This window comes from Gadus morhua, chromosome 14 (assembly GCF_902167405.1).
Source record: "Gadus morhua chromosome 14, gadMor3.0, whole genome shotgun sequence".
Taxonomy (NCBI): Eukaryota; Metazoa; Chordata; class Actinopteri; order Gadiformes; family Gadidae; genus Gadus; species Gadus morhua.
This window is the reverse complement of record NC_044061.1, coordinates 9,143,186-9,214,178: the sequence shown is the minus strand read 5'-3', so window position 1 is coordinate 9,214,178 and position 70,993 is coordinate 9,143,186. Positions and strand designations below refer to the sequence as shown.

Genomic DNA, 70,993 nt, shown 5'->3' with positions numbered 1-70,993 from the left:
GGACACTCAACAAGACACTGCAGCCTGCCTACCATGGCACCATCGTGTGTGTGTGTGTGTGTGTGTGTGTGTGTGTGTGTGTGTGTGTGTGTGTGTGTGTGTGTGTGTGTGTGTGTGTGTGTGTGTGTGTGTGTGTGTGTGTGTGTGTGTGTGTGTGTGTGTGTGTGTTCTATGAACTCCTCTATTAATGATTTTCCATCAGCCAGTATGTTTCAGATGATGTGACAATCTCAGTTCAGTGAGATTGAAGTGTTTACAAAATGGCTGTCGAACTCAATAGTTTCATTCATCACGTTCCGCAAATTTCCAACACTGAAGTTCAATCGAAAGGTTCATTAAGTAGAATCAACACATTAATAGTTATAATATAATCAATGCCATAAGAAACATTCTAACAGGCTCCTCATTCCTTCTTTCTCAACGCTGGTAATGCTGCGTTACCAGGGATAAGATCGACCAGCTCCAGCGCACTCCGGTCTCGTGTTGTGATTTTGAATGCATATTTTCACAGCCATAAACCAAGATTGTTGTTCCATTTTCCAACCTAAAGCACCAGCCGATAAGAGCAGGTCATCTGTGTGAGGGGAAATCACTTTCAAAACGTTGATCCCAGTGCCCTCTTTAATTGATTCAGATGCATATTCCGTTCCCTAAATTACAGATCCGGGACAGCGCGACTACTTGTCATTTATCATCCCCGTTTTTCTCACTAACGTATGCATTTTGCTACTTATGGCTCAGAGTGAGTAATGTGCCCTTTCATCAGAGGCATCGAGCTTGTCCTGTGGGTGTCATTTGCGGTGACCATCTCCCTGTGACTCATACGTTAATGGCATGTTTCACTTTTAATTCACCAGAGTAGCAGGTACTATGCCGAAGCATTGGCCATTTAGTTATGTTGCCTTTTGTTTATGTGCATGTATTATTACTTGTGTCAGGGAATGTTCTAGTTGGTCACTTGTTTTTGCAGAATTTAGAAAATTCTTTGAACATTGGACTGAATTACAGAAACCGATTTACCTAAACAGTACTTTTCTATGTTTATACTGTATAGTATAAATATGCTCCATGTTGAGAGAAGGATTTTCAGGTGAAGGTTTACCCGCATTTGGTGTCAAAGTTTTTGTATGAGGTGCACTTGAGGTCTCCAAGGAGAACCCAACACAACTTGTAGATTAGTTTGCAGAAGATGACCTTAAAGATGACCCTCCTAAATGCATGCTTTTGAATGCATATCCTCTTTTCGGCTTCCCAGTCCCTGTAGATTAAGCGCGTGTCCTCCGCCTTTTGAACCTGATTTGGAGGGGCGTTTACAGGGGAGCCGGAAGCCGAGCCTTTGGTTCTCTTTAATTATAGATTATAGTTCCTTTCTGCTGTATTCCATTGATTTTCTTTTGATTTTCTTTTGTTGTTTTCTATTTCTCTGAAACTCATTGTAATGGTGGTAGTATGATTTGTTACTATTCTCTGCCTCACTTGGAAGTCACTTCGATATGGATGAGCCTCTCCCAGGCTGATAACTGTTTATTGTGTTGCAGCTGATTGGCGGCACAATTATGGCCGTCGGAATCTACGCCGAGGTGGAAAGGCAGCGCTACAAGACCCTGGATGGACTGTTTCTGGCCCCGGCCATCATCCTGATCGTCTTGGGACTGCTCATGTTCGTAGTGTCCTTCATCGGGGTCCTGGGTTCCCTGAGAGACAACATCGTAATGCTCAAAGTGGTGAGCTCCCCTTCTGCTCTGTGGTAGTCCCAGTTGCTTTCTAAGCAGAAAGGTGTGGGGCATGCTGTTATAATTCAGCCAGTAAGATGATTCCGTTGATCATAAATAACATGTCATGAAACAAACCGTTTGTTAACCGTTTTTGTATTCTGTTTTAAAACATCAGGTTATTTTTGGTCTTGCCCCAAAAAAACATTTCGATAAAGAGTTTGGAGACGTTTTTATTCTAGAGAAAGTCACAGGATTTTGGTTAGAAGACTTCAGGAGCCAGATATCTTCTGCACTTCTGCGATCAGAAACTTGTTGCTCACACTGACTTATAAGTACTTTTTTATGCCTGTGCCAATTTAATACGACTGTTTCACATGCACATACACATGCACTGACCATCTGGGTGCTGACATTCAGATTAAGCTTTGTTGTTGCGTGTATCAATTCTGCCTGCTTTGGGATTGGATTTCAACAAATGATGAAGGAAGACTCTGCAACAAACGTAGCGTATCCTAGGTTAAGAGAACCCCTGCTAGTTTAGGTTCTCTACTTCTGTTTAGCTTGCCAATGAAAGGTCGGTCTGCTGTCCCACTGCCATGAATACCGTTTCTGTAAACATCTGGAGAGAGAGAGAGAGAGAGAGAGAGAGAGAGAGAGAGAGAGAGAGAGAGAGAGAGAGAGAGAGAGAGAGAGAGAGAGAGAGAGAGAATGATTCAGCTTTTCTAAATTATTTCTATGTATATGCATCATTGTAATGGTGGTAGTATGATTTGTTACTATTCTCTGCCTCACTTGGAAGTCACTTCGATATGGATGGAAAAAACCGACTCCAAAAATCGATCTCCCAGGCTGATAACTGTTTATTGTGTTGCAGCTGATTGGCGGCACAATTATGGCCGTCGGAATCTACGCCGAGGTGGAAAGGCAAACAAACGTAGCGTATCCTAGGTTAAGAGAACCCCTGCTAGTTTAGGTTCTCTACTTCTGTTTAGCTTGCCAGTGAAAGGTCGGTCTGCTGTCCCACTGCCATGAATACCGTTTCTGTAAACATCTGAGCAGAGAGAGAGAGAGAGAGAGAGAGAGAGAGAGAGAGAGAGAGAGAGAGAGAGAGAGAGAGAGAGAGAGAGAGAGAGAGAGAGAGAGAGAGAGAGAGAGAGAGAGAGAGAGAGAGAGAGAGAGAGAGAGAGAGAGAGACCCACCCAGAATGATTCAGCTTTTCTAAATTATTTCTATGTATATGCATAAATATTGTATAATATTTACATTTTAAGATTGTGCAAAATCGCCTAAGGATGACATTGTTTTTGTCTGAAACTATATGTGCCATCAGTACTACCTGTTTCTGTTTTACTTTAATACTAATCACAACTCCATTCCATATGTTCCGTAGTTCATGTTCACGCTGACCGTGTGTTTGATTCTGGAGCTCCTGGGAGGAGTCATTGCCCTGGTGTTCCAAAACAAGGTAGGCTACTTTATATCTGATAGACCAGGCCTGTCCATGCTTCAACCATGAAGCCTGTTTTATACCTGAACCCTGAGGCCTGTGTTTACCTCCATGAGGCTGTGTATACCTCCATGAGGCCTGTGTATTTCTCGCATGAGGCCTGTTGTATACCTCAACCATGAGGCGTGTTGTATAACTCAGCCATGAGGCCTGTTGTATACCTCAACCATGAGGCCTGTTGTATACCTCAACCATGAGTTCTATGTGTACCTCAACCATGAGGCCTGTTTATACCTCAACCATGAGGCCTGTGTATACCTTAACCACAGGGCCGGTTTTATATCTCAATCTAGAGGATTGTATTACCGTAGCTAAAAGGCCAATTTCCACCAGATCCGTCTCGGAAGCGTCACGGCAGTTAAACGTTTGCCGAAGTCAATAGAAACCTTTCTAATCAATTTATGGATGGATTTATGGATTTTAATTGGATCCCCATTAGCTGATGCAGAAGACATCAGCTACTTTTCCTGGGGTCCACACATAACATATAACAAGACAAGAAATCAACAAAAAAGACAACAGATAAAAAACCATCAGCACGCAAAACAAACAACGTAAAAAAAGTAAATAGTAAATAGAAGTAACATTTAGTAATACATACTAGGATTCAGTGCAAATAGCCATGAGGTGTCGCTCCACTTGTTTTTTGAAGCTAGCTTTGTTCTGGATTTCTGGAATATGATCTGGAAGGGAGTTCCATTCAACCATAGCTCTACATAATACTGTGCATTGTTTTGAGTTTGTTTGGATGGAATTGTGTAGTTACCGGTGGCATGTCTGGTTGGGTACGTGTGCACATTAGAGCTGTCTAAACAAACAGTCAGGGTTATTTAAAGTATTAATGTTTTTTATGAAAGAAAGAAGGGATGATTTCAACATCATATCAACTTTCAGCCAGTAGAGTTGGTCCTGCATTTTATTTATGTTGGCTCTCGGTGTGCATTCTAGGGCAAGCCCAGCTGCTCTTTTTTTTACCTGTTGAAGCTTCCCTAGATTATTTTTTGTAGTACCTGACCAGACCACCGAGCAATAATCTAGGTGCAGGGCTGTACGCTTACTTTTTAAAATGGTAGCACTGGTGCTAGCAAGCAAAAAAAATCAGTAGCACAAAAATAATTTTGGTAGCACACAAACTATAGTCAAGAAAATAAAAATTATTCAGATATAACTATATGAACAGAATAGGACGTGTATATACAAAAGTAACACAATATGAACAAATTTAACAACAGTAAAGTGACAGTGAACATATTAAATAGTAAAGTGACTATGAGAGCCTCTTTTAAAACATCAGCAGCCAGAAGTGGTGAACACATTCAACAAAATTAAGTAATTATTACAAATTTAACAAACACTTATTTATTAACCTCTGATGTCCTTTCCCCTGCCTTGAGGCAATATTTACAAAACATAGACTTCTTGGATTGGTCGTAGACCAGCCAATTGAACGTTTTTAACCACTGGGGGTTAAACCTGTAAGTTTTCCCGTTGGCCGAGACGGAGTCATGGGTGGAGTCGGCTTCGTCCGAAGGTGCCGGTTCCGTGCTTGTGGTCGCCGAGTCAATCTCTTCCATACTTGGATTTTTTTTCCAAGTTTCCATCTTTATTTGATGAAGAAGAACTTCCGAATACAGAGAAATACCTTTTCATTTTTCTGTTTCGCTTAAAAAGTGATTTCCCGCGACCGTTACAAAGCCTCTTCCTCAACGTGTGAATGTTCGGGAAATGTAGTTTTTTAGTAGTTCAGCGGAACTGGCGAGCCTATAATTCAAAATACATTTCCCTACATGCATCGCTCCCATCATGCTCCCACACAATCGTGCTTAGCAGTGCCATTGAAAGTCGTTTGAAAAAATACGTCTTTTTTTTTCGGCACGGGTCCTTCTCACCCTTTCGCACCGGTGCGAGTGGACTTGTATTTATCTTCGCACGTTATATATTTTAATAGCAAATGCGATCAAAACTGTCGCACTGTACAGCCCTGAGGTGTGACAGTACCAGGGTCTGTAGGACCTGTTGGATGAGGTGTTAAAAAAGAAGAGCATCTTTTGACTACAGATATGTTCCTCCCCATCTTTTGCACCAGTAAATCTATGTGTCTTGACCATGATTATTTACAGTCTAAGGTTACCCCCAGAAGCTCTGTTAACTGTACATGCTCAACATCAACATTGTTCAGTACCAGATTCAGCTGGGGTTTAGAGCTTAATGATTATTTTGTTCTTAATGCAATGCTCTTGGTTTTATAAATGTTCAGGACAAGTTTGTTATCAGAGATCCATTTGGATACCATCTGCAACTCTTTGTTGAGGGCTGAGGTGATTTCCTTAACTGTTTGTGCAGACATATAGAGTGTTGAATCATCTGCATACATAGACATACATGCTAATTTACAAACAAGTGGGAGGTCATTTGTAAAATCGAGAAGAGCAGTGGTCCTAGTGAAGAGCCCTCTGGAATCCCACACTGTATATGTCTTGCATTTGAGAGGCTTCCGTTAAAGAAAACCAGAGATGGGCAGATGGAATAAAGCCATAACACTTAAGTTTCTTCAATAGTAAGCTATGATCAATGAAGGCTATTCCACTTCTACGGTTGCGGCACGGCACGGAACCACCCGCAAACCGGCACTTCGTTTACGATACTGCTATTTTTGAAGGTTGCCGGTTGCAGCCGTATCTCAGAACACTTCTACAGCCAATCAGTTCGCATTTGCTCATGAATATTCATGAGCTCACATTGTCGCCTATGCCATTCACTAACGGGGTAATATTATACAGTCCATCTATGTTATCGCTATCAATAGCTAATCAGTGGCAGAGAAGAAATTAAAGTCCCCGTCGATTCCTCATCTATTCTCTAATCGAAGTCTAGTGTCGCGAGCGGACCGCGACGTTGCTTAATCTTGAAATCTCTAAGGCATGAATCATACCATACTCAATTGGTTATAATATTGATGCATATATGTTATGTAGGGGTTGAATATAACTTGTGAATAGTATTGTATGAATCATTCTAATCATAATAATTTTTACAATTCATATAATATAATTATGCACGTCTTGAGCCATCAGCTGGAACGTGTCTGGACCGCTTCTTGTGTTGATTGCAGTACGGAACACAGCCGCTTCGCTGCCATACTGCTTCCGAGACAGATCTGGTGGAAATTGGCCTTAAGGCCTGTTCACACCTCAACCATATTGACTGTAATACCGCAAATACAAGTGCTGTCTATACACCTCAACCACGAGGCCTGTTCTACTTCTCTCAATGTGAGAACAGACTTTGCTTGTGGTGCTAGAATACAGCCACACCTTAACCCCCAATAAGGTAACGTTTGTTTGGTTTTGGTTTCATTATCCATCATATCACATCTTTGAGAGCTGACCTTCAGACTCTCACTGTGCCCCACCACCATTAATAATTCCTGGAACTGAACGCATGCCCTTGTCAACTCGTACGCTTTACTATACTCCTCCACACCGAAGTCCTTAATGGCAAAAAAAAAAAAAAGGGCAAACAAAGTTTATCTTGGTTACACAGTTCACAGACTTCTAATAATGCAGACTTTACCGCCAAACTTATACCATTAAGTCCATGTTTGCCTCTCTGTGCCTCCATCTGTTCCCCTTCCAATGGCACAATTTCGAATTAACAAGATTAAGGGGAAACCTGAATACATTTGCTCTAATGCGTTAGTTTGTTTGGCAGCCTCTCCTACTCAGGATGGCATAGCAAACCTATTTGGGACGTCTCCTCGCAGTTCAAACATATACCTGGAGGTAACTGTCCCCGGCTTTGGGTTTGGCGACCGGCCTCGTCCAGGTGCGTGTCGGCTATTCATCTCAGTTGAACTGCATTCACCTGATTCGATCATAACATCACAGCTGTGCTTGCAGGCAGAAATGGAGACTTTGAGTAACTCGAGCCCAGTAATAACATGTAGGCTGTGTTATCAGATGTTAGACTGTGTATATATTTTTCTTCATTTCATTTGTTTTTCAAACTAACACTACCACCCTTTTCGTCTTGCCTCCCATCTTCAATATGAAGTATTAGAGATATGTCATCTTTTTCCTTCAAAATGTGCAACAGAAGAGGCTGCAGACACGTTCAGATTCGGCTGCATGTTCCTGCTGCGCCATCTGCATGTCGCCTGACTCCAGGCAGATCTGTACTCACGACTCGCGACATCCACATTAACCAAACCACGGACGGCCGAAAGCGTTAGTTGCAGTTTAATCTGAGCGATTGAGGAAGGAGACGGATGATTAATTTGGTGGTGTATAAAAAAATATGAAGACTCACTCTTAAAAAAAAACACCAAATATAGAACCTATTAACAAGGTCACCCAAGAAGATCATATTGACATAACAGGGAGGGAAATAACGCATAAATCATATGGGACAATCTGGAAGGATGTTGGAGCGCAATGGGTCTTTGTATTTACTGTGGGGCAGAGCCAGGGAACAGCACAATATATGCAGAAAGCCGGGTTAATTTACATCTGAATCGTATCACTGGGTGATGGAACATCACGACCCGCTAACGCTCTGTCTCTTCTATTGCAATAGTCTTTTTCTCTCTCTTTCTTTTTGTCTCTGTGTCTGTCTGTCGGTGTCTGTCTTTCGTTCTCTCTCTCTGTCTGTCCGATGCTAATACTTTTCTTTTTTAATTGTTTATCTTCTTCTTGACTTGCTATTGTCTCCCTTTTCTCTCGCCATTATTTATTTCTTGGTATGAACCTTTTTATTTTTGCTGTATTCTCTACAATTGTTAATTAAGGCTAAATCGGCAGAATCCTAAATTCATACATCATTGGACTTCCAATAGAATGCACAATCAAGTCCAACACATGTTTTATTCTATTCAGGTTTTAAGGAATTCAAAATAATAAATACCTTGTGGCCACCACAAAGATTGTCAAAATGCACCTAGATTCCTCTATGGAAAGGGGATGAAGCACAATGCCGTCATTGTCATTGTGCTGGTTTCATTGCAAATACTCCCAGTGAAACATCTGTGTGGCCCCTGCAGACAGTCACTGTTGATGTCCCAAAGCACCGCATCTCAACTTTACTTCAAATGAGTAAAGGGTACCTCCTTGCCAATCGATGCAGAACTTGCCACTAGATGAAGGACCTCACTTCTGAAGCTTAAGCCACAGGTTACCTTGACGGAACAGGCTGGACTAATCACTAATTAAAACGATGAAAGACTGCTTTTTAATTTGCCCTGCAGTGCTGTGGAGAAGCCTTGACCACTGAGGAGCACAGGCTTTTATATCCCCTGGCTATCATTAGGCTTGACCTCCCTGACCTTTCCGTGTTTTCTGTCTTTCAGACGGTGAACTTGTTGAACAGAAACATCCGCAAAGGCATGGTCAACTACTATGACGACCTGGACTTTAAGAACATCATGGACTTTGTTCAGAAAAAAGTAAGTCCTGCTCCCTTTCCTCCATATGACAGGGTCCTTAACGCTGATCATTACACACTACTTACTGGGAATCTTTGCCCAAAGCAGAGCGGTTCCTCCATTTAAAAAAACTAATCGGCCGCTTACTCAACCGACCTTTTGAGTAAACACTTTGGTTTAACGAGGTGCTTGATTCATGGTTTGTCTTTTCTCATACGTGGTAACGCAATTAAAGAGCTTCTACCTAGAGCGTGTGCGTGTGTGCGTGTGTGTGTGTGTGTGTGTGTGTGTGTGTGTGTGTGTGTGTGTGTGTGTGTGTGTGTGTGTGTGTGTGTGTGTGTGTGTGTGTGTGTGTGTGTGTGTGTGTGTGTGTGTGTGTGAGACTCCTTACCTTTTCGTAAGAGATATTGTTTCTAGGCCAGATAAGATTTCTTAATACAAAAAAAGCACAAAAGTTACCATTTAGATAATAACTTCACATCTGCGATGTTAAGGTGGGTGACCCAAACACAAAGGTCAACATTTAGATGACACTGAGGAAAAGCAGGGTGGAAATATAATACAAGGAATAGAAAACAAAGCCTTTGATGACTTAAAGGAAACAACATATGGATTTTTCCATCGCAGTGTGTGTGGAATGATATGTGTACCGTATTATCAATTACAGGTGCCCAGTCTCATTAAATGCGTCTGTGCCATCAGCAAACGGCCAGAAGATGCTTACTAACCAGGTTTCATACTTAAATAAAATCATTAAATAAATATAGGGGCAAGAAATGCATAGTTCTTAAATTCCCCCAGGTGACTACTCCAAGGTGTTGATTGACTGAAGCCAGGATGACCTTTAGACCAGCACCTATCTCGCTTTGTTCCAATGGGGATGTGACATTTATTCCACTGTGAAGTCACCAGCACGTTAATCTTCTGTGTTTTCGGAATTAGAATAGACCCTTCTGTCCGGCGCACGCACGGGAAATCGGTAGTTCATCAAAAGGCTGAATCACAATTTTGACCGCTCAAAGTGCAAATTGACAACTCGCAGATGCGCACACTCGCTCACACACTCGCTCTGAAAAGCACCCTCATTAACACCCCTCAGAAGTAGCCCTTTAAAAGCAATCTTGCGCTTGGCGTGGCTACCTTAGCTGATATGAAACATTATTTCAGTGTTATGGATACTAGGGCTGGGTATCGTGGCCAATTTCCTAAATCGATTCGCCTTCATTCGCAATTCATAAGGTTCTGAATCGATTTAATTTCGATTCAATCTGCTCTTAAATAATGAAAATGGCTCAACTGCGTTACAAAATACAAATGTACTTTATTTTTTCTCTTCATCTTAAACTTGAACTGTAAACAAAACTGTCTCAAGTCTCAAAAGTGCAATTTTCCAATTAGAAAGGAATTGCAAGTGAAAGTGTACTTGAACTACACCATTCCATCACTGCAAATTGCATTGAGGCATTTTTTATTGAAGTGCAAAAATAAAAATACTGGTAACAAAACTCAAAAAAAAAAAAAAAAAAGATCTCATGCCCTATGAATCGATATGCAAAATATAAATGAAATCGATCCAAAATCGATTAAATCGATTTTTTTACCCAGCCCTAATGGATACGCATAAGATATGCATTGAAAGAAAACTGCCAGCACTGTAATTAAAGCTGCATTGTTAAGTAATTCTTATGTAGGTCTGTATAGGTTGGGAACTGGGAACATGGGTGATTACTATCTATGCCTATGCCATTTTAATTTAATCATTTTTATTAAAAGTTAATCCTTAAAGCATACTGAAAGAAATCTGTTTCAGTCCTAATTTCCTGTATTCTAGTGAAATATTAAGGGTGTAATTGACCCAAATAAGAAGAATACAGAAAAGCTGTTGAAAAAACACTAGTGTCTTACTAAATATAATCAGTTTGCCACAAAAATGTACATGCAGTAGCTCCATTGTCTTCCAGCGTCGCTACTGAGGTGTGTGTAGACAGCACCAGCACCATCACATCTCATCTAGAACCAATAAACAGAACTGCAATAATCTGCAAACCAAAATAATATGTTAATTCGTTTTCAGGAAGGTCAGTGATGGGGTAATTGGCGGCATAAAAATGTGAACAGAAGTGTTCAGTCAGCCCACCTGTCTGAAACAGACACCACTGAGGATGATTCAATGCCGCTGCAAAGCCCCAATCAATGGCTGTACTCTAGCGGTTATTCATCCATCATTGGTTTCAGTGACATGGTCACCCTGATGTATCTGTAGACCAGTTCACGCTGAAGTAATTTAAAATGAATCAAACCAAAATAACACACAGTATTAAATAGGATTTCTCCTTTTTATGCTTTGCACTCTGAATGTATGAGTGAATGTTTCCGTTTCTATACGAATTACTTTTATGTATCATTGGATGAGCTGTGATCCGGCTTGCAAAAAAAAAAGTAGAGAAACAAAATATACAATTAAGTATACAAAAATAAGCATATCACTTCAATGTAAATAATGTAAAGCAATAGATTTTACTTGATTATAATAATGCTAAGAATAAAAAAAAAAAATGCTTTATATTTCTAATAATAGTTTAACCATGTCGAAGTTACAGCCAATAATGCTCCACCAATCAATCGTTACAGAAGTGGAAGCTAGCCTAGCTGACAGGGTAGAACACCAGCTGCCGCCGGCTGCGTTGTGGAGGTCTCTCGTCCATCTTCTAGAATAATAAAAGGCTTTTAGCTGAGGAGGGACGCTTAGCTTTCAAACAGCGAAGAGCAAAACCAGGAGAGAACAACCTAGCTTACAACTAACGGTCGATTGTGTAGGTGTTAATCAAAAGAAAGGATAATGATGATGATGATACTAATACTAATAATTTATTTCCTCCTACTGGTGGATATTTACAGAAGGAGGTAATGGCGGTAGTTTTTTTAGACATCCATACGTACGTTGAGAGCTGCTGTGTCATTACCTGGCTGTCTCTTTGGCAGTAATAACCATAATTACTTCCACCGACCACATAACAGGTGGGTCCCCAGAATATACTGGTCCACACATTCAACCATTTCAACATTCATAAGCACAGAACAGCTGTTGTTCTCGACAGGAGTATAGGACTTGAAATATAAGGCTTTTAAAAAGTATAATGGAATGTCTAAAACAACAGCGTTTCAACAGCCTTGGCTGACCACAGTCCATGGGGAGGCCACTGATAATAGTGTATTTGACAGCCTATAGGTGGCCAACGGGGGTTGAATGCAGATAGTCTAGCCACCATTCTAAGTCAAAAGGAAAATATGACGTGATGTGAAGTTTATATTAATTTTGTCTTTGGTCAGCTAGAACCTCCGTGATAAGTTCATATCCATATTATCTATTTTGAGAGTCACTGTTTGACACTTGAATTTCAATAAAAAGCCAATACAGTTTGAATATGAACGAGTGTTGGCCATAGATTACTGAGAGATGGACATTTCCCAATCTCAATGTGCATAATATGGCTATTTTGCGCTGCTGGTTGCGATAAAGCTAATTTAATGGCATGGCCATAACAGGAAATCTGTTATGGCTCCATATTGGTTGTGTGAAAACCAATTTTGCTACATCCAGTTCAAGATGCCACAGACCAATGTTTATTTAATTCTCAATTAATTTGACTTGCCTCCCTGATTTGGTTGTTTAATCATTAATTTCCGTACGTATTAGTAATTCATCAACGCCTACACACTGAATAATTACAATCAGCTAAACAATTAAACCTGTCCTGTGTTCTGCATTGTAGTTTAAACCTGTCCTGTGTTTTGCATTGTGGTTTAAATCAACTCTGTTTTGCATTGTAGTTTACATGCTGTGGAGGGAAGGAGTATAAGGACTGGGAAGTCAACATGTACCACAACTGCTCCTCTCGGAGCCCACTGGCGTGTGGAGTTCCCTATACCTGTTGCCTCATCACTAAGGTAGGTGTTGTCCTGTAGAGCTCCCTATACCTGTTGCATCACCATTGAGCCATTTTGTTTGTGTGTGCTTAATTCAGGTAATGGAAAGGTGATGATTTGTATCCTCATAAAATTCCACCTTTTAACCTGAGTAGGTTGTCGGACACAACTTTCAGACTCTCTACAAAACAAAAAAAATGACAAACAAAAATGGCCACACATCATCCGTAATGTTCGTCAAACGCGGACTTGCAGCACCATACCAACCCAACACACGCATCCTCCCAAAATGTAATTCAAATTCCAACACTTAGTATCGGTTATGTTTTGGTTTAGCTCCCATTGCGGCTCTTATCGTTGACCTGATTTAACATAAACTATTTATTCTGGCGGAGGGGATGCTTTTCCATTTTTATGTCGTTTCCAATGTCTAGACATGAACTTTCCTCGACTCTGTCAAGTCACTTAAATGTGACGCTATGTCATTTCAATGTGAAGCTATTACATGTGCTGCTATACTATGGGTTGGGGCTTCACATCTGCCTCGATATCTCTGGCTGGCAGATTGGCAACAGCCTGTCCTCTGTGGATGTCCAGGTCACGCAAAGCAGCTGTCCTCCACCGTGTGTGTGTGTGTGTGTGTGTGTGTGTGTGTGTGTGTGTGTGTGTGTGTGTGTGTGTGTCTGTGTGTGTGTGTGTGTGTGTGTGTGGGCCTGTTTACCTCCCCAATTTCCTTTGTCAATCTCCTATTGATAATGATGCACAAGGGTCACCAGAGCATAGGGCATAGAAATGTCGCATCCATTTCTCTTCTGCAGTGCCATGTGCTTAACAGCTTCTCCACTCCAGTCCCCGCCTCTCCAATGCCCTTTTCCACTCGCCTCTCACTCCTCTGAACCTTGTGATTACATTCGCTGGGATCCTGCTGTGAAACACGCGCTATCTGGCGTCACGTCTCATAGCCCTGACGCCAAGTCCTGCTTTTTTTTTTTACCACGCCGTGATGCCTGAAAGGCTCCAGCAGGTCATTAGTTTTGCCCCCCCACATCTGTACTTCTCCCTGTGGCCCCTCCCTGCCTCTTCTTCGCTCTCACCTACCCCTCGGACTCTGCACAATTCTGGACAAGCACATTTTGCCCACATGCTCCCCAATCCGTTTGAATCCTTTCCATAGGTAACAATTTCCAGCATTCACACATTTCAAGTCATCCAAGTACATTCCGGTTCCTGCCACATTGATTTCGAATCGACGTCTGTTGCCTCGGTGTAACAATGCGGGGAACAACAACGTTGTATTGACTTTGTGAAAGGCGAGGAGATTGGCACTGTCTCTTGTTTGAATATGGGGCACGGTCCAAAGTCATGTGACTCGGATGCCCTCAGGAAGATGAGGGACAGGCGGGGTTGGCAGCCCACACTAAGTGAGACTCGCGCGGCCAGTCGTGTGACAGGTTCATGGCTAATGGCACACTCTTGGCGCAATTGTTGGCAATTACATTTTCGATATTCTTTTTGTTTTAACCACCCACACAGCCAGCTAGCCCCCCCCCCCACCCCCTGCAGTATCTCGGGCTGGCACTGTTGCCTGTTGATGGTGCTGGTGCTGTAAAATGTCTGATTTCTCCAAGGTGTGTGTGTGTGTGTGTGTGTGTGTGTGTGTGTGTGTGTGTGTGTGTGTGTGTGTGTGTGTGTGTGTGTGTGTGTGTGTGTGTGTGTGTGTGTGTGTGTGTGTGTGTGTGTGTGTGTGTGCGCGCGCGCGCGACGGTTGTGGCATCTCTCCCTGTGTGAGCCTCAGACGTTTCATAGGACAGATCAGTTTCCCCTCCATCTCCGCGCACGTCACCAGCACATTGACTCACGCCTGTGTCCGTATGAAGTGGGAGTCATTCTCACACTTTTTTCAGAGCTGATAAACTGTATGCTAATCTTTGCCTTTTTTCTCTCCCTCCCTCTCTCCCCAACACAGCCTAATGAGGTGCCCAACACTATGTGCGGGTACAAGCTGGTGAATCAAGAGGTAAATTGTCTGCTGAAGATGGAAACATGTATCGCATGGTCATCCGTGCTAAGTGATACACGTAGGGGTTCTCTTTCATGAAGTTACCATGATAACATACAACATAATGCACTTATATTCATGTTTGTGTGTGTGTGTGACGCAACCATTTGCATAACCATACCGTAGGAGAAGCAGAGAAACGGGGCAGTGAGGATGGAATATATTGGCATGCAAATTGTGTTCCGCTGTTTTATCAGTTGGCACGGTGACAGTCCATCACACGTTAACATGCAAATTGTATTCCGCCCTGTTATGCTATTAGCGAAACCAAAACTAATAACAGCTAATGGACAAGAGTGGACACCTCTTGATAGTTCTGGAGCCTGATCATATTACAGCAAGGGAAGGGTTGGGTTCTGACCTCTTGCTCACCTAAAGGACCTGCCTGGGGCATGCAGTTGCTAATTAGCAGAGTTGCGTGTGTGTGTGTGTGTGTGTGTGTGTGTGTGTGTGTGTGTGTGTGTGTGTGTGTGTGTGTGTGTGTGTGTGTGTGTGTGTGTGTGTGTGTGTGTGTGTGTGTGTGTGTGTGTGTGTGTGTGTGTGTGTGAGAGAGAGAGAGCCGGCAGTGACTAGAGTGGTGAAAGAGTAAGTCAAACTAATTACCAACTAACGGTTCAATCGTTTGGTTTTGAGGACCGAAGGCAGTGCCGGCCAATGATCTGGGGCTTGTAATCTGATGTCATTAAGTCAACACTGCCTATTAGCCCTGCCCTAGTGCCTTTTCTCCCAAATGAACCTCATCACTTTTCAGTAATATAGATTGTTTTATTATATCTTCTACAATTGGCTTAAGGCGCTGTGCGTGTGTTGCCGACTTTTGCAGGTAGTTACGCAAATTGCATAATCATGTTCCGATAGAATTACTCCCTTATTGCTTTTCGAGCTGTTGTCATATTGATATTAATGATGATCCAGGAGTCGTTGCTTGAACAAGTTACATCCATGGGAGCGTTGGTCTGTAAAGGAATCGAAAAGCCGCCGTTGTGACGAATGTGGACAAACGACATGTTGTCTCTTGCAGCGCCTGGACCTGATCGATAAAATCCACATCAGAGGTTGCACGGACGCAGTCTTCCTCTGGCTCTCTGACAACTATAAGATCATGGCTGGGTTGCTGCTGGGAATACTTCTACCTCAGGTACACTGTGTGTGTGTGTGTGTGTGTGTGTGTGTGTGTGTGTGTGTGTGTGTGTGTGTGTGTGTGTGTGTGTGTGTGTGTGTGTGTGTGTGTGTGTGTGTGTGTGTGTGTGTGTGTGTGTGTGTGTGTGAATCTACTATGAAACATCTTGTGTGTTAAGGTTCAACAAGCTTCTCTGTGAGTCTTATGAGAGGGGGAGAGAATGGGCTCCTGTCCGTCTGTCCACAGTAAGGTGCTCCGCTGAATTGATTTTCCCTTGTGTCTCTCTTCGGTCACTCTCTCTGTGTGTCTCTCTCTCTGTCTGTCTCTGTCACTCTCTCTCTCTTTCTCTGTCTCTCTTTGTCTGTCTGTCTCTCTGTGTCTGTGTCTCTTTCTCTGTCTCTCTGCCTTACGCTCTGTTTTTCTCTGTCTCCATCCCTCTCTTTCTCGCTCACTCTGTCTGTCTGTCTCGGTCTCTCTGTCTCTCCCCCTACCTCCCTCTCTCTCTCCCCGTACCTCCCTCTCTCTCTCTCTCTCCCCCTCCGTCCCTCCCTCCCCAGTTCTTCGGCCTGATCATCAGCTGGCTGTACATCACCCGGGTGGAGGACGCCATCGTTCAGTACACGAGCATTCCGTACTCGTCCAGCCAAGTGGACGGCCCTACGGGCAGGAGCATGATGGACCAGAGTGGCGGGTTCCAGCGGATCCCCATGAAGCACAACCGCGTGGCCAATTGGTACAAGTGCATGCCTGACTACGACTGAGACCCCCGCAAACCCCTTAACCCGTGCCGCCGAGAAACCCTCGCCGTGCTCCATCTACCGAGCGACCCACCCCCCCCCCCCCCCCCCCCTGCGTCACCACCCTGCATTGTTTTGTTTTTTTCCGTTTTTATGGCGCAGGTAATCAGTGCCTTGGGGATGGGGGGGATTTTAGCGTCCGCCATTGGATAGCCGTTTTTTAAAACCAATTTACTGTTGTGCTATTGGTTCTGAAGTATAGATGGATGTGGGGGGAACAAAATGACACAACTCCTTAGATTAAACACTAAAATGTAAAGATAGTTATACTGATTTTGACCTACTCTTCTCGGCCTAATCAGTTTTTCTTACCTGGCCAATGCTAAGGTAAGCTACGCTAAGGTAGCCTGAACTACCCACCCCAGGCAGGCAGAGTGTTATCAAGACAATCAAACTCGCCATTCATCAGGGTTAATATGCAACCACTAATGCAACTCGAAGAGTTCCCTGTTAACCACTTCTAAACCCTAATATGTTATGTCTGCAGAGGGTTATCTATGAAACCATCGTAGCCATATTGGATCCAGTAGCAGTGAACCGCTCTTTTTCTTCTCAGGTTTGAATACAAATATACCAAAGCCCAAAGTTAAGATATGTATTGGAGGGTTGAAATCTGCAGATGAACCCCAAGTGTTTATATTCATGTCAGTAGATCTCTGTAGCACAGATACATTTTTTATGCTTTTAGTTGAATGAGCTTTTTTGAGGTTTGGTGAATGGGGAAATGTTAATTTTATATCTTATTTGTCGTAACTTGAATACTGTAATGACTCCAACTATCAGTAGCAGTCACAATAATCACATGTTTTGCATGTTTTTATCTTTAAAGGTGACAAGGTTGATGCGTTGCATTGTACTCAGGTTGCATTGTACCTCACAGAAAAGGGCTGTGTTGCTGTATTAAAGGAATACGCAAGGTAACTTATGACTTGTGTATCCCGTTTTATTTAAAAATGTTAATAAGCCTCTCTGAATCTGAAAACCTTACAATTACACTGACTGTCACACTGTGTGATGAGGTCAAATCAACCTGTTGTTCGCCTCGCTGGAAAAGCACTGAATCAATCCTCGACGGGAGAATGTTTGTAACGCTTCATGGAAAATATCTATCATTTTTATGTAATCCAGAGTATCAGTTGTACCTTTTTGTTTAAGTAGTTAGCAGAGAACCAACTGTTCCTTCACTTATCCCAGTTTCATTCAGGATTGGAAGTGAATTTCACAGCTGTGAATCATTTTAATAATTATTTTCTCAGACCAATTGTTTAGGTTTGTGAGGCCTCGTCTAAATACAACAAGTGCCCGAGGTTAACAAACCACTTCAGCTGTGTATCCGAAGGTTTTCCACCTCTTGTATTGTTCTTCTATCCGCTGCTTGAGGATGATAAATAATTCTTAACATGCCTTACTTCTCAATGACCACTATAACTGATAGTGTGCTTCACAGTGCCACACTTGGACATTAAACCATTTCAAAGGTTTTTACCATTAGGAATGAAAATAAAATGTGTATTTGATTTTGAAACTGTTTTCGACTCGCTTTTTCTTTTGACTTGACTTAATATGTTTAGCCACACGTTTGCTATCGCTATCGTGTGCGTGTTTGTGTGTGTGTGTCCTTGTGTCGGTCACCCTTCTCAAAACCATGGATTTCCAGTGTATTTGTATTGCGTGTACAGTATGCAGCTAATCTTTGAATGTTGCGTATATAGGTCAAGTAAACGCCACACTGGATACTCTCTTTTTCAACTTGCAAAACTGAAAAGTAACTGGAGCGTAGTCTAACATTACATGCTCACCTGCAAATAGGATTCCCACACACTGTGTTCTGTCATGCCTAGAAACAAACGATAAAGTCACAAAGAATTCATGCTTTGTGTCAAATGGACCATAAACAAAGCAGAACAACTCACATTTCTCTACTAAGGCAATCTCCAGAACACTGGGTCTTTTTTCCGATACCCGAACAAAATGTCCTCCTTTGTTCCTTATGTGTTGTATAAACACAGCTAATTAGCTCCCTCACTACCACCCCTAGTCATTTGATTGGGAAAATGTCCTCCATTGAATTTAGCTTTCCTGACAGTAGTGAAGACTGATCATGGTGAGTTCTTACATTTCCAGCCATTTGCTTTGGTCGCAAGCACTTGGTAAAGCATTACTTGATGAACGATGTATAGGAAAAGACCTTCCCAATACACAAGCTGCCAACCGATAGTAACACGCTGGTCGGCCACAAACGATCTGCATACATGGTTCAAGTATCCATCATTGAGCGGCCATCCTCCATCCAGCTCTAACCTCCAGTGAGATTGGGTTATGGATGAGTGATCTCAGTGTGGTCTCGTTGTTCTAGCCTCCCCCCCATCCTCCTTCCATCCTGCTGTTTGGAGGCCTTGCTGCCGCGGTCCTCCTGTAAATATTTCAGTGCTCCCACCATAGAAGAACGGGACAGCTTGGTAATGCAAAGGATCCTGTGCAACGTTTTGTGGGTTTGGTCTTGATGTTATAACTCTCATTTAAAGGCCCCTTTAAATAACACCCAAACCACCTCTGCTGAAGTTCACGATTCATTGATTCTTCGGCGAGGCAGTTCACAGATATTGTAACTCAAGATAATAAAGCATGTTATAATGGTATAAATCTTATTGTCTTTGCAGTTTTCATTGTTCCACACCTTGTAGTTTTAATTCCCCTCTGAACAGGGGAGGGGTGATGGAGGGAGAGAGAGAGAGATTGAGGGAGAAAGCCTTCCTATCTTAGTTTACCCGATGGAGGCCCAGTTTAGCCACTGTTTGTTGAGCCACAATATTATGTAGTATTCAGTCAATTCAACCTGCAATGAATGATGCAACGATGCAGCCACACAGCTACACTCCTCATCCCATCCACTGTCCTGACACCACTGACAGGATTGCAAATACACACACACACACACACACACTTTATATTGATTTTTTCACTTATTTTCCGTTGAAACTTCTCTTTGTCCTGGGGGCCCATGGTGGCATGGGGGGACTAAATGTGTTGTTGAGGGAGCAGTATTCTGGAACCTCTGCATCTGTCACATTGCTTCCCATTGGTCACCTTTTGGAATCTGTAAACAGATGGCGTTTGATAATCAGCCATTGTTAGTTATTACGGTCAATATCAACCCCTTACCGAAATAATGAACAGCTACAGCTGGTGCTAATTGTATTGCCTTTTCCCAATCTAAAACATTCTGTTCAAACCGTGTTATTAATTTTAACATTGATTGCATGTTCCAGTATAAAGGCGAGTAGTGTGATAATGGCTCGGCGTTAAAATAAAAGCCAAACAATGCATGCTAAGGGATATGGGAGAAGTTAGTCGCGTAAATCTAGGATAGATCTCTTGTGTTGCCGCTAGTCTCTACAGAGAAGGCCGTTAAAATGACTTCTCTCATCACTCTGCCACCTGCTGTGGTTAGACTGCCTGACTGTCTGACTGTCTTTCTTCCTGTCAGTCTGAATGCTTGATGGATGCATGGGTGCCAGGTATCTGTTTGCTTGTCTGGCTTCCTGACAGTAAGTCTGTCTGCCTGTCTGCAGGAATTCACCCTCATTTGTCTATCTGGCTGTCTGATCGCGTATACCTGTCTGCCTGAATGCCCATTAATCGGTCTACCTGGCGGTCTGACCGTGAACCTATTTCCCTGTCTGCGTGCCTATTTCCCTGCCAATCTGTCCGTCTGTTGTGCTATAAAGTTTAAACATTTTCATAAATAGATAGGAGGGGCATACAACCTGTTGTGTTTATTATCTTGACAGGTTTCTAGTAAGGTTTTTAGCCAATCCAAATAGAATGCAACGCATCAAGATGACTGATTGCGCTTGGATTTAAATTCCCTTCTGGCACGTTAAATCAAAGCTTATATGTAAACGGAGACAAAGACCCTTTACTTCGATGATCCACTATCAAAGTAGAGCTGGTCTAGCCTAGGAGGGACATGTGCTAGGGGGCTACTTGTGGAAGGCCTATGCTAAAGTACACACAAGTACATTTCCTTACATGGTTTTGTTAGAAATGTATCTGATACCTTTGTTGGGTTTTGCGTGAAGATTATAATGCTGCTAGTGCCATTAGAGGCTTTAATCTTGTGTCTCCTACAGTGCTCTAAGTACTAGTATTTTTAGGACAAGTGTCTCCTTGGATTCAGAGAACGCACAGAGACGTCAGCCTCCCTCTCCAAAGACCCCTTTTTGCACAGTCGCAAAAAGGATTCTGCAACAACTTATATATAAAGTAGTTAAGATTGTCTTGCAGACATAATAATAACAATAATAATGATCATAATAAAATATTATTATCATTATTATTATTATCAGAATTATTATCAAAAGGATAATTGTAAAAAATGTGCCTCTCTCTTCTTCAAGGTGTTCTGGCAGGGGTTTCTGACCTGGCCACCAGATCACTGCAGTTGATCCAGAAAGCTGTTGCACCAAATGGTTCTCAGCTAACAAGCAACCCCCCCCCCCCCCCCCCATTTGGGCTCTCTCTCTTGACTGCTCATAACAGCCTTGGCTAAATGGCAAAACAAACGTTATGTAAAACTATGTGCTTGCTATATCCCAAAATGTTTTGAATAAATTAACTGGCCAATTCAGAGGAAAACCAATAGCTGTGAAGGTAATTTAGAGTACCATGTGGCAAGAAAAAACATAATTGGAAATAAGGTTGGCTGGCTTGCAGGAAGTGAAGCAGGCAGGCTGGCGGGCAGCAACAAACATAGATTAACTTGGTCAGGTGGACGGAGAAAAATAGAAGAAAAAATGGAAATTAAGGAAGAGGTTCTGGTGTGTGTGTGTGTGGGTGTGTGTGTGTGTGTGTGTGTGTGTGTGTGTGTGTGTGTGTGTGTGTGTGTGTGTGTGTGTGTGTGTGTGTGTGTGTGTGTGTGTGTGTGTGTGTGTGTGTGTGCATTAAAGCTGTCACAGTGGAGAGTTACAAAGGTGTGTGTGTGTGTGTGTGTGTGTGTGTGTGTGCGTGCGTGCGTGCGTGCGTGCGTGCGTGCGTGCGTGCGTGCGTGCGTGCGTGCGTGCGTGCGTGCGTGCGTGCGTGCGTGCGTGCGTGCATGTTATCACACAAGCCACCAAAGCACCTGGCAACAGACTGTTGGAAAAAAAGGTACATAGTAGCTGGCCTGCGTTAAAGTGTAGATCAAAAAGTAGCAAGCTAGTGTGCAGGAAGAGTTTTTTTGTTGCTTGGCAACAATCCAGTCCCAGTCCAGTTGCAGAACTATTTGTCTGGGGAAGGGGAATAAATGGTTAAACAAACAAACAATCCTTCAATACTCGGCCAGCAGCCTGGTACATACGACTGAATTACAGCCGTGATGAGATAGGATAGTCCTTCCCAGTCCAATGAACTGCACGTTTTCTCATTCACCTGTGTTCTTTTTTAGTTTCAGCTGCCTTGTTCCACCGTTGTGTGTCTGCTCCTCATGTTTCTGCTAGTGTGTTATTTTCTGTATTTATTGTAGATCTTAGTCTTCCTTCAAGAACTCGAAAAATGACTTGAGTTAAATTATTAAAGTGCAATTATTGTACAACATTTTCCAAACAGAGCAGGCGGTATTCTTGGCCAAAGGACATTTTGTGACCTCAGGAAGTCAGGTGATTGTGTTACGTTCCTTTCTAATCAACCTCCTTTGAGGTGTCCTTGCGCAGGGGACTGTACAAAGTATTTTAACAATAGCACTCTTCTCAGAAGGAACCATACCTCAAACTGTGCCTAACATGAAACGATTTGAGATTAGAGTGAATGATGTTTCATTTGACTTAAAATTGTTTTGTTTTGTCGAGCTTCCTTAAACCTGTTCAGCTTTTATTTTATAATTAGTTTATTTTGATGCATATTGAAATAAAATAGTTTATTGGAAGCAGGATGTTTTGCTGAACATGATAAACTGCTGAAACATACAATTAGGAATTAATTAAATCAATAAAAAAGTACCCGCTTGCCTAGGGATTTTACAACAGAATGCATAATGGTAGGTTTTCTTGACAATACTCTGCCCTTTTCAGAGAACACAAGAGAGTTGTAGCCAAGTGTCGATTCCTTGCCAAATGTGTTTCCATAATGACAACGTATTTCACAATTAGTAATTCACAAATATTTAAAAGACGTTATAATTACTATCATTGCAATGTTCCTATGCTTCCAAAATGGAGGCTGTAATTGAGATGTGACATAGCCCGATGTACAAGCCCTATTATCGAGAAATTAAGAAAATGCATAATAAAAAAACTGTTGTCTGGCCAGTCAGCTAATTTGATTATTACAAAAGAGGCCAACAATAATCAAGTTATTTCACTAGTGAGCTGCAGAAAATATATAAAGCCTATACAGTAGATAGTATTCTATTTTCCTGATCATTACAATGTAAGTAACGCAACACTGAGTGCTTTTTCAATGAACTTAGTAAGTTTATGTGTGTGAGTGTTTGTGTGTGTGTGTGTGTGTGTGTGTGTGTGTGTGTGTGTGTGTGTGTGTGTGTGTGTGTGTGTGTGTGTGTGTGTGTGTGTGTGTGTGTGTGTGTGTGTGTGTGTGTGTGTGTGTGTGTGTATCTGTGTCTGTGAGTGCAGGTGCGTGTGCGCCTGTGTTTGTGTGTGTGGTGGCAACTCACAGTTCATCCATCCGGGTGATGCATGGCACCCAGATTGCAGTTAGTGGAGAGGTGAGGAAGGAAACTATCCAACTCATTCTTTCTTTCATTCAATTACAGATACAACTGACTCAGAGAGAGAGAGAGAGAGAGAGAGAGAGAGAGAGAGAGAGAGAGAGAGAGGACATAGACGGATGGTTAATTAAGCTTTTGAAACACAATCATTAAATGTGACCACAGTGATCGGGGAGTTGTTGGGTGCAACCCACCGCGGCGCGAGCTACACAGTCTGCCCTCCAGTAGCAAAACATATCTTGCTGCTTGACATCTGCAGCTGTCGTGTACCTAACGGAGTAGATGACCGTTCCAGAACCACATGTCGTTTCTTGCATTTTTTATGTAGCGTATATTATGTGCTTTGTGTGAAAGTGTTTTCATTTACTCAGAATGGATTTGTTAAGATCTTTTCAAGGATCTCAAAGAATGTAAAAAAGCAAACTCCCATTACTCATCTTCAATCATGATTTAAAATGGAAAAGAGAATTATTTTCACTGACAGAACAGCAGTATTACATTGTCTCTTTCAACATGTCTGTGTAGGGGTCCCATGTCCAGAACTGGCATGTACAATGCATTCACCAACATGTCCTTACATGGCTCCAGAGACCGGCATTTCTCCGCATCAGTGATGCATTGTATGAAGAAGTAAAACAGAACTCAAGAGCTACATTTTCAATTATCTAACACCACAATTGTTGGCTCTAGTCTGCATATTAGTAGTTCAGCAATCATTTTGAATTTGAATTGAAACACAATGAAATAAAAAAAACGAAATGGGTTATAGCCATTGACATGCAATAATGTTGAAGAAACAGACTTCCGAAAAAGCTAGCGATAATATTTTTGGGGAAGGAGGGGTGTACGTGTGTGTGTGTGTGTGTGTGTGTGTGTGTGTGTGTGTGTGTGTGTGTGTGTGTGTGTGTGTGTGTGTGTGTGTGTGTGTGTGTGTGTGTGTGTGCGTGTGCGTGTGTGTGTGTAAAGACTAGGCTGGAGTGCTTTTGGTTCAAAGTATAAAACAGGTAGGCACAAAGAAAGTGATTTATAGTTGTGTTGAATGAGGATGACCCAAGGTTCACAAAGTATTTATGATTTGCTGTTGAAAGGATATTATGGAAATCCACCCACAGTGAGGCTCCACACAAAGACAGCTCAGGGTGGTGGAGACAATAGCCAGACACACCCTGTAGTTTACAGTGTGTGAGAGAGAGAGAGAGAGAGAGAGAGAGAGAGAGAGAGAGAGAGAGAGAGAGAGAGAGAGAGAGAGAGAGAGAGAGAGAGAGAGAGAGAGAGAGAGAGAGAGAGAGAGAGAGAGAGACCAGAGACCAGAGACCAGAGACCAGAGACCAGAGACAGACAGAGACAGAGACAGAGAGACAAATGCCATTATACGGTTTGATTTGGATGAAAATGACAGTCCTTATTTGCATCGCACATTAGTTGATGATAAGACAATCATTTATAATAGTTCAACAATGCATTTCAGTATCAGCAACTCTAGGCTAAAAAAAGACACTTTCAGCGACAAGTTAAGACTACCAACTTTTTTCATTTCATATTAATATTATTATTTCAAAATAATTGGATGAATTGGTCGTTGCAGAGCATTGGAATGTTAGGGTCAGACATTCCAAAAGACATGAAACACTAAGGCTAGTCCATATACATGGACATGGTTTACCGGTTTAATCCATGGCTAATTTATTAAAGATAGCAACACACCGTTTCTTTTATGTCAGATAAAGCTACTTCATTCATTCATTGGGACTATTTTAGAAATCAGAAATGTCAAAATAAACCATTCAGTAAGACTCTAGACAATGCAATTTGGTTTTTTCAAGATTATTCTAATTTTAGGTTTTAGTTTTCTCTTTGTCAAAACAAACCAGCACTTCAATTCTTGACTTCTATTTTGAAGTTCAAATAACCATTGTAAGGGTGTTTTATGTGTGAGCCAGTTGATAGAGCCCCACAGCTTTCAATTAATATGACGGGAGACAAGTAAGCTGCCCTGCATGTTATAGAATTTTTTTAGGTCGTCATTAACCTAAACATCAGGTCTTAGAATCTGAAAACCGACTAAAAATATATATATTTGAGTCCAATATATATTGGGCAGAGTGGTTTTGTCAGCCTGTGGATGTCTATACTTTCTAATATATTGAGAGGATTAAGTGAAAAGGTTCAACAGTGTCCAAAAAGATAGTAATTTACATTTAAAGTAATTGTGTTATAGATTTTCATATAAACCTTTAGATCCTGCCCATTGTCAGTGACACCCCCCCCCCCCCCCCCCCCCCCAACACATCCCCACATGCACATTTTCTTTCAGTACAGGCTTTCAGTACACGTACATCATCTTTCAAAATCGATCCAAAGAGTAATTGTTTGAACAGTATACTTACCGAGTTTTTACTGCAAACATCAGGGGGCAGCATATAGACGACTCGCTTACCCAAAGTGCGTCGGCGGAAATACCTACTGATGTCATTTCCTTCACTCAATGTCTTTGGCGCCGCGAATATTTGTTTGGAAAGTGTCGTTGCCTCGGAACCCGCATACGATACTTATTTAATTGCGCTGTAGTTTTAATAGAAAGGACAGTTATATTAACCGTATGTTAGTGTTTTCATTTTTGCCTCTCCTGGGCACATCTTTTAATGTGAAAGACAGTTGATGTTGAACTAATCATCATTACTTTAATGCAAATGAACGCACCTCTCTAACCTTAATCGGAATGAAAATGGATCGGATTAAATTGAAGAACGCAAAGGTGAGCAATCAGACAGGCCCTTGCTTCATATTGCATTGATAACATGTACAAAACAATGACATTGCTTTGTTGGCATCCTAATCTTTGAATATTCAACGCGCCAAAAAATGGTATTGTGGTTAAAGCGACACGAATGTCATTTTTTTCGCAATAAGAAACGTAAACCTCCGATCTATTGATTAACACACTATTCTTATACGCAGCCCCATTATTTAATACTCCCTATGTCTTGTAGTGCTTCGCTTCAGGGGATATAAAGTACTATACTATATGACTATTGCATGATGAGCATGTTCTGTCTCCCAGGTGACAACGGAAGGCCAGAGGGACCTCTTGTCCTTCTTCTCCACGGGCAAACAGAAGGTACTCAACATTTTATCTTTCCCTGTTCTGTTTTAAATTGATATACATACATACATACATACATACATACATACATACATACATACATACATACATACATACATACATACGTTTTACCTGTTATTTTTCTAATTTCCTTATTTGTGCAATTTCTGGCACCTATCAAACTACGTTATTATTATGCTCTCATCCATAATTTACGTAGATGACTTCCCTGTGTACGTATGCTTTTATCTTTTTTTAATTACTTATTTGAGGCAAGAAGTGGTGTATTAGTGTATTAGTGCAAACCCACTTTAACAGGTTCAAAACTTTAGGAAACCAGACACTAATATACTACGACCATGTTTCCTGACTGAACAGGGGAAACTCTTAATTTGGAAATCTTCACTTTGTCTTTAACCACAGGGGCGTAATTGGAAACCAGCAGCCCAATGATGAACTCCCAGAAACCCGGTTCAATCTGTATTGACCGCTAGTTTATTGCCAATGGCTCTGGGGTTAGGTACATGATGGGATCATCACTATACCAATTTACATCCTCTCTTGGGCTTGGCCATAATCATTTACTCATGCTGTTCCGGTGCATGCAGTTTACTTTTAGAAAGCAAAAGATTTCTGTTGGTGCTGTGCTGCAAATTTATTATGGGGGTTAAACCAGTGATTTGACTATTCCCATTATATTTTTCATAATATTTTTTTGGTATTCAATTGGGTTATCCGCTTAATAAATGTGATAGTGGTGTATAAAACATAGGAAATAAATGTATATTTTAAATCAAATTATGCGCCTTAATCCCTATACATAACCATGTGGGACAAGAACTTTTCTTGTACTTTGTTTAATGGTTCAATGAACTGTTTACATCGTACATTTCTAATCATTGACTCCGAAATCTGATATATGATTGCACTGTTTCCCTCAGGTCTCAAAGTCTACCGTCAAACAGTCGTCCACCAAGACCGAAGCCCGGAGCAGACCCAGTCTACCCCTCCCCGTCCTCTCCCCCATCAAGAGGAGCGTCCTGGCAGTTGTGGAAAACATTCTACCCCTCTCTCCAGATCTCCTTCTGGCCATCCCCGAGACCCCCGACAGCCAAATCAGGCCCTCCTCAGCCAGAGTCCCTGGCCCGAGCCCCAACCCCAGCGCCGAGGCATCCAGTCTGGGGGGGTCCCCTCTTTGTCGAAGCCCCAGCTCCAGACGAGTGGACATGCGGCGGAAAATGAGACTGGACGGAGAGCGGGAGAACCTGTCCGAGGAGGCGGTGGGATCGGGGAAGCGGCTCTTCAGTCCAGAAGACTCCCACGCCGCCAAGAGGCCCAGAACTGGCGACGTACCAGCGATCCACCGCTGGGCCGGAAGCAAAGCCTCCACCCCCGTTGAAACCCTACCTGCCAAGCAATGCCTTACCGAAGGCCGCTTTGAGACGGAGGGGCCAGAAAGGATTCAAAGTTCAGAGCTCTCCTCTCGCAGATCTAACCAGGTGACCCTGATCGGTGTTCAGCAGAACACCGTGGCCTCGCCAACGCCCCTCTCTGAGATGGGCGGTCTTCCCCGAGAGGAGTCTGTGTTTACGCTCATCATGGATCAGAGGGACACCACCCCGGCGGAGGTCGGCGCGCTGGCGCCCTCACCGCAGCGGACCATGCGCACTCCCAGCACGGCAGGCGGTGCAGACGGAGCTAACCCGACCAGCCTCGCCGTGACGGCGCATATCGACGACCTCGGCAAGGGAGCGACGGGAGCCACCGATCCAGCCGGGACCTCGTCCGAAGGAGACGGCCGTGCCGTGACCTCGTCGGACCTGGGTCAGTTTGGGAGGAGTTTTTTTCACTTAAAGGTGACATGTTATACCACCTGGTGTGAGGGTGGTTAGCCGTTACAATACGTTTTGAAAATATGCCTCTTCTGACATAATAATAATGCAATTTATTTGAAATGCATAATAAATAATCTCAAAGTACAGCTACAGAAACCGAAAAACTAAATAACAAGACACTAAGGGCAATTACACATTAAAATATAGTGATAAGAATCATTAATAAAAACAGCTAAAAAGAGGAGTTTCAGTGCAGATTGAATTATGAAAAATCTAAGGACAACTTAAGCATGCCTCCCTGAAAAAAAAAAAAGGTTGTAAGCCCTTTTTAAAAGTGTCCATAGACTGGGGTTCTCGCAGATGTTCAGGGAGGGAGTTCCAGATGTGAGGGGTAGCGGAGCAGTAGGCTCGGTCTCCCATGGCTAATGGAGGCGGTGGGCGCTTTGGGACCGGAGGTTACGGGTGGATGAGTGAGGGGTAAGGAGGTAATGCAGGGCGTTGCTGTCCATGCAAAGGTGGGAGATGAGGGCGATCTTGTCTTGAATTCTTGAGGTTATGGGGAGCCAGTGGAGGTTCTGAAGAATGGGGGTGATGTGGTCGTATTTGTGCGTTTTCATCAGTGTTCGGCCAGCGCAGTCCTGAATGAATTGAAGTTTCTGAAGGTGTTTATTGGGTATACCGATGAGCAGGCTGTTGCGGTAATCAAGCCTGGAGGAGTATAAGGAGTGGACGAGTTTCTCTGCGTCAGAGAAAGTGAGGAAGGGGCAGAGTTTAGAAATGTTCTTGATATGGAAAAAGCAGGTTTTGTACCGATGTTTGATGTGGTTTGCAGAGGTCAGTTGTGAGTCCAGCTCACACTGAGGCTGGTAACTGGGGTTGAGAGGGGGATGTCTTTACCGGAGACGGAGACGGTGGTTGTGGGTGATGAGGGCTGCCAATTTGTGTGCCTTCAGTTTTAGAGCTGTTCAAAATCGGCAGAGATGAGAAGGTCGTTTGTTACCCTCAACAATGCTGTCTCTGTTCTATGGGCAGTGTGGAAACCAGATTGGAATGTTTCAAACAGCGAATGACGCTGTAGATGTTCCTGTAGCTGCGCAGCAACAGGTTTTTCAAGCACCTTGGACAGGAATATGGAAGATGGGAGATGGGCCGGTAGGCATTCGGCCGAGGTTGGGTTTTTTTCAGAATAGGTTTGATAACAGCAGGTTTCATCACAAGTTGGTGTGTCCACCTAGATGTGCGCTGGATAGAGCAGTCTAGCAGCCTACCCAGTGGACTACTTTAGCAAACATTGCTCATCTATCCGTCATACATCTAGGTGGACACGCTTACTTGTGATGTTAGAAGAAGCTGATTTTCAAAGCGGTTTGTAACGGCTCGTCACACGAACACCTGGTGTTATATTATACCCCCTTTAATGTTTTTCATCCCACCACTGAACATGATTGCTGTGGGTTTTTATTGGCTTGTGGGTTTATCCTTTTTGTTATTTCTCTACCCAAATGCAACCGCAGCACCCTTGGAGTTTCCTCTTGATGAGAAATGGTTTGAAGATGAGATGGAGCAGATCTCTGACCTCTTGGAGCAGAAGAAAGCTAAAGCGAGCCGGTAAGGAACACCCCTTCCCGGGTCTTATTCCCGGGGAGGAAACAGTGGGCCGCTGGCGCTCCCGTTCCTGTAACATGCAGTGTATGAACCTGGGAACCAGATGAATCTGCAAGCTCAGGTTTTATTCGCTCCGGGATGTGTGTCTCTCTCTCGTGAAGGATGATTTTAAAGCAGACCTGCTGGGCCCGTCGGGCCTACCGCAACTGCGTCGATCTAATATGGGGTGGGTTTGATACGATGACTCATAGGGCACACATCAGCTGCAGTTGTTTTTTTTTAAAACCGCGCTCTCATAGGGCGCTCCTCTGTACAGAGGAGAGACCTATGAGAGTGCGGTTTAAAAAAAAACAAAAAACAAGATGGCTGCATGCGATGCGGCACACCTTTCGTTGCTCTGATGCTTTTAGGCAGGGTAGTAGCAACATGGGGGCCACGGTCTAAAGAAAGCTGAAATATATGCACTATTAGTTTGACTTATTATTCTTATTCAAAGTGTTATATTTTGACATTATGAATAAATATTGCACTTAAAATAGCCCCCCCCCCCCCCCCCCCCTCGACAATCAAGGTCTTTCCAATTGTGTCCAGAGATATTTTGGTCTGCGCCGATCGATAACTTCCCTTGGAAATTGAAAATTAACTGAGAGGTTAAAGAATACTATGCATTTGTAAATTGGTCTGAGGATGTTAGGCTTACATGTCGGTGTATATTATCTACCGAACATTTTCATCAGTGAAGAACGCAGAATATGTCTCAGAGTCTATGTCTGTTCTGAACGATGAGCCATTACGCTCCTCATCAAACCATGGCCTGTGGCTTCCTCTCCATGCTCTTCTCCTTCCACAGAGTGCCCGACCACGTGGTCCTGTCCGGGGGCATCAACAACCGTTACTGGGTGCTGGAGGTGGAGGAGCGGCCCGGTCAGAAGACTCTGACCATCACCTGTTCTAAAAGCCTCCAGCCTACAGAGACCTGTCTGCTGAAGGACGGATGGTCAGTGTCTGGGACCCCCATCCGTTTAAAATATCAACTCTCAGTGAAACGTGCCGTGTATTCTTCATTGTGTGTGTGTGTGTGTGTGTGTGTGTGTGTGTGTGTGTGTGTGTGTGTGTGTGTGTGTGTGTGTGTGTGTGTGTGTGTGTGTGTGTGTGTGTGTGTGTGCGTGGCTAATGTTGAAGGGCGTGTCTAGAGAGTGCAAAGAACTCTGATTAAGGGCGGTGCAATTGTTTGAATGTTGATTTAAATTTTTGGGTGAAACGATCTCTAAACTAAAATAATCGAATTGAAACTATTATTATTAATTATTTATTTGAATTAATTGCAGAACACCACGATAAATATTGTATTGTATTGTATATTGTAAATTATTTTCGATTTGAACATCTTCTATTTGAACATTTTGTGTTGTCTTTTACATTGAACATTTAAGTTCTCATTTAAGTGTTTTTTTTAGAGATATACTGAATTAATGCATCATGCTTCCAAACTCAAAAATAACCGTATTTCAATATTGACCAAAATAATCGTGATTATGTTTTTATATATATATATGTATATAATCGAGAACTACTCTGATGTTTTCCCGTCTTCATTCACAGTTTTCTGCAGTGTCGATGCTGAAAACAAGCTAAACCCCCTTTGTGCAGACGCATAACTGTCCATCTGTATGTATCTGGTCGTGTCTCCAGGGAGACGAGCCCGGTGTCTCGGGGCAGCGTGGTGCACCTGGAGGGCCAGTGTGTGTCGGGCTGCTGGCGGGTGGAGCGCGAGCAGGGCTTCCTGGTTGTGCTGCCTGACGTGCTCATCTCCGGGACCAGCATCTCCAACTCGATCCGCTGCATGAGACGCGCGGTGCTCAGCGACATGTTCAAGGTGAGCGCTCGCCGCGTGCTGTCGAGTCCAGGGCGATTCATCGAATTTTGATCGCGATTTTGATTTAGCAGCAAACGATCACAAAATTAACATTATCAAGTTTTTCAAAACAAAAAAAGCCCTTTTTCTTTTTTTTTAAGAAGGGGCAAAACAGCTGGATACATATCTGTATATTATTTTAGTTTGGAACAATTTCTTTTTGACCATTTTGTGTCTTTTTTTTAAAGCGAAATTTCAAAGTTCTCAGTAAAAAAATATTTTTTGGGAGAGAGATGCTGAATAAATACAACATTTTTCAAACTCAAAAATAATCGTTTAAAAAATTGTGATTTCAATATTGAGCAAAATAATTGTGATTATGATTTTTCACATAATCGAGCAGCCCTAGTCCTGGGCATCCCTTCTGTGAGGGAGTGGAGCTTTTCGTTTACTGCGTCATTAGTTTGAACGCTTTCCGTTCTATTCTGTTGCACATGACGCATCAACAATATTAGGAGGCAAGACAATCTGGCTGGTTGATTTGTAAGTCCCTCACCTGAAAAATGTACCATTGAGAGATTACTTTTACGATTTATCACTACTATTAATAATTAGTACTACTACTACTATTACCATTCAATCCTTTACCGGGGGGCTTTTATGTCAAGCATCTTGCAGTGAATTCAGAGATGTATCACCAAGGAGCAGTTTGGGCGAGGCATCTTGCTCGGACCTAAAGGTAGGTCGAACGCCTGGAGCTTGGCTTTAGAATAGTACTATTCCATTCTTGACCAGGTCCTGAACAAAGTCCTGTTTCACGCCTTCTCCCAGCCCCACGTCACGTTCTCCGTCTCTTCCGTCTGTAGAGTTTTGACGGCGGTTCGAAGCAGATGCTGAACGGCACCATAGTCCACGAGGTGTTCCAGAAGGCTGCCATGGCCAAAGACTTCTCCATGGACAAGCTGTCCTCCCTGGCAGACCAGGCCCTCCACAGCCCACAGCACCTGGGGGACATGTAAGCAGCGTCCCCTCCCCTCACGGAGGGGACATCCCTGATCGCATGCTGTTGGCATGTCAGCCATTCAGGCTGATGCCGCCAGAAAATAGCGTAACGTTGGATTTAAGCTTCCTTTCTATGAACTTCATCTGAAGATAAGGACCCTAGATTTACTGTAAAGGCCCCGTGTTTGTAATTTGCTTTTCTTTAACGAAGCCCCATGTTGACTTCAACAGGACTGTTTGTGTGGTGTTTTTGTATCATAATATACGTGACTTGTATTTGAAAATGTTACCATGTCTGATAGACGCATGTGTGTGTGTGTGTGTGTGTGTGTGTGTGTGTGTGTGTGTGTCTTTAGGTACACTTTGGGAGTGACCCAGGAAGAGATGAAACAGGAGCTGCAGGACTACCTCCCCTCCCTCACAGGCTGGGCCAACGACTACCTCCATCCCTCCACTCCGAAGCCCATCCCCCTTAAACTGTGGGTGAACCCCACAGGAGTTATGGAACCACGGGGTGGCTGTTATGTAGTCATTTAGCCCTTGTAGATTGGGACACTTTGGCCCAAAACGACTTACCGGGATTTTTAAACTACATGTCGTCCTAGCTGGGGTAGGCAATTTAAAGGAATGCTCTTTCCGTCCCGACTGTGGCACCCACAGATTGCAGGCAGGCATTATTACATTTTTCGATTGAAACGATTGGGTGGCTTACCTGTCTGTCTACCTGCCTACCCGGCTATCTGCGTGTAGTTTGCCAGTGCAATTAGAGCCTCTTCCACAAGGCTAAGCAGACCTATTGCTTTAGCTAGCAAAATAGTCCTGTGTTTTGGGGGTGGTTCTCTGGAGGAAGGGATGGGATCAACCATTAAGTTAACCGTGCGATGCGACAGGCTCGTTGGGAGCAGTTGAGGTTAAGTGTCTTACCCAGGGCGGCCTCGTCACTCAGTTAGGAGGAGCCGGGCGATCGAACTAGCAACCATTTTGGCTACAAGTGACCCCGCTCTCCCCCCTGAGCTAAGTCCAACCCCCCCCCCCCCCCCAACACAAACTACACCCACTTCACTATTCCATCGTCATAATCGGTCTCCTCCTCCATCAGAGCGAGCGACCGCTTGGGGGCTCCGATCGGCGGGAGGCAGCCCCCCCCGCCCGTCTACACGGTGGCCGAGCTGGCGGACATCGAGGAGAACATGTGGTCGCCGCGCTTCGGCCTGAAGGGGAAGATCGACGTGACGACGCGCGTCCGCGTCCAGCGGACGGGCCGCGACGGCCGGCGACGCGCCCAGGAGAGGGTCATGCCGCTGGAGCTGAAGACGGGCAAGGAGACCAACTCCATAGAGCACCGCAGCCAGGTCCGTTAGGCCACGTTAGGCCGCGTGTCCCAGCCAGACCATCAGCATATTGTCCCACTAGGCCCAGCGGTGGACTTGGGAGGGGGGCGCACCTGCTTGGACCTGTGGTCCAGCATTCACAGGAACTGTGTTCTCTTCGTCTTCATTCTCCTCACCTGCTGAACATCGATGTCCAGCAGCCTCTCTATCCGATTCCAGATATTTCTTGGTGTTTCTGTAGTTCACTATTGTCCAGTCTACATACATGGCCTGCATATTTAAGATGTTGAAGATGGCAAAAGTCACGTGTTGGGAGGATGTCGGTTATAAAGCGCAGCTGTTTGTTAAGAGAATTTGAAATGAGTGAACGCTGGTTCATTTGGACTGGATCAATGCAGTACAATTAGTTTATGTTTTTGTTGTTCCCTTTATTTCCGGGGGTACATCACATGTCGATTCTGTGTCCGACTTTAGGAGCCCTGAAGTAAAGTTTATATGTCGCTAATTGGAACCCTGACTATTGCAGTCTGGAGTAGCTAACTATTACCTCCATCCTTACCTTATTTGTGTGTGTACATTTGTGTGCGTCTGCATGTGTGTGTGTGTGTGTGTGTGTCTAGGTGATCCTCTACACCCTCATGGTCCTGGAAAGGCATGTGGACTCTGAAGCCGGCCTGCTGCTGTACCTGAAGACTGGAAACCTGCACCCCGTGGTGGCTGGCCACATGGACCGCAGAGGTGCACGCACACCCACACACGCAAGTCACTTCCATATGGCCTATTGGGTTGTACTGCGGCTGGTGTTTACTTCACTCACTTCACTCGGCGCACAATTCAATGTCACCTCTTAACTCCATTAAGAGTCGGGATATTTCTGTTGTGCGAGAAAAACTGGAGGTCAATTAGCAGAGTGGCTCCCTTCTGCCGGCTCTGCCAGTCCCCTTCGTACATCCATTATAGATATCTGATCTTTAGTGGTGTGTTTCTTAATTCTTGGGCTTGGGCTACTGCCATCATATATTTGTAATTTAATCACACAGAAAAGTGTTGCTTCTTACAGTCTGCGTTCAAACAATCAGATGTTTCTGTCAGTTCCATTTGCCCGCACTGAATTAGGAAAAAGGGCATTCGTCCACTCTGCTCCCACCACATGGAACTGGCTGCAAAAAGATTTTAAATTAGCCAAAATTATTTCTTTGAACGCTTTTAAATCTAAGATGAGAGCATTTCAGACCACTTCTTTTACTTGTAGATGTTTTTTATGAATTTTAATTTACTTGTAACTGTTTTTTATCATTTAAATGTATGTATATGTTGCGAGTGTAATATTGTGAGTGTACATATGTTATTTGTTGCTGCCTCTTGGCCAGGACTCCCTTGAAAAAGAGGTTTTTAATCTCAATGGGACTTTCCTGGTTAAATAAAGGTCCAATAAAAAAAAAATTCAAATGAGATTAGACTATTGATCCTGGGAGGGCAATTCAGGAAATGTATTGACAGCTTCTGCTCTGTTGGCATCAAAAAAATTTGGATCACAAAAAAAATTATGTATTAAAAAAAGAAACGTCTCTCAAACTTGACTTGATGTTGCACTCCACTGGCCTCCAACCTCCCGTTCTGTGTCGACCCCAGAGCTCCTGAAGCTGCGGAACACGCTAGCCCATCAGGTTAGCAACGTGGTGGAGACGGGGGCCGGGCGGAGCCGCCTGTCCCAGCTGCCGGAGGTCCTGGCCAACAGACAGGTCTGCCAGTACTGTCCGCAGAAGAGGAACTGTGCTCTGTACGAGCGGTAAGAGGCCGAGGGCGACGGGTCATCGATGCCAGGTCATTGATTGTCGTTTTTCATTCTACAATCAAGCGATTGGAGGGCGAATTCTCTGAGAAAATAATGATAATGACAAGATGGTCGTCTTCCCCCGGGGACCCCCAGGGTGGTGGAGGGCCCCCCTTCGGACGTCCCCCAGGACGCGGTGACAGACTTCCTGCTCGAGGAGACGGGTCACCTGACTGGGCCGCACCTCAGCTACTTCTCCCATTGGCTGCTGCTCTGCTGCCTGGAGAGCGTCACCATGGAGCAGAAGAGCAGCCGCAGGAATGTGTGGCTGCAGTCTGCCGACGAGAGGTACAGTGAAACGCACGCAGGGTGAAAGCGAGACTAGCGTACAGTGTAGAGGCAGGGGAATACCCTAAGGATCCATCCGACTCTTTTTACCATTTTATAGTATATTGTCAAATGTTTTTTATGCTACATTTCGCAATATGGACCGATTATCAGATAAAATGTGTAATGTGCGTTCATCTTTTAATGAGTTCACGTTGTAAAAAATGTGTGTCAACGTAAATAAAACACACTCAACAAACTGTAACCCAGAGTAAACTTCATAACCACTGGGCATTGTTTTCACTCGCTCGTTGTCACATTTGCCAATCAAAGCATGATCAATTTCCCAGCACGGCTCAAGGTTGAGCAACAAGCCTGCCCGTCGTATTGACTGATCGTGTGTGTGTGTGTGTGTGTGTGTGTGTGTGCGCGTATAGGGAGAAGAGCGGAGGGGCCGTGGGAAATCTTGAAATCGTCGGCCCGGTGACTGTCCAATCAGAAGGAGTGTTCTTGCATCGCTTCCAGCGACGCACTCCGACCGCGCGGCAGGAGCTAGGCGGTGGTTTGGCGGACGGAGACCGCGTCGTCGTCAGCGACCAGGAGGGTCGTCTGGTCGGCCTGGCAACAGGCTACATGTGTAACGTCACCAAGACATCAGTTGGCTGCACTCTGGATAGGTGAGCACGCACACACGCACGCACACACACATTTTTATTAGGAGTTGTATATAAATGGCTTCATAAAATGATGACAATTTAAAACGTATTATAAACCTAATGAATGTTATAGGCTATATGATTCAATTACATAATGATGAAATTAAGATGTTATTCGATTCGGGTACTTATGTTTCGTCAGACCCCATTTTATTATTTTTCTTCACATTCGACCTCGCCAAACCAACATGAAACCCATCAGTGTGTGTTTGTTTATCCCAGGGACCTGTCCAAGTTCAGCGAGGCGTCGTTCAGGTTGGACCACGACGAAGGGGTCTTCGGCCTCAGCACCCATCTCACCAACCTCTCCAGGCTCATGGAGAACAGTCCAGACAGGTAGACCCACTGCCTCTTTGATAGATTTTTAAGCTGTTCACACACACACATGCCTACGGTGGCATCCACCTTGCAAAGGCAGCGGCCACAACACGTTTGAAGAGGAAACACCAGCTATGGTGTCTGATGCCGACGGCCATCTGCCTTTTGTGCAAATGGGCCTGGCAATCAAATACGTATTTACATTGACTTGGACATGCAGTGATTTATACAAGGACCACGCCCTACACACCGATGGTGTTATTTAATCTATACAATTTAGAATAAGTTTACAATACGTAACTCTGTCATCAGAAAGTGAAAAATATATATCGCTGTCAATACAGTAAGGCCGTTCATAGTATGAAAAGCACCAACAATCGCGTGTGTGTGTGTGTGTGTGTGTGTGTGTGTGTGTGTGTGTGTGTGTGTGTGTGTGTGTGTGTGTGTGTGTGTGTGTGTGTGTGTGTGTGTGTGTGTGTGTGTGTGTGTGTGTGTGTGTGTGTGTGTGTCCCCCCTCAGTGAGCGTCTAAGGGAGCTGGTGGTGGACCTCCGTCCTCCCCAGTTCATCGACAACCTCAGCTCCGTTCTGCCCAGAGAGGCTAAGGACGCAGTGGCTGAAATTCTCAAAGGTTAGGAGCCCCTTCACTCCGCCCTGCTGTGCTCCTCGACTCCTCTCCTCCTTCAAATGTTCTTCCTTGCTTATTAAGGGGTTTTTCTTTCCCTTTTGGGGGCTAGGGTAAGGGGGGTCTCATAAATATTTATGAGTCTGGCTTGATTGATTAAGGGCTATTCAAATAAAATGTAATTGAATTCTGGACTGAACGGCTCAAATAAGCTCATGGTTTTTATATCATTTTATTCCCAGCCTTTACTTTGTCTCAGCTTCACTATAATGTGCCAAAGTTGATGGAAGCTCAAGCCGTGCATGGGAATCAATCAGTGCCTCTGTGATAGTGTGTGTTTTTACTTGATTTGGATTCACTGTCTGTTTTCTGTGTGTTCTGTTTATTCTACAGACACATTCTAGATGTTTTCTGTTCAGTCATTGTCTCCTTTATAACTCGTGTGTGTGTGTGTGTGTGTGTGTGTGTGTGTGTGTGGCTGTGGCTGTGTGTGTGTGTGGCTGTAGGTCTGAACAAGCCCCAGAGGCAGGCCATGAAGAAAGTGTTGTTGTCCCAGGACTACACGCTGATCGTTGGAATGCCAGGCACGGGCAAGACCACCACCATATGCACCCTGGTGAGAGACCCAACCAGCCAACCTGTCAACTGGGAGCTGTACCTTCAGCTCCCAGTGCATTCCTGTCTCCTCTTACCTCAAATCCTCAAACAGCCTTATCGTTTTTCTTTTTGATTTGTTTAGTTTTTTTCTATTTCCTTAGAAATTTAAATAATTGAGAAATTATTTCACTGCCGCTCTTCCTATCATTTTAATTTTTAGTCCAAAACAAATATTTTATTCATGCCAATGAAATCCTTAAAGGGCTCATGTCATGACACCAGATTAGCTGGTATAAGCCGTTTGGCACAGGGAAGGAATGATTTTCATAGTGACGTCACAAGTGGGCGTGTCGACCTAGATGTACGCTGGACGGATCAGTCTACCAGCCTACCCAGTGGACTGTAGCAAACGTTAATCATCTATCCTTCATATATCTGATTGGAAGCGCCCACTTGTGATGTCACTGTGAAAATGTTTCCTTCCCTGTGCCAAACGGCTTATACCAGCTAATCACACCCACACCTGGTTGCATGACAAGACCCTTTAAAACAAATCTAATTTCACCTAGGGAACGTAAATGAATGACGCAAACACACCAGCAGCAATAAAGCAATGTCAATTGAAAATGTAATAAGTTGTCAATTGCGAAAGCAGCAGTATGATCCCTCCCTGTGTCCGTCAGGTGCGTATCCTGCATGCGTGTGGGTTCAGCGTGCTGTTGACCAGCTACACCCACTCAGCCGTCGACAACATCCTGTTGAAGCTCAAGCGCTTCCGGGTCGGGTTCCTCCGCCTGGGGAGGGGGGAGAAGGTGAGTTTCGGACCACGAGTCGACCTTTCGGTGGTGACCATCAACTGTCACTCTGTTGAACTTCTAAGACAAAACAACGTTTTATCTCTTCCACCTTCTGTCTCTTCACCTTCTGAAACGCACCCCCCCCCCCCCCCCCCCCCCAACCTTTCCCCCTTCTGACCAATAGTCGGCTTTTGTTAAAGAAAAAGTAGCTTGAAACTGGAAATCAAATCAAAATGTGCCATTCAGTGTGTATTATCTTTTATAGACTGGTGGAACTCGGGTGTCGATGAATGAAGAAGCCTATTGCTTCATAATTTGGTATTATTTGTTGAAAGGCGGTTGATATTGTAGTTCTATAATGTAGTTGTCTCTTCTCCAATGTAGTGCAGTCCAATCTATATTTTTTTATTGCCTAGATCTCAGTCTCTCACTCCCTGCCTCTCTCTCGCTCTCTCTCTCTCTCATGCTCCGTGGTCCTCTCTCTCTCTCTCTGTCTCTCTCTCTCTCTCTCTCTCTCATGCTCCGTGGTCCTCGCTCTCCCTCTCTCTCCCTCTCTCCAGGTTCATCCAGAGATCTTGCCCTACACTGAGAGTGAGAGGAGGAAGGGAGTGGACACGCTGGCGGCGCTGGATCAGCTCTACAGCAAAGAGGTGATCCCCCTCACCAGTCCTTTGAGGAGATCCACCAGTACCAGGGGGCATGGATTGGGCATTAATTTTGAGTTGTTTGTTCCTCTATGGGCATGGTCATTGAGGAGAATATATTGTTAATTAATAGAAAAAAATAATTGGTTGGATAAATATTGGATTTTAACAAAATAGCCGTACTTGTCACTAGAAGCTGACACTCACTTGTAACGAGGTCATTCTTCCAAGAGTTTGTTCAGAGTTGGATTTTAGAGGGAATAAAAACAAAGTTGACTAAATTTTTGGACAAGAATATCCCAATTCCTGGCCAAAAATGAACAGCCAATCCCTTCCATCCCTCTCTCCCTCCCTCCCTCCCTCCCTCCCTCCCTCCAGCTGGTGGTGGCCACCACCTGCATGGGCACCAAGCACCCCATCTTCACGCGGCGCAGGTTTGACTTCTGCATCATGGACGAGGCGTCTCAGATCAGCCAGCCGGTGTGCCTGGGCCCTCTGTTTTACGTCAAGAGGTTTGTCCTGGTGGGAGATCACCAGCAACTGCCCCCCATCGTTCAGAACCAAGAAGCCCGGTAAATGACTTTGTGTGTGTGTGTGTGTGTGTGTGGGGGGGGGGGGGGGTGAAGGGAAGTGATGGGCAACTATTTTGTAGCGAACATTGATGAAATGCAATCATATGGAGCCAAAAACAAGGAAAGCTCCTGGGAAAGAGTTTGTGTTTTGCAGTGCAATGAAGTTCTCTTTCTCTCTCCGTCTAGGTCTTTGGGGATGGATGAAAGCTTGTTCAAGCGCCTTGAGCTCCACAGTGAAGCGGTGGTCCATCTTAATGTTCAGTACAGAATGAACAGGTCGTTAACGTTTTCTTTTAGTAGTAGTAGTAGTACACTGTTTTGAGCACTCCTGTATGTAAATATTGGCTTATATATTTTTTGCATTTTGCACATATATACTTTCATTTTACTTTTTTATGCACTTGTATGTCGTTCATTATTGACCAAAGTGTGTCAAATACAATAATATTCTGGACCAATGCTGCCGTGCCCTATACGTGACAACAGCCACTGTTCATCACAGCACCAGGACGTCATGCAGAGTTGTTATGCAGAGTGGCCCTGCGTGTTGTGGTTGCACTGGGTAGTCTTGACGCCCTGGGCGTTCCTCTGTGTCTGCAGGCCCATCATGTCTCTCAGTAACTGTCTGATGTACGACGGGCGGCTGGAGTGTGGATCTGAGAGGACGGCGTCCGCCCGGCTCGCCTTGCCCTTCCTGGTGTCTGTCCAATCAGAGCTCAGCTCGCACTGTGAGGCGACCCCTAAGGATCTGGAGTGGGTGCAGGCTGCACTGTTGCCCGGCAATCCGGTTTGCTTTCTCGATACCACCCAGGTACTTGCAGTTATTTATTTCAGATGATACCTCTACGTCATGAAATGATCCTTCCCTGATTGGTCACAATGGTCAGTAACGTTCCAAGGGTGTGCATTATTTTTAAATAACGGGGCACCTGCCCTCTTACCATTTCTGTATCAATGCACGAAAAAATCCAAATCAAATAAACCAGCCTAGCCAGCGCAAAAACTGTTGACGAGGGTTGATAGAGAAACGTTATAAAGGAAACTAACCCTATAATCGGTTGGTAACTTGCAGTCATGGAATAAACCAGGACAGTTTGAGAGAGAGGCGACCCATGTTAAGGTCACATGTTTTGTTTTGCAGGTGCCGGCCTATGAGACGGTGGAGCAAGGAGGCGTAAGCAACCACACCGAGGCTGCTCTGATACACACCCTGCTCTCTCTCCTGATAAAGGTACTCGCACACAGCCAACGCCCATCCACAAACATGAGGGCTGTTCAGAAGGAACAGCAGCACAAGCTCTCACGCAGGCGCACTGTGCTTAAATGGTTCATGTTTGTTGTAAACGCTTTGCAAAAGGGGTTTACTGGACCATTAACCACAGTTTGCATTTGATCTTCTCCACCCCGTTCTAATGTTCACTCGCAATCCGCTTTTAAACTAACACTTTTAACAATGGTTGTTACTTGGACTATTGACCGTTTTTTATTTGTCTCTCTTCTTCAGGCCGGCTGTAAAGCCAGTGAGGTGGGCATCATCGCCCCCTACAGGCAGCAGTTGAAGAGCATCTCTTCCCTGCTGCAGGCCACTGCGTTCAGTGGCGTGGAGGTGAACACGGTGGATAAATACCAAGGGAGGGACAAGAGCGTCATCTTGCTCTCGTTCGTCAGAAGTACCCAGGAAGAGGGGAACGTAAGAAACAAACACTGCTTTTTCGTGTGTGTGTGTGTGTGTGTGCGCGCAGAAAAAGGTTAAAAGTTAAAGTCTAGCCGTTTAATTTGAAGGTGTCAGCTACTCTACCCTTATTCTCTTTGAGTACAACACAAAGAAATAACTGACATGTCATGTGTCTGACCTCCTGTCTTCCACAGTTGGGGGAGCTGTTGAAGGACTGGCGGCGTCTGAACGTAGCGGTGACCAGGGCTAAACACAAGCTGCTCATGGTGGGCTCTGCGGCTACGCTACGTCGCTACGCACCGCTGGAGAAGCTGCTGAACCATCTGCAGCAGGAGAACATGATATCCTTTTTATGCAGAGCTCTGATTCCCTCCGTGATATATGTATTCCCGTTGAATATGTAATCAACGGGATAGGTTGATTACATATTGTATTAAAGTGGTCAACTTTCTATCAAAGAATGACACCAAAGACAACATTTTGTTTGAAATTAAAAAACAATACATTATTCTTCAGTTATTTTTGTGTTACAAAATCTATAATATTTATTAATTTAAGTTAATTCATTATTCCTTCAGTCTAGAATGAGAATATTCTATTTTTACATTTTCTTATATAGGTTGTCAGTTTAGATAGAATTTTACCTAGATATATTTTAATTGTGTCATTGCACAAAGCAAAATATATAATGTACTTGGAACTTTCAGGCTTTTCTTAACTCCTTCTTCACATCATTCAGCTCCCTACAGATGCACATAAAGCTTTTCCCAGCATGCACCTGTTATGAGGTTCCCGTGGAAACCATGGACCTGTGATGCCTTTTTCTAGCTATCCATGCAAGAAGACACTGGATAGGAACTTGTCAAAGTGTTGGTATGACTAAACCATATGGTAATGCGGACCAATGTCTTAATTGTATTTTATATTTGTTTAATTGTTCGTAAGCTATTGTTTTCAAACTGTCAAAATGATACGCTGCTTTTCAAGCTACAACTGTGCTTTTGACAATAATGAAATGTGATCAGATTCACAGGGTAAGCAGTAGTACATGTCCGGAAAAACACTGACAGCTACCATTAGAATTCTATGGTAATGGCACACCATTCTCGTATGTCTGAGTTTGTCATAAAGAGCTATTTATTTATTTTGAATCAATTAACCTTCAGCTTCAAACGCCAAAGCGTGTTGGTACACTGTGAGAAACTCCAATAAGCTTTTGTCATCTGACCATCATTCCGTTAGTAGATGTCTTTGTCACTGTGATAAATGTGATTTACTTTGTTAATTCTTTGAACCATGTTAAGCTTTTCCGTTTTAAATCACTCATAGTTTTTATATCAACATAATATTGTATCCCTCAGTTTTAAGTTGCGGTCTCTTGCCTGGTACTTCACCACAGCATCACTAAGGCAATTCACATGCAAATGCCTCAGACTTCAGTAACATGTAACTTATAGTTTAGATCTAACACATTTCTTAGGTTGGAATCAAGCCGTTAACTTAAAGGTTCTAATTTATTCCATGGGTTGTTTTTATTGTCACTGATTAATGAACTACACCAGGTCCAGCAGTTATAAGCTACCTCTGATCTCACATATTGGATCCGTTAATTTTAACCTTCTGGAGTGTATCTGTTTTGTATATTAAACTGTTCAATAAATAATTTTAATTCTGCAAATAATGGAACTGGGTTTTTCCTAATTTAGAAAATATGGATTCATTGGATGACCAGTGTAAACCAAGTTTTGATGATCTTTAATGAGATTTTAAAAATTGTGGATAAAAAATTATCAAACATCTAGCTTATAAATTCCACAGCCTCCATATGCATATCAGCCGACCCCAATCTTGCAGAACATGGTTCTAGAGTGTCATGGTTCCCTTCAGTACGAAGACGGCCTGTCCAGATATGTTCACTCTCCCGTCATCCCTCACCTCCAGCTCCAGCTCTCCCCCTCGCTTGGAACACTGGTAGGCTGCACATACACACACGGTTCAGGTAGTAAGCTGGTTCTAAGTTATTGGAACAACATCCGAATCCAATGTTAAAAGTACGTTTTCCATGTGGAAAACATTTTCTTGAAATTGGAGGTTAATACACTACCCAAGTACAATATTATATTGTAGAAATATTAAGAATTAATGGGATAATGAATATAGGTTGATTACCAAGCATTTTCTTCTTTTGCAGTTTGTCCGCCCAATAGCAAGCTAAGACTGTATGTGCAGAACCTGCAAGGGAAAACGAGCAATTTCATTACTTGAAGTAACATAGCTGTTGATCTGTTTTCATGGTGTGATCATTTTATTTAATGATGATGCAAACCAAACCATTTTATATGCAACCATAAACCTAAATAAAATGGTCTGTAAAGAACTGTTTAATGTAGAAACATCTGAATAATTGTTTCATAATGTAAATATTTGTGCTATTCATTTAGATTTGTAATGTGATTTCAAGACTTGACTTGATAAATTCCCTCCCCCCAAACATACAGTGTGTGTTTTGTATGTGAGGAGTTGTTTTTTCATACCAGTGACTGGATCCTCTGAGATGCCGTTCCATGGAGAGAAGAAGCGTGAGTAGAAATCATAGCCTGGCTGGCAATCTGGGGCTCCTAGAACAATGTATAGACATTAGTATTACGGAAAAGTGACTGCATTTGTTTAGTGCTTTACAATACTGGCCAGCATTCACCCAGAACACAACACAGTGTCAACCGTGCAAGGCAACAGCCAGCTCGTCAGGAGCAATGTGGGTTAGGAGTCTTGCTCATAGACACATTGACACTAGGAGGAGCCGGGATCAAACTAGCAACCTTCCGGTTACCAGTCTAGCCGCTCTACCTCCTGAGCCGCATGCCAACCACATATGGGTCTCTTTCTAGGTCGGCTGTAGAGGAGCATTGTGCAGAAGAGACTACCTTTCATGGTGATGATAAGTCCTCTGACTTTGCCACTCTTCTCACTGGAGAGCAGAGCGACTGGGTCCACCTTCAGACAGGTCAGAGCTGACCTGGGAGAGAAGAGGTCATGTATGTAGTGCTTTAAAAACAGCCTTTTCACCGTTATTCGTATAATACTATGACAAAAGGCAAGAACAATAAAAAGTCAATATTGTTTGAATACCGCCATGTCAAAGACTAGGATACAAGGCTTCAGAAAAAAAATAAAATAAAAGTGATCGCTTTGTCGTTTCTGTCGTAAGCATTTGTACTGATGCATCAATCAACCCGATACACGATGGCAGCAAAGTATGACCCAATGCCATTGATACCCTATAAGAATGTGTTTCAGTTCTGACCTCTCACAGGTGTCGGCCAATCGAACAAGGAGTTTCTTAGTGCTGGGGCTTAGATACACGTCCGTAACCGGCAGGTTCCCTACAGCAGCCTGCATCGACGCAGCACACGTTAAGAAAAAAAAACTCAACTCACACAGTCCATCACAGACAGACGCATGCCATTCTCAGGGGTATTATTTGACTTGACCAAGCACATTAAGATCAAGGTTAATTATCCCCTCAAGGGAAAGACATGGTGTTGATTGCATTCACGGCTGTCTCCTACTCACCTTGAGGAAGTCCTTGAACTCATTGGGATCCTGCAGATGGCAATCACAATGTGTTGATTGTTGGCTTCATTTCTATGCATTATGTAAACCTTTTGCTACATCCTTTGGATACTCCACACGTTGAGCAGTACATTTTACACGTTATAGCAGTGTGCTATAAATATAAATGGTGTTTATCAATTATTTTCCTCTTGATGCCTATGTTCACTGATGTACTAACGAGTAGTGTGATGTTTGTTTGTTTGTGCTTTACTCTTCAGTTCTTTTTGAAGGAGCACTGGGTGTGTTTGAGCTCTGCAGCAGACATCTCTCTGTATTCCAAATGGTACGCTGACCTGCCTGGTGGGCGGGTTGAGAGGGAAGTCCATCACAATGCGTTCCCCACACCGGGTGACGGACAGCTCGCCACTCTTCGTCTCAAACACCACTGTGGGATTTACATTTTCTACACGAGACAATACATGTTTTCACACAGATGGTTCATACATCAGGCAGCTCAATCTGTGCAGCTTTAATTTCAGTTTACACATTAAAATCGTAATGCAACCAATAGGTTGTTGAAACAAAATAGCATTGGGTAACGTTTTTGAGATTGCCTAACTAGAAGAAGTGCCAATGTTTGAGTGCGTCTTACTCTTGTACTGAAACAGAACGGCTGCAGTGGCCAGGGTGGCGTGTCCACATAGATTCACCTCATTGGTTGGTGTGAACCAGCGGAGGCGGAACCTAGACCCTGTCAATCAGTGAGATTCTCAGGCCACATTTGGGACGAGCTCTTCATGTAAAATAACTGCTCCATATGATAAAAACACCTCTCTAGTCAGATTGAAACCACCAAAAACCAAATTCAAGTTATTTTAATCTTTGTTTATAGCATACCTGAGGGTTTGATATGAAAGTTTGTTTACTTTGGTGCTTTAAAAAAATATATATATATATATATTTGAAGGTAAAGTGAAACGTGTGTAGAGTGTAGAAACTGTTAGCTGGTTACTAAATCAGTCATTTTTTTTCACATGAAATGCCTTTCCAATTAAATGAATAGCAGGGTGGCTGACGCCTCCCCTCGGCACCCCTGGGTGGCGCCCCTGGTTACAGTTAGTAGAAATCCCTGTACAATACCTACAACCTGTGGTTGAACAGATCCTTGTCATGTGTAGACTTATGTTAACAAAGCTTCTGGCCAGACTGCTGAGGATGGGTATTTTATCACTAGCTATACAATACCACCAAAAACAAACCCATGACTGTCCCAACAGCCACTCTCTCACATATCAGTTTGATAGTTAAACTAAGTCTAATAATAGTAGGCTATACATCAGCTATATATCATGGTTATAACTGACCTGTCATAAAGTCATCTGAAGGGTTGAGTCTGGTGATAAAAGCCGACTCTGACAGGTTCATCTCCGCTGCTATTTTTTGGTAGACATCATCGTCAAGTTCCTGATAAAAGTGTATCAGTGAGAAGTTTCAAAAATAATAAGGCATAAATAAGGTAGCCTTAATTGTTTGGTCTACTATAGAGACAAGTGTAAAATATTGGCTATTTGCTGCGTTCAAAGAAGTTCAAAGTCCAGAAATAGTATGCTTCAGAGAGTGTTAGTCCAAACGGGATTAGCCAATAGCCCTACTTCTACAATACTTTACACTCAATAATACATTGTTCCATTTATCATTCAAACATTAGGCTACAATCATCTTATTTATTTATTTTTTGAGATGTGCATGTAGGCTATTTGGATATCGTAAAATAAAATGTTCAGCCTAGCAGGCTTTAATTTAATCACCCATCAAACATTCGAGTTGGAAACATTGAAATAGGCCTATAATTAATAATAATAAAAAGACGAGGGCAGACAACGATCATCATAAAGATTGCAGGTGTAGGCAGCAGATGCACGTTGCGTTAAAATAGTTGGCCCTAACATGTCAATACTCACATGTAAAAGTGGACAAATTGCGGCAGGGTTCCCTTTGAACGGAAGGTTTGTAAAAGCGTCTACTGTAAATACTTCGATTTCCATTATAATTGAAAGTGAACTTTACGGACAGACCTGAAGAAACGGTAACACTCAGTTACGTGTTGCCTGCTCTGAAGGGTTCGGGTAGTTTATACATCCTACCCTCCCCACTCACAACCCCCACTAAACATTTTGTGAAATAAATAAATTAAAATTAAAATAATAGAACCATATGGTGACATGTTAGAGTAGGATACTAAAACATCACATTTAACGTCAAGACAAAAGTTGGAGATTTATATTTCTATGTTTTAGTTTTATACCAGTGCGCCTCGAAAGTAACAGGGACATCGGCTTTATCTCGCGAGATTACACCTGAGCGGGCACCAGTCGAGAAGTCACCTGAGGCTGAAGTCAATACAAGACACTGGGGACAACCAGCCTGTGAGGTCTGTGAGTCTATTCTCGCTATTTTCATTTGATGCCATTTCACGATTGTGACAAACAAACTGCAATAATGATTTGACAATATGCATGGAATGCAAGTCTATAGGCTTGTGTAGCTTGTTGGCGTCCTGTCTGCTAATGTTGCTAGCTCCCGTTAGCCGTAACGCTATTTTACCAACGCTACCAAGCAAACGTTGGCTAGCACATTAGCGTTCAACAAGGTTACGGTACACGGCAAAACGATTGCTATGCTGTCAAGTGTTTTCGTTATATCAACACGTTAACCTAGTGAATTGTGTGAAATTACTTGAAACTGCTTTTGGACGTTTTAGACGAATTGTTTTGGCGCTTGTCACTGTGGGGTTGGGCTGTAACTTTAATTGTAGTCCAGGCGTAACACTTGGCCTGGGCAGCCAAGCTGGTTCTAGACAGAAGTCCTAGTGGGTTGGGCTCCAACTCTAGTTGTAGTCCAGGCTGAACACTGGTCCCTGACAGCACAGCTGGTTCTGGACAGTGGTGATGTTGGGCTGGGCTGTAACTTCAGCTGTAGTCAAAGCTAACAACTGACAGCCCAGCTGGTTCTCTGGACAGCGGTTTTGTGGGGCTGGGCTGTAACTTCAGCTGTAGTCAAAGCTAAGCTCACTGTCATATCGTTATTTTCATTGAGGTGCTTGCAAGGTTGTATGTCTAATACAAAGTGTTCTTTATTTCTAATTGGCAACTTTTCTCCTGTGACTTCAGTACTTAAGTGGTATCTTTAACTGATAACAATGCGTTTGCGATAACAATTCTGCTTTCTGGATTTTCATCAACATATGTAAATTAATGTAAATACGGGATAAATTGCTCTTGAACAAAATTCTGCCCAAATATTATGGAAAACAAGTAAGGAAGCCACACCCCAAGTCCAATAGCGAATTTACACGTCTGTGCTCAGGGTAATGGGAAATATTGATGATGTTTTCGGGTTCAATCATGTAATAACACACGTTTTTCATGCAACACATGTTGTTCTGCTTATGGCAGGAGTGATGTCTTCAAATGAGGAGGGTTATGTGGTACGCATCAGAGGTCTTCCCTGGTCCTGCACTCAGGAAGAAGTGGCCAGTTTTTTTTCTGGTTAGAGTACACTCACTCACATGTGTTCACCTATATCAGCACATTGGGCAGATAGCCCTATATTTCTGCCAACACCCATGCAATACTGCCTGACTGGGTCACATAAGCATCCCGTTGAAAACAGTGAGGCAGAATAAAAACATGTTCCACCAAATTTAACTACATGAATCACTGTGCCAAGGTACGTACTCATAAAAAAAAAAAGTAGTATTCAAGGAGGATGATATTTGTATTTCTCACTCGACACTATAATCCATATTTTATATCACTTATTTTTTTAAAGGACATTAATAGTCCCCCACATTATTCAAACATTTCGCTAAAGTTTGGATTACAAGCCAACCTCAATTCCACAAAGCTTAGTCATCGGTTACATTGACAACACCATAAGTTAGCGATCACGCATTCACAGCATTTCCTGTACATTTTGTTTGAGCTGGTGTTTATGCTGAATTTCTTAATGGTGTTTCCCGGTGGTTGGGTGGCTTTGTTTGTTCAGACTGTGACATCGTGGGCCAGGTGAACGGCGTGTGTTTCACCTTCTCTAAAGAAGGCCGTCCCAGCGGAGAGGCTTTCGTTGAGCTGATAAACGCTGATGACTTTAAGAACGCCATCGCTAAGGACCGCAAATACATGGGGCATCGCTACATAGAGGGTAGGTGACCCCAGGAGCACACTGGCAGTGCACCCCGAACCTCCATATCTCTACATATGCTTCAAAGAGTGAACATAAAATACATTAACACAATCCACTATAGTTGGGGAAGAATTAATTTTTGTGTAATTAGTGTGATGTTAACTTCCCGGCATTGACCACAAACTTTCATACCTTTTTTAATTATCTTATATTTACATAAAATACATGAACACAATCCACCCTAAATATTTGGCCTGTTAAGCCCTTTGATACTGTAATGGTGATTAAGGGCTATACAAATAAAATTGAATTGAATTGGAAGAATACAGTTTTTTGAATTTGTGTGATGTTACCTGCCCGGCATTGACCACGGACTTCCATACCTTTTCAATAATTGTACCTTTACATAAAACACATCAACACAATCCACAGTAACCGGGGAAGATTTCAGTTTGGTTGAGTTGGTGTGATGCACACGGGCCGGCGTTGACCGGTGCAGACCTGTTGTATTGTGTTTGGTTCTCGGTGCAGTGTTCAAATCGAACCGCAGTGAAATGGACTGGGTGCTGAAGCGAAGCGGGCCCGCGGACTACGACGGCTGCAGCGGCTGCATGTTGAGACTGAGAGGCCTGCCGTTTGGCTGCAGCAAGGAGGAAATAGTTCAGTTCTTCTCAGGTACTCACGCAAACACGCAAATGGCCATCCAGTAAGCTGCTATCTTTGTATCTTTGTATTTGCATCGGTGGAATGTTGGTAGGATACTGGCGAGCATTTATTTTTTTGTTCAACATAAACTTGCATAAACACTCTCAAATCAAGATGGATCATGTTGCCATCTTTAATGCCAGTGTTTTGTACATCTGCCTCCCCTTGTCCAAATATCCATACCGTTGTTGGAATTACTTGTTAAAATTAAGTTACGTTTTAACAAAAAGTTTAAGGCGTTCGTATTTAAAGGCTGCATGTGTGTTTTGTATTTAGTGTGTCTGTAGTATGGTTTTACTGTGTTATGAAGTGTGTCCATTCCAGGGATGTTTATCCAGTCACTACTATTGTTCTGTTAAAGGACTGCAAGAGGCATTTGGGGGTGTGTCTCATATGCTACATGCAGGGGTGCAGGGAAAGGTTTTGAATGGGTGGGGTGGTTTTGCTGTTCTGAGTTGTAGGGAAGTGACCCCAGGACAACTTATCTGTGGGTCAATGTCCATTCCTTTAACTGACTAGTCTTTTTAGGAGAGCGGCCATCAATGATTAACATTATTGAATGATGAGGTTATCCAATCATGTGTTGGGTGACCTATTAATTATGCCATTTTTATAATGTTTGTCAGTTTCTTTGAGCAATATCGCCATTACTAATTCGGTAACCAGGTTAGTTTAGGTGTTAAAAAAATTAAAGGACATTTTAATGCTGACCCAGGACAGTGTTTGTCGGTGGGGCCACCTCCTTAATGGGCACATTTTAAACATTATATCTGCCTATGCCTATTTTAATGTTATTGTACATAAGTCAACCGATGTGATTTCTGTTTCCCCTTGTTTTTTATGATTGTAAAATGTATTTGTGCAGGGCCAGTTGTAGTGAATCAGCGGGTGTTCCATCAATTTCTACAGCATACATATCTCTCCCATCTATCTACCCACCCCTTTATGTATTTATGTGTGCTTGGGTTGAAGGGTTGAGAATCGTGCCAAATGGGATTACTCTGCCAGTGGACTACCAGGGGAGGAGCACAGGGGAAGCCTTCGTGCAGTTTGCCTCAAAGGAGATAGCAGAAAAGGCTCTGGGGAAGCACAAGGAAAGAATAGGGCACAGGTGGGAGAGAGGGGAACGCGATGGGATGGGGCCAGCTGGGCTTGACTTTTACACTGGACTCAATTCTGGGCGGGCATATTTTGTCGTGTTTATGGTTAAATGAATAATGAATATTTGGGATGGGTGTCGGGTATTGCAGTGTGTGTAAATTAGAGGGATATCGTTTTGAATTGATTCATTAATTATTACACTGCTTATTGGGTGGGTGAGTTTGTAGCGAAATGTAAATCTGTTTTTGGGGCCGGGTTAAATGATGGTAGTGGATGGTTACTTGTAGGCGTTGTAATCTTTCACCGGGAAGGGTAGGCTATGGGTCTGGGTAACTTGGGTGACATTTTATCTTCCCAAGTTTCATGTGTACTCTTCCTCTGGTAAAAGAGTTTGAGGCATCAAACAGTACTTCCTGCTTGAACATCAATTGAATAGTTGTAATGATGTAATCTGCAGCCAATCCGGGGCCCTAATGATGGCTAAATTCTCATTGTTTACTCCTCGAAATCTTGAGCCCAAGGCCATTTACGTATGGTTAGAATAACTAGGCTGTGGCATTGTCCTCAACGGTACTCCTATGTACTAGTAGACATACATACGAGCACTTTATGGAGTAGGAAGAGGAGAAACACTAACCCATAGCCTTGTCTTCCAATGCCCTTCTGTTATGTCCCAACTAGAGTGGGCTAGTCATGTTTTAGCGGGGAGTTCAGGCTACGCAGGCTAAGCTACAGGCTAAGTTATCTTAAGGCTGTTTGTCGTTTTGTCTGCCTCTCTCTATATAAGTCAAGCGTAATGTGTGAGGCCAGCACTGCCACAGCCGATGGGATAACAGCGTCCCCTGCCCTGCGTCTCCCCCTCCAGGTACATAGAGATCTTTAAGAGCAGCCGCAATGAGATCCGGGCCTACTATGAGCTGCCCCGCCGGCCCATGGGGCAGCAGCAGCGGCCTGGCCCCTATGACAGGCCCATGATGGGGGGCCCCAGGGGGGTTTTCTTCGCCCCGGGCCCCGGGCGTGGAGGGGCCCTCATGGAGCCCATGCGGAGCGGAGGGGGCTACGGGGGAGGTGAGTGACGATGTGGGACTGGTTTCGTGGCGATGTTGTGTCTAGGACGGGGGAGACTGCTAAACGCAGTGAGAGTTCTGAGATGTAGCAAACAATGGTTGGAGGGTGAAGGAGAACTTGATGTATGCACGGGAGAGTCTTCAGCAGGAACGCTACCTCGCTGTTCAAAGAACGGAGGTTTGCTCGGCGGTGAGATGGCAAAGGAAGGAACATAGCGGTCTGATCGTAAGACTGTCAGAGCAAGTCTTAAAAAAGTTAAAGCAAAGCTGCATGGGGATTCTCCATCAAAGCCATCACACACTGCGAGCTAGCAGGTAGTGGTTACCATGATTTTAAAAGTGACACATTATACCACCAGTGGTTAGTCAGTGTGGTTAGCCAGTACACGCTGTGATGAAAACCTGCCTCTTCTGACATCATAGGTGGTAGGGTAATATGTCACCTCAAAGCTTCTCCCCACGTTGATCTAACTTGTCGCTGTCATCGGGGGTCGTTCTCTCTCTAGGTTACGGAGGCTTTGACAACTATAACGGCTTCAACAACTACTGCTTCGGCAACGGCATGTTCGACGACCGCCTGAGGGGGGGCGAGCGAGGGGGCAGAGGTAAGGGTCCGCTCTCGTGTAAGGCTTTGAACGCCATTTTGGTCAGGCAATTTTGTTCCACTTTGTTTTTTTCTACTGCGAATTGTAAGAGTCAACATGATGTGCATTTGCACGCGTCTGTCCAGGGATGGGAGGACACGGACACGGACACGGGCACGGACACGGGCACGGGCACGGACACGGCGGGGGAGGGGACGGGGGCTCCGGGTTCCACAGCGGCCATTTCGTCCACATGAGAGGCCTGCCGTTCCGCGCCACCGACGGCGATATCGCTAAAGTGAGTATCGGCAGGAGGCCATGTCTGGAGTCACTCGTGGTTTTACCGGAGAAAGTTTAATCCCTTTTCAAGGGGATTAGACGGTTTGATTTTTGCCGTACCCTCAGAAAGTGTCTCTCTGGTTTTGTAGAGAACGTCGCCATTTTACCCGAGATGCTATGTGTAGATCCCTTAAAATGTACAACACTGGGCTTGTGTAATTATTACCTATTCATAGAAAACACAATGCTGGTTCATATTTTGAATGATCTACAATTATTGTTTTGACAAATAACCCTCTTTTCCTCCAAATGGCTAGACTCTTAAAAGCCTTACTGCTAGAAAGGCCCGGGGTGACACATTGAATATTCGGATATGTATTGGGCTGCTATTTCACTTTTAAAGTGTAGCACATCCATACGACTTCACATGCAAAACAATCAAAGCAACACTCGAATGAAAAGTGGAAGCCATGGTCTGGACCGTTGATGCGCGCTGTCGGCCCTCGTTGGTGTTGCACCACACTGGTACTAATAAGAAATGGCCGTACCCCCTTTCCCTTCCGCAGTTCTTCTCCCCCATGAACCCCATGCGGGTGCACATCGACGTGGCGCCCAACGGCAAGTCCACCGGCGAGGCGGACGTGGAGTTCCGCTCCCACGAGGACGCCGTGGCAGCCATGTCCAAGGACAAGAACCACATGCGTAGGTTCTCCCCCCTCTCCCATGCTTAGGTTCTCCCCCCTCTCCTCATGCTTAGGTTCTCTTCCCTCTCACATGCTTAGGTTCTCCCCCCTCTCCTCATGCTTAGGTTCCCCCATGAGGAAGGCATGCCACTATTGAGCACAGGCTGGGGCTGCATAATTAATCTGATTTTATTTTTTTTTATTTTTTTTTAAGTTCTCAGTTACAAAGTGTATTTTTTTGGAGAGAAATGCTGAATTAAGGCATCATGTTTTCAATCTCTAAGATAATGATTTGAATAATCCTGATTTCAATATTTACCAGAATAATCATGATTTATGATTATTTATTTATTTTTTCATAATCGAGCAGCCCCAGTACTGGCCTACCTTTCTCATGGAGGTGCACAGACTAAACAGCCTTGTGACCAAAGGTGTCCGCTCTCAAGTGGATTCTGATCTGGAGCCTCCTCGAGGGGCTCTGGTGTGTTCGGGGATGTCTTGATGGCATACCCGCACACTCCACATGATTTGGTCCAAAATGATGACTCGCTGTATGGTTAATGTCTTAGTAATTATCTTTCTAAATCCTACCTGGACACAAATCGGAGTAGCCTTTTTACTGAGTATGAGATGGTGGGGCTAATTGGAACTCTTTTTTTTCCACAGAACACCGATACATCGAGCTGTTTCTCAACTCGACGTCTAGCGGGGCGGCAGAGATGAGTAAGAAGTTCTCACTACCTCTGTGTGCGTAACAACTGTTAGAACCACTGGATCCCATCCTTCTTGCCTGATGTATCCCATAATATCAACACTGTCTACACACCAGCACCACAAGCAGCTGGTAACAGATAGATTCTTTTCATTTTGTTATTGCTCAGAGTCCACAAATACTATGTTTTAATGTTACTTCTGGAGCAATGCTTCTTAGATGATCGAGGTAATGTACCATAAATTCACGTTTGGGAATTCGATGTGTTCCATGAATCAAGCAGTAACTCTCTCAGTTTATCTGAATGTATCCAAATAGTATTGGTAAGTGTAAAGGCAACACTCACAATGATCTCTGAAATACATCCGCCGTTGTAGATAACTTCTCGAAACATACTCGTCAATTTTAATCGTGATATTATATCATCATGACCGTATCTTCTCTGAATCTTTCTCCAGGTCGCGGGAGCAGTGGTTACTATGGAAACTCGGGCGGTGGCTCGCGGAGCGGCGGGTTGCGGGGCGCCTTCTGAGGACATCATCACGCTCGCCTCGACCCTGATGTTTTATGTTCCTCATGGCCTCGTTTCTTTTTTTAACTCTGCTCGGTTCAGCAGGGCAGATCTGGTGTCACTAGTTGTTTAAGTGAGAAAGTTGAATTCCTCTGGGTTTAGACAGTTCGATTTTTGTCGTACCTTCAGAAAGTGTCTCTTGGGTTTTGTAGAGAGCATCGCCATTTTACCAAAGATGCTGCGTGTAGATCCCTTAAAATGTTCAACTTTGGTTTAGCGTAATACTACCCATTCATAGCAAACACAGTGGTGCTGGTTCATATTGAATGATCTACAATTATTGTTTTGACAAATAACCCTCTTTTCCTCCAAATGGCCAGACCCTTAAAAGCCTTACTGCTAGAAAGGCCCGAGTTATGTTGAATTATAAATCTCATAATTGATCCGAAGTGACACATTGAATATTCAGATTTGGATTTGGCCGGTATTTAACTTTTAAAGTGTAGCACGTGCTTTTCATTTCCCAGCACTACATTTGCCTGGAGCTCTGTGTGTCTCTGCAGCAGCGAGTGAAGCATACGTCTCAGGAGAAAGAGAAGCATGGGGACGCTGTTCAACGCAGGCCGCTTTGTTAGTCCTGCTCCCCAGCTTGCTAAGGGACCGCGTCTATAGAGACAGTAGACAGTAGTCTACTGAACAACGGCGTTTAACTCCACTGCCAAAGACTGTTGTCCAAATCGCTGGTGCTAATAGGGCTAGTATCCAACAGCTTTTTACCTCCCCACAAACAAGAAGCCATTTGATCTGCCTTCCCCAACAGAGCACCTATTGAAAGACCAGATCATATATATTGGGCTACAAGACTAATACCATCTGACAACACCCCTGGTGCGTTTCCATATGAGGCCAGATAAATGTGTGCAAGGGATTCTAGATAAGCTTGCTTGCTTTGAAACATTTGATAAATGTGAGCCGGTGTGTTTTCTATATGAATGTTTTCACATGTTCATTACAAAAAAAGAGTTGGGTATTTTCCATTGTTAGAATGGAAATAAAACAAATATCTATTTGAGCTCTGAAATTAGCTGAAACAGCTGTTGTACATTTTGCTTAATAAATTTTATATTTAATTCCACCTGTTGGTATTCTTTGTGTGTGTATTCGTTATGTTTCACTTAAAGGTCCCATGACATGCTATTTTATGTATTCTTTAATATAGGTATTAGTGGGCAACTAACACAGTATTCAAAGACGTTCCCGGAATTCAGCCGTGGTGCAGAGTTACAGCCACTCCGAGCCAGTCGCACATTGAGCTTCCCCCAAATGCAATATCATCCCACTGCAGACACAAATGGGCGTTCTCGTGTGGTGGGAGTTCCCGTTTACGCAGACTGGAACGCCCCCTTCTTATTCTTCGTCGCCTTTCTCGCTGAACTGTATTAAAATTTCCTCCGAACTTATCAATGCAACGTCGACAGGGGTACAACTTTCGTTTTTTATTGGTCGCCATGAAAAAAAAACATGAAAAAAAAATAAAATTGGCCTTGTCAAATAAAATATAAGGGGTAACACTGTTGTTTTTATCAAATGAAACGTAAAGGGTAAAACTGTCGTTTTCTATCTGTCATGAAAAATCAATAAGGGGTAACACTGTCGAAATGTATAGAATAAAACATAGGGGGTAACACTGTCGTTTTTATCAAATGAAACATGAGGGGTGACACTGTCGTTTTTCTTTGGTCGTCATGAAAAAAACCATAAGGGGTAACACTTTTTTATTGGTCGTCAAGAAAAAAAACATAAGGGGTAACTCTTGTTTTTTATCGGTCGTCATGAAATAAACATAAGGGGTAAACCTGTCGATATTGATCAAATAAAACAAAGGGGGTAACACTGTTGTTTTTCTTTGGTCGTCATGAAAAAAAACACAAGGGGTAACACTGTCGTTTTAATCAAATGAAACATGAGGGGTAACACTGTCGTTTTTATTAAATGAAACATAAGGGGTAACATTGTCGTTTTTATCAAATGAAACATAAGGGGTGACACTGTCATTTTTCTTTGGTCGACATGAAAAAAACCATAAGGGGTAACACTGTTGTTTTTGATTGGTCGTCATGAAAAAAAACACAAGGGGTAACACTGTTGTTTTTTATCGGTCGTCATGAAAAAAAACATAGGGGGTAACGCTGTTGTTTTTTATTGGTCGTCATGAAAAAAAGCACAAGGGGTAACACTGTTGTTTTTTATCGGTCGTCATGAAAAAAACATAAGGGGTAACACTGTTGTTTTTTATCGGTCGTCATGAAAAAAAACATAAGGGAAATAATAGAAAAACACACATACATTTTAATGTCATGTATATCCTCTTTATTGATGATTGATTATTGTGTATTTTCATCGCCCTCAGTGGTGCAGTGGAGTGTACTCTGCCTAACCCACTGGCGACCGCGGCTCAATTTCTGTGGAAAACACAATATCTTTAATTTGAAACGTAATGCTATCATGTCATATATAACCACAGCCATATTTAAAATATAAATTTCAGTGGGATGTGGAGAGAGCTGTGAGCTAACCCCCTGGAGACCGGGGTTCAAGTCCGGTTGATGTCCTCAGTTGGAAGACTCTTAGCTCTATTTCATGCGAAATTATAAAGTCAAGTATAACCATTGTGTTGACTTTATTCTGTGTCTTGATGGTGCATTGATAAGTTCGGAGGTTAATACTCCAAACAGCTCAGGTTCGGATCCCTGCAATAACGTTGACAGGGGTACCGCTGTCGTTTTTTATTGGTCAACATGGAAAAAACATGAGGGGGAACACTGTTGATATTCATCAAATAAAACATGAGGGGGAACACTGTTGTTTTTCTTTGGTCGTCATGAAAAAAACCACAAGGGGTAACACTGTTGTTTTTTATTGGTCTTCATGAAAAACAACATAAGGGGTAACACTGTTGTCTTTGTCAAATAAAATATAAGTCGTTTTTTATTGGTCGTCATGAAAAAAACATCAGGGGTAACACTGTAATTTTTATCAATTGAAACATGAGGGGTGACACTGTCATTTTTCTTTGGTCGTCATGAAAAAAACCATAAGGGGTAACACTGTTGTTTTTAATTGGTCGTCATGAAAAAAAACATTGGGGGTAACACTGTTGTTTTTCTTTGGTCGTCATGAAAGAAACCACAAGGGGTAACACTGTTGTTTTTGATTGGTCGTCATGAAAAAAAACACAAGGGGTAAAACACTGTCAAACACTGTCGTTTTTTATCAGTCGTCATGAAAAAAAACATAAGGGGTAACGCTGTTGTCTTTGTCAAATAAAATATAAGTTGTATTTTATTGGTGGTCATGAAAAAAACATAAGGGGTAACACTGTCATTTTTATCAAATGAAACATGAGGGGTGACACTGTAATTTTTCTTTGGTCGTCATGAAAAAAACCATAAGGGGTACCACTGTTGATTTTGATTGGTCGTCATGAAAAAAAACATAAGGGGGAACGCTGTTGTTTTTTATTGGTCGTCATGAAAAAAAACATAAGGGAAATAATAGAAAAACACACATACATTTTAATGTCATGTATATCCTCTTTATTGATGATTGATCATTGTGAAATTTCATCGACCTCAGTGGTGCAGTGGAGTGTACTCTGCCGAACCCACTGGCAACCGTGGCTCAATTTCTGTGGAAAACACAATATCTTTAATTTAAAACGTAATGCTATCATGTCATATATAACCACAGACATATTTAAAATATAAATCTCAGTGGGATGTGGAGAGTGCTGTGAGCTAACCCCCTGGAGACCGGGGTTCAAGTCCGGTTGATGTCCTCTGTTGGAAGACTCTTATCTCTATTTCATGCGAATTATAAAGTCAAGTATAACCATTGTGTTGACTCTATTCTGTGTCTTGATGGTGCATTGATAAATTCGGAGGTTAATACTCCAAACAGCTCAGGTTCGGATCCCTCCAATAACGTCGACAGGGGTACTGCTGTCATTTTTTATTGGTCAACATGGAAAAAACATGAGGGGGAACACTGTCGATATTCATCAAATAAAACATAGGGGGTAACACTGTTGTTTTTCTTTGGTCGTCATGAAAAAAACCACAAGGGGTAACACTGTTGTTTTTTATTGGTCTTCATGAAAAACAACATAAGGGGTAACACTGTTGTCTTTGTCAAATAAAATATGTCTTTTTTTATTGGTCGTCATGAAAAAAAACTTAAGGGGTAACACTGTTGTTTTTAATTGGTTGTCATGAAAAAAAACATTGGGGGTAACACTGTTGTTTTTCTTTGGTCGTCATGAAAAAAAACACAAGGGGTAACACTGTTGTTTTTGATTGGTCTTCATGAAAAACAACATAAGGGGTAACACTGTTGTCTTTGTCAAATAAAATATAAGTTGTTTTTAATTGGTCGTCATGAAAAAAAACATTGGGGGTAACACTGTTGTTTTTCTTTGGTCGTCATGAAAAAAACCACAAGGGGTAACACTGTTGTTTTTGTTTTTTATTGGTCTTCATGAAAAACAACATAAGGGGTAACACTGTTGTCTTTGTCAAATAAAATATAAGTCTTTTTTTATTGGTCGTCATGAAAAAAAACATTGGGGGTAACACTGTTGTTTTTCTTTGGTCGTCATGAAAAAAAACACAAAGGGTAAAACTGTTGTTTTTGATTGGTCGTCATGAAAAAAAACACAAGGGGTAACACTGTCGTTTTTTATCAGTCGTCTTGAAAAAAAACATAAGGGGTAACGCTGTTGTCTTTGTCAAATAAAATATAAGTTGTTTTTTATTGGTCGTCATGAAAAAAAACTTAAGGGGTTTTACTTCATGGTTATAGTTCACGACCCCACAGGGTCACCCAAGAAGTTTCAGGACATTCTGATGCGTAGTTTCAAAATAAAAGCCCACCAAATATGAGACATATTACATATGATTTTGGATTCGATTTAAAAGAAAATGCCCTGTTATTCCAGGCTCATTTCACTTCAGGGTTATAGTTCACAACCCCATGGGGTCAGGCAAGAAGTTTCAGAACATTCTGATTTGGAGTTTCAAAATAAAAGCCCACCAAACATTCCAATATGAGACATATTACATATGATTTTGGATTAAATTTAAAAGAAAATGCCCAGTTATTTCAGGCTCATTTCACTTCAGGGTTATAGTTCACGACCCCATAGGGTCACCCAAGACGTTTCAGAATATTCTGATGTGGAGTTTCAAAATAAAAGCCAACCAAAGTTTCCAATATGAGACATATTACATATGATTTTGGATTCAATTTAAAAGAAAATTCCCTGTTATTTCAGGCTCATCTCACTTCAGGGTCATAGGTCAGGACCCCATGGGGTCACACAAGAGGTTTCAGAACATTCTGATTTGGAGTTTCAAAATAAAAGCCAACCAAAGTTCGTGAGGTCGTGAACTATAACCCTGAAGTGAAATGAGCCTTAAATAACAGGGCATTTTCTTTTAAATTGAATCCAAAATCATATGTAATATGTCTCATATTGGAAACTTTGGTTGGCTTTTATTTTGAAACTCCACATCAGAATGTTCTGAAACTTCTTGGGTGACGCTATGGGGTCGTGACCTATAACCCTGAAGTGAAATGGGCCTGAAATAACAGGGCATTTTCTTTTAAATTGAATCCAAAATCATATGTAATATGTCTCATATTGGAATTTTTGGTGGGCTTTTATTTTGAAACTCCACATCAGAATGTTCTGAAACTTCCTGTGTGACCCCATGGAATCTTGAGCTATGACCCTGAAGTGAAATGAGCCAGACATAACAGGGCATTTTCTTTTAAATTGAAACCAAAATAATATGTAATATGTCTCATATTGGAAACTTTGGTTGGCTTTTATTTTGAAACTCCAAATCAGAATGTTCTGAAACCTTTTGCGTGACCCCATGGGGTCGTAAACTATAACCCTGAAGTGAAATGAGCCTGAAATAACAGGGCATTTTCTTTTAAATTGAATCCAAAATCATATGTAATATGTCTCATATTGGAAACTTTGGTTGGCTTTTACTTTGAAACTCCACATCAGAATGTTCTGAAACTTCTTGGGTGACCCCATGAGGTCGTGAACTATAACCCTGAAGTGAAATGAGCCTTAAATAACAGGGCATTTTCTTTTAAATTGAATCCAAAATCATATGTAATATGTCTCATATTGGAAACTTTGGTTGGCTTTTATTTTGAAACTCCACATCAGAATGTTCTGAAACTTCTTGGGTGACGCTATGGGGTCGTGACCTATAACCCTGAAGTGAAATGGGCCTGAAATAACAGGGCATTTTCTTTTAAATTGAATCCAAAATCATATGTAATATGTCTCATATTGGAATTTTTGGTGGGCTTTTATTTTGAAACTCCACATCAGAATGTTCTGAAACTTCTTGGGTGACACTATGGCGTCTTGAACTATGACCATCAAGTGAAATGAGCCTGAAATAACAGGGCATTATCTTTTAAATTGAATCCAACATCATATGTAATATGTCTCATATTGGAAACTTTGGTTGGCTTTTATTTTGAAACTCCACATCAGAATGTTCTGAAACCTTTTGCGTGACCCCATGGGGTTGTGAACTATGACCGTGAAGTGAGATGAATCCAAAATCATATGTAATATGTCTCATATTGGAATTTTTGGTGGACTTTTATTTTGAAACTCCACGTCAGAATGTTCTGAAACTTATTGTGTGACCCCATGGGGTCTTGAACTATAACCCTGAAGTGAAATGAGGCTGAATTAACAGGGCATTTTCTTTTAAATTGAATCCAAAATCATATGTAATATGTCTCATATTGGAAACTTTGGTTGGCTTTTATTTTGAAACTCCACGTCAGAATGTTCTGAAACCTTTTGCGTGACCCCGTGGGGTCGTGATCTATAACCCTGAAGTGAAATGAACCTGAAATAACAGGGCATTTTCTTTTAAATTGAATCCAAAATCATATGTAATATGTCTCATATTGGAAACTTTGGTTGGCTTTTATTTTGAAACTCCACATCAGAATGTTCTGAAACCTTTTGCGTGACCCCATGGGGTCGTAAACTATTACCCTGAAGTTAAATGAGCCTGAAATAACAGGGCATTTTCTTTTAAATTGAATCCAAAATCATATGTAATATGTCTCATATTGGAAACTTTGGTTGGCTTTTATTTTGAAACTCCACATCAGAATGTTCTGAAACCTTTTGCGTGACCCCATGGGGTCGTAAACTATAACCCTGAAGTTAAATGAGCCTGAAATAACAGGGCATTTTCTTTTAAATTGAATCCAAAATCATATGTAATATGTCTCATATTGGAAACTTTGGTTGGCTTTTATTTTGAAACTCCACATCAGAATGTTCTGAAACCTTTTGCGTGACCCCATGGGGTCGTGATCTATAACCCTGAAGTGAAATGAACCTGAAATAACAGGGCATTTTCTTTTAAATTGAATCCAAAATCATATGTAATATGTCTCATATTGGAAACTTTGGTTGGCTTTTACTTTGAAACTCCACATCAGAATGTTCTGAAACCTTTTGCGTGACCCCATGGGGTTGTGAACTATAGCCCTGAAGTGAAATGAGGCTGAATTAACAGGGCATTTTCTTTTAAATTGAATCCAAAATCATATGTAATATGTCTCATATTGGAAACTTTGGTTGGCTTTTACTTTGAAACTCCACATCAGAATGTTCTGAAACTTCTTGGGTGACCCCATGAGGTCGTGAACTATAACCCTGAAGTGAAATGAGCCTTAAATAACAGGGCATTTTCTTTTAAATTGAATCCAAAATCATATGTAATATGTCTCATATTGGAAACTTTGGTTGGCTTTTATTTTGAAACTCCACATCAGAATGTTCTGAAACTTCTTGGGTGACGCTATGGGGTCGTGACCTATAACCCTGAAGTGAAATGGGCCTGAAATAACAGGGCATTTTCTTTTAAATTGAATCCAAAATCATATGTAATATGTCTCATATTGGAATTTTTGGTGGGCTTTTATTTTGAAACTCCACATCAGAATGTTCTGAAACTTCTTGGGTGACACTATGGCGTCTTGAACTATGACCATCAAGTGAAATGAGCCTGAAATAACAGGGCATTATCTTTTAAATTGAATCCAACATCATATGTAATATGTCTCATATTGGAAACTTTGGTTGGCTTTTATTTTGAAACTCCACATCAGAATGTTCTGAAACCTTTTGCGTGACCCCATGGGGTTGTGAACTATGACCGTGAAGTGAGATGAATCCAAAATCATATGTAATATGTCTCATATTGGAATTTTTGGTGGACTTTTATTTTGAAACTCCACGTCAGAATGTTCTGAAACTTATTGTGTGACCCCATGGGGTCTTGAACTATAACCCTGAAGTGAAATGAGGCTGAATTAACAGGGCATTTTCTTTTAAATTGAATCCAAAATCATATGTAATATGTCTCATATTGGAAACTTTGGTTGGCTTTTATTTTGAAACTCCACGTCAGAATGTTCTGAAACCTTTTGCGTGACCCCGTGGGGTCGTGATCTATAACCCTGAAGTGAAATGAACCTGAAATAACAGGGCATTTTCTTTTAAATTGAATCCAAAATCATATGTAATATGTCTCATATTGGAAACTTTGGTTGGCTTTTATTTTGAAACTCCACATCAGAATGTTCTGAAACCTTTTGCGTGACCCCATGGGGTCGTAAACTATAACCCTGAAGTTAAATGAGCCTGAAATAACAGGGCATTTTCTTTTAAATTGAATCCAAAATCATATGTAATATGTCTCATATTGGAAACTTTGGTTGGCTTTTATTTTGAAACTCCACATCAGAATGTTCTGAAACCTTTTGCGTGACCCCATGGGGTCGTGATCTATAACCCTGAAGTGAAATGAACCTGAAATAACAGGGCATTTTCTTTTAAATTGAATCCAAAATCATATGTAATATGTCTCATATTGGAAACTTTGGTTGGCTTTTACTTTGAAACTCCACATCAGAATGTTCTGAAACCTTTTGCGTGACCCCATGGGGTTGTGAACTATAGCCCTGAAGTGAAATGAGGCTGAATTAACAGGGCATTTTCTTTTAAATTGAATCCAAAATCATATGTAATATGTCTCATATTGGAAACTTTGGTTGGCTTTTATTTTGAAACTCCACATCAGAATGTTCTGAAACTTCCTGTGTGACCCCATGGAATCTTGAGCTATGACCCTGAAGTGAAATGAGCCAGACATAACAGGGCATTTTCTTTTAAATTGAAACCAAAATAATATGTAATATGTCTCATATTGGAAACTTTGGTTGGCTTTTATTTTGAAACTCCAAATCAGAATGTTCTGAAACCTTTTGCGTGACCCCATGGGGTCGTAAACTATAACCCTGAAGTTAAATGAGCCTGAAATAACAGGGCATTTTCTTTTAAATTGAATCCAAAATCATATGTAATATGTCTCATATTGGAAACTTTGGTTGGCTTTTATTTTGAAACTCCACATCAGAATGTTCTGAAACCTTTTGCGTGACCCCATGGGGTCGTGATCTATAACCCTGAAGTGAAATGAACCTGAAATAACAGGGCATTTTCTTTTAAATTGAATCCAAAATCATATGTAATATGTCTCATATTGGAAACTTTGGTTGGCCTTTTTTTTGGAACTCCACATCAGAATGTTCTGAAACCTTTTGCGTGACCCCATGGGGTTGTGAACTATAGCCCTGAAGTGAAATGAGCCTGAAATTACAGGGCATTTTCTTTTAAATTGAATCCAAAATCATATGTAATATGTCTCATATTGGAAACTTTGGTTGGCTTTTACTTTGAAACTCCACATCAGAATGTTCTGAAACTTCTTGTGTGACCCCATGGGGTCTTGAACTATAACCCTGAAGTGAAATGAGCCTGAAATAACAGGGCATTTTCTTTTAAATTGAATCCAAAATCATATGTAATATGTCTCATATTGGAATTTTTGGTGGGCTTTTATTTTGAAACTCCACATCAGAATGTTCTGAAACTTCTTGGGTGACACTATGGCGTCTTGAACTATGACCATCAAGTGAAATGAGCCTGAAATAACAGGGCATTATCTTTTAAATTGAATCCAACATCATATGTAATATGTCTCATATTGGAAACTTTGGTTGGCTTTTATTTTGAAACTCCACATCAGAATGTTCTGAAACCTTTTGCGTGACCCCATGGGGTTGTGAACTATGACCGTGAAGTGAGATGAATCCAAAATCATATGTAATATGTCTCATATTGGAATTTTTGGTGGACTTTTATTTTGAAACTCCACGTCAGAATGTTCTGAAACTTATTGTGTGACCCCATGGGGTCTTGAACTATAACCCTGAAGTGAAATGAGGCTGAATTAACAGGGCATTTTCTTTTAAATTGAATCCAAAATCATATGTAATATGTCTCATATTGGAAACTTTGGTTGGCTTTTATTTTGAAACTCCACGTCAGAATGTTCTGAAACCTTTTGCGTGACCCCGTGGGGTCGTGATCTATAACCCTGAAGTGAAATGAACCTGAAATAACAGGGCATTTTCTTTTAAATTGAATCCAAAATCATATGTAATATGTCTCATATTGGAAACTTTGGTTGGCTTTTATTTTGAAACTCCACATCAGAATGTTCTGAAACCTTTTGCGTGACCCCATGGGGTCGTAAACTATAACCCTGAAGTTAAATGAGCCTGAAATAACAGGGCATTTTCTTTTAAATTGAATCCAAAATCATATGTAATATGTCTCATATTGGAAACTTTGGTTGGCTTTTATTTTGAAACTCCACATCAGAATGTTCTGAAACCTTTTGCGTGACCCCATGGGGTCGTGATCTATAACCCTGAAGTGAAATGAACCTGAAATAACAGGGCATTTTCTTTTAAATTGAATCCAAAATCATATGTAATATGTCTCATATTGGAAACTTTGGTTGGCCTTTTTTTTGGAACTCCACATCAGAATGTTCTGAAACCTTTTGCGTGACCCCATGGGGTTGTGAACTATAGCCCTGAAGTGAAATGAGCCTGAAATTACAGGGCATTTTCTTTTAAATTGAATCCAAAATCATATGTAATATGTCTCATATTGGAAACTTTGGTTGGCTTTTACTTTGAAACTCCACATCAGAATGTTCTGAAACTTCTTGTGTGACCCCATGGGGTCTTGAACTATAACCCTGAAGTGAAATGAGCCTGAAATAACAGGGCATTTTCTTTTAAATTGAATCCAAAATCATATGTAATATGTCTCATATTGGAATTTTTGGTGGGCTTTTATTTTGAAACTCCACATCAGAATGTTCTGAAACTTCTTGGGTGACACTATGGCGTCTTGAACTATGACCATCAAGTGAAATGATCCTGAAATAACAGGGCATTATCTTTTAAATTGAATCCAAATTCATATGTAATATGTCTCATATTGGAAACTTTGGTTGGCTTTCATTTTGAAACTCCACGTCAGAATGTTCTGAAACCTTTTGCGTGACCCCGTGGCGTCGTGATCTATAACCCTGAAGTTAAATGAGCCTGAAATATCAGGGCATTTTCTTTTAAATTGAATCCAAAATCATATGTAATATGTCTCATATTGGAAACTTTGGTTGGCTTTTATTTTGAAACTCCACATCAGAATGTTCTGAAACCTTTTGCGTGACCCCATGTGGTCGTGATCTATAACCCTGAAGTGAAATGAACCTGAAATAACAGGGCATTTTCTTTTAAATTGAATCCAAAATCATATGTAATATGTCTCATATTGGAAACTTTGGTTGGCCTTTTTTTTGGAACTCCACATCAGAATGTTCTGAAACCTTTTGCGTGACCCCATGGGGTCGTGAACTATAGCCCTGAAGTGAAATGAGCCTGAAATTACAGGGCATTTTCTTTTAAATTGAATCCAAAATCATATGTAATATGTCTCATATTGGAAACTTTGGTTGGCTTTTACTTTGAAACTCCACATCAGAATGTTCTGAAACTTCTTGTGTGACCCCATGGGGTCTTGAACTATAACCCTGAAGTGAAATGAGCCTGAAATAACAGGGCATTTTCTTTTAAATTGAATCCAAAATCATATGTAATATGTCTCATATTGGAATTTCTGGTGGGCTTTTATTTTGAAACTCCACATCAGAATGTTCTGAAACTTCTTGGGTGACACTATGGCGTCTTGAACTATGACCATCAAGTGAAATGAGCCTGAAATAACAGGGCATTATCTTTTAAATTGAATCCAAAATCATATGTAATATGTCTCATATTGGAAACTTTGGTTGGCTTTTATTTTGAAACTCCACATCAGAATGTTCTGAAACCTTTTGCGTGACCCCATGGGGTTGTGAACTATGACCGTGAAGTGAGATGAATCCAAAATCATATGTAATATGTCTCATATTGGAATTTTTGGTGGACTTTTATTTTGAAACTCCACGTCAGAATGTTCTGAAACTTATTGTGTGACCCCATGGGGTCTTGAACTATAACCCTGAAGTGAAATGAGGCTGAATTAACAGGGCATTTTCTTTTAAATTGAATCAAAATCATATGTAATATGTCTAATATTGGAAACTTTGGTTGGCTTTTATTTTGAAACTCCACATCAGAATGTTCTGAAACCTTTTGCGTGACCCCGTGGGGTCGTGATCTATAACCCTGAAGTGAAATGAACCTGAAATAACAGGGCATTTTCTTTTAAATTGAATCCAAAATCATATGTAATATGTCTCATATTGGAAACTTTGGTTGGCTTTTATTTTGAAACTCCACATCAGAATGTTCTGAAACCTTTTGCGTGACCCCATGGGGTCGTAAACTATAACCCTGAGGTTAAATGAGCCTGAAATAACGGGGCATTTTCTTTTAAATTGAATCCAAAATCATATGTAATATGTCTCATATTGGAAACTTTGGTTGGCCTTTTTTTTTAAACGCCACATCAGAATGTTCTGAAACTTCTTGTGTGACCCCATGGGGTCTTGAACTATAACCCTGAAGTGAAATGAGCCTGAAATAACAGGGCATTTTCTTTTAAATTGAATCCAAAATCATATGTAATATGTCTCATATTGGAAACTTTGGTTGGCTTTTATTTTGAAACTCCACATCAGAATGTTCCGAAACCTTTTGCGTGACCCCGTGGGGTCGTGATCTATAACCCTGAAGTGAAATGAACCTGAAATAACAGGGCATTTTCTTTTAAATTGAATCCAAAATCATATGTAATATGTCTCATATTGGAGATTTTGGTTGGCTTTTATTTTGAAACTCCACATCAGAATGTTCTGAAACTTCTTGTGTGACCCCATGGGGTCTTGAACTATAACCCTGAAGTGAAATGAGCCTGAAATAACAGGGCATTTTCTTTTAAATTGAATCCAAAATCATATGTAATATGTCTCATATTGGAAACTTTGGTTGGCTTTTATTTTGAAACTCCACATCAGAATGTTCCGAAACCTTTTGCGTGCCCCCTTGGGGTCGTGATCTATAACCCTGAAGTGAAATGAACCTGAAATAACAGGGCATTTTCTTTTAAATTGAATCCAAAATCATATGTAATATGTCTCATATTGGAGATTTTGGTTGGCTTTTATTTTGAAACTCCACATCAGAATGTTCTGAAACCTTTTGCGTGACCCCATGGGGTCGTAAACTATAACCCTGAAGTGAAATGAGCCTGAAATAACAGGGCATTTTCTTTTAAATTGAATCCAAAATCATATATAATATGTCTCATATTGGAAACTTTGGTTGGCTTTTATTTTGAAACTCCACATCAGAATGTTCTGAAACTTCTTGTGTGACCCCATGGGGTCTTGAACTATAACCCTGAAGTGAAATGAGCCTGAAATAACAGGGCATTTTCTTTTAAATTGAATCCAAAATCATATGTAATATGTCTCATATTTGGTATCCTTTTATTTTGAAACTACGCATCAGAAAGTCCTGAAACTTCTTGGGTGACCCTGTGGGGTCTTGAACTATCGTATCCAATGTAATATGTCTCATATTGGAATGTTTGGTGGGCTTTTATTTTGAAAGTAAATACCACAGCGGCCGTACACTTCTTTGATAGTATTTGCTTTTTGTATGTACCCGACGAATGCTTTTATTTGAAACTAGTTCTGAGACGCTATTACCGTAATGGCTAGTATATACAGGTACGGCAAAAAACTGAGTCGGCTGGCTGGACCGCCGATCTTGATGAGTCGGCTGGCTTGACCGCAGTTATAAACTGGCCTAACTTTCACCGTCAACACCGAACCCCTTCTTCTTCGCACAGCTGTTAACTTCCGGAACATTCGCTAGTTAGATTTTCTCAAACAGCAGTTTCAAGTACGGGTAGCATAGAACTAACGTTAGCCAAGTGGGGGCTCCATGATTGCTAAATCTAACGAGAGAGGTAAAATTGCCATTAAGGAAGGAAAGCATAGTATGCTTTGCGACTGTGCTTCGCAGTATGCCTTGAGTAACCCAGCATGCCTTTCGAAACACCTCGTGATTGGTAGATGAAAAGCTACCAGGAACGCCTAATGGGCGTTCTTGTGTCATGACAGAAACGCCCAAGCCTCCTTGTGGTGGTTCATGTTCTTGAGGGAGTCAAAGCCAAAGTTCCTTTCCCCCAATTCATTCTCAACCTTGGCTGAGATAACCCCCAATACGAGTCTCGTTGTAGAAATACCAGAGACGAGAGTCCGACGTGTTATGCGCCATCACACCAACAGCAGAACGGTTATCCAAATAACAAGGAAGTGTACAACACTTGCGTTACAGTCCTGGAGCTCTATATCTAATATCATATAATACATAGATATCTATATCATATAATATATTGTGTGCAACTCCAGACGATATTATGAATCACAAACGACTTTGTCGGGTTCTGCGACGTCTCTGGTTCTTCCACTTTCACATCAACCTGAAGTCGACTGAACCGCGCGCTGCCTGCTGCCGGCTGCCCGCTGCCGGGCGATGGTGCCTCGCGGCAACCGGCGGCATGTCGCAGTTCATGTACTTCAGCGAGTCAAACCAAAGTTCCTTTCCCCCAATCCCTTCTCAACCATGGCTCAGATAACCCCCACGACAGTCTCGTTGTGGAAATACAAGACACTTCAAAGAACCGACAAGAAACACTTGCGTTACAGTGTGTGTATTCACACGCACACAGCGCGGTCGAGTCTCATTGGCGGGCCAACGTCTCTGGGCGGGCCAGGCAGAGTAAGGGGAGGAGCTGAGATTCCTGATGACGTCATGAATACAGACATTCCAAATCAGCGCGCTTGAGCCTCCGTTTTTTCAAAGGCGAGCAGAACAGCTAGTGCTAGTTTTACACCTAACGCAAGTTTTAGCCACTGGGGGACCATAGGCAGGCTAGGGGAACTCATATTTGTGTTAGAAAACCTCACAAAGTGAGATTTTCATGTCATGGGACCTTTAAGGTCTTAGTTTTTGATTAAATGGTACATTATATAATTGCACATCAACAAAAATTTAAGCTAATACAAACTTTCTGTACCCTGGCTATCTTAAAT

The 70,993-nt window shown here is 42.3% G+C and overlaps 4 protein-coding genes across 9 annotated transcripts in view; 3 read left to right on the top strand and 1 right to left on the bottom strand.

Annotated features, from left to right (window-relative positions):
- The window catches only part of tspan15 (tetraspanin 15), a 23,029-nt gene extending 4,960 nt beyond the window's left edge, over positions 1-18,069 (top strand). For all 3 annotated transcript variants that reach the window (XM_030377497.1, XM_030377498.1, XM_030377499.1), the window contains exons 2-8: positions 1,539-1,724; positions 3,106-3,180; positions 8,567-8,662; positions 12,473-12,589; positions 14,535-14,585; positions 15,649-15,765; positions 16,305-18,069. In XM_030377497.1, coding sequence (XP_030233357.1) covers positions 1,539-1,724; positions 3,106-3,180; positions 8,567-8,662; positions 12,473-12,589; positions 14,535-14,585; positions 15,649-15,765; positions 16,305-16,508 — 846 coding nt within the window. In that variant the 3' untranslated portion in view covers positions 16,509-18,069. The remainder of the gene's footprint in view (positions 1-1,538; positions 1,725-3,105; positions 3,181-8,566; positions 8,663-12,472; positions 12,590-14,534; positions 14,586-15,648; positions 15,766-16,304) is intronic.
- Positions 18,070-25,704: 7,635 nt separating this feature from the next.
- On the top strand, positions 25,705-43,695 carry dna2 (DNA replication helicase/nuclease 2). Its single transcript, XM_030376616.1, has 25 exons — positions 25,705-26,002; positions 26,309-26,365; positions 27,292-28,174; positions 29,700-29,793; positions 30,641-30,787; positions 31,483-31,666; positions 32,512-32,660; positions 33,004-33,126; positions 33,747-33,999; positions 34,599-34,716; positions 35,611-35,767; positions 35,909-36,100; positions 36,517-36,756; positions 37,018-37,131; positions 37,633-37,742; positions 38,243-38,352; positions 39,017-39,145; positions 39,691-39,780; positions 40,153-40,346; positions 40,533-40,622; positions 40,947-41,157; positions 41,488-41,577; positions 41,851-42,036; positions 42,216-42,362; positions 42,752-43,695. Exons 1-25 carry the CDS (start codon positions 25,967-25,969, stop codon positions 42,806-42,808), a joined length of 4,161 nt encoding a protein of 1,386 aa, XP_030232476.1. The 5' UTR covers positions 25,705-25,966; the 3' UTR covers positions 42,809-43,695.
- Positions 43,696-43,755: 60 nt separating this feature from the next.
- LOC115558470 (phenazine biosynthesis-like domain-containing protein 1) lies at positions 43,756-47,726 on the bottom strand. Its single transcript, XM_030376622.1, has 10 exons — positions 47,538-47,726; positions 46,941-47,040; positions 46,229-46,327; positions 45,930-46,039; positions 45,595-45,624; positions 45,326-45,414; positions 44,946-45,037; positions 44,556-44,639; positions 44,191-44,253; positions 43,756-43,997 (listed from the first exon to the last, which is right to left on the bottom strand). The coding sequence occupies exons 1-10, from the start codon at positions 47,619-47,621 to the stop codon at positions 43,885-43,887; spliced, it is 864 nt and encodes a 287-aa protein (XP_030232482.1). The 5' UTR covers positions 47,622-47,726; the 3' UTR covers positions 43,756-43,884.
- An 85-nt stretch (positions 47,727-47,811) lies between these two features.
- hnrnph3 (heterogeneous nuclear ribonucleoprotein H3 (2H9)) lies at positions 47,812-56,538 on the top strand. Of its 4 annotated transcripts, none has more exons than XM_030376617.1 (11): positions 47,812-48,007; positions 49,032-49,124; positions 49,624-49,779; positions 50,293-50,436; positions 51,439-51,577; positions 52,433-52,635; positions 53,141-53,239; positions 53,365-53,516; positions 54,064-54,199; positions 54,847-54,903; positions 55,351-56,538. In XM_030376617.1, the coding sequence occupies exons 2-11, from the start codon at positions 49,037-49,039 to the stop codon at positions 55,422-55,424; spliced, it is 1,248 nt and encodes a 415-aa protein (XP_030232477.1). In that variant the 5' UTR covers positions 47,812-48,007; positions 49,032-49,036; the 3' UTR covers positions 55,425-56,538. The 4 variants fall into 4 exon arrangements, with proteins under 4 accessions (XP_030232477.1, XP_030232478.1, XP_030232479.1 ...); XM_030376618.1 differs by having other exon boundaries at positions 47,933-48,011; XM_030376619.1 differs by having other exon boundaries at positions 47,987-48,007; positions 49,032-49,305.
- The last annotated feature ends 14,455 nt before the right edge of the window (positions 56,539-70,993 follow it).

Bases quoted from the DNA above. Each gene is read 5' to 3' on its own strand.
- dna2 (XM_030376616.1), top strand. From the start codon at position 25,967: ATGAAAATGGATCGGATTAAATTGAAGAACGCAAAG. The intron at 26,366-27,291 runs GTACTCAACATT...TGTTTCCCTCAG, and splicing joins TCTCCACGGGCAAACAGAAG to GTCTCAAAGTCTACCGTCAA. The intron at 30,788-31,482 runs GTCAGTGTCTGG...TCGTGTCTCCAG, and splicing joins TGTCTGCTGAAGGACGGATG to GGAGACGAGCCCGGTGTCTC.
- hnrnph3 (XM_030376617.1), top strand. From the start codon at position 49,037: ATGTCTTCAAATGAGGAGGGTTATGTGGTACGCATCAGAGGTCTTCCC. The intron at 52,636-53,140 runs GTGAGTGACGAT...TTCTCTCTCTAG, and splicing joins CGGAGGGGGCTACGGGGGAG to GTTACGGAGGCTTTGACAAC. The intron at 54,200-54,846 runs GTAGGTTCTCCC...TTTTTTCCACAG, and splicing joins CAAGGACAAGAACCACATGC to AACACCGATACATCGAGCTG.
- LOC115558470 (XM_030376622.1), bottom strand. From the start codon at position 47,621: ATGGAAATCGAAGTATTTACAGTAGACGCTTTTACAAACCTTCCGTTC. The intron at 46,328-46,940 runs GTCAGTTATAAC...ACTGATTGACAG, and splicing joins TTCAGATGACTTTATGACAG to GGTCTAGGTTCCGCCTCCGC. The intron at 45,415-45,594 runs GTGAGTAGGAGA...GCGTCGATGCAG, and splicing joins AGTTCAAGGACTTCCTCAAG to GCTGCTGTAGGGAACCTGCC.